At 39.6% G+C, this 53,053-nt stretch overlaps 2 protein-coding genes and 1 long non-coding RNA gene across 11 annotated transcripts; 2 read left to right on the forward strand and 1 right to left on the reverse strand.

Annotated features, from left to right (window-relative positions):
- The first annotated feature begins 1,324 nt into the window (after positions 1-1,324).
- Positions 1,325-13,546, forward strand: FDFT1 (farnesyl-diphosphate farnesyltransferase 1). 5 transcript variants are annotated; one of them, XM_026686014.2, is made up of 8 exons: positions 1,325-1,819; positions 4,166-4,263; positions 5,379-5,562; positions 7,081-7,209; positions 7,795-7,986; positions 9,907-10,083; positions 11,585-11,737; positions 12,955-13,546. In XM_026686014.2, the coding sequence occupies exons 1-8, from the start codon at positions 1,718-1,720 to the stop codon at positions 13,174-13,176; spliced, it is 1,257 nt and encodes a 418-aa protein (XP_026541799.1). In that variant the 5' UTR covers positions 1,325-1,717; the 3' UTR covers positions 13,177-13,546. The 5 variants fall into 5 exon arrangements, with proteins under 5 accessions (XP_026541799.1, XP_087816683.1, XP_026541800.1 ...); XM_026686015.2 differs by lacking the exon at positions 4,166-4,263 and having other exon boundaries at positions 1,682-1,819; XM_026686013.2 differs by lacking the exon at positions 1,325-1,819 and having other exon boundaries at positions 3,687-4,263.
- Positions 13,547-15,377: 1,831 nt separating this feature from the next.
- CTSB (cathepsin B) lies at positions 15,378-31,449 on the reverse strand. 5 transcript variants are annotated; one of them, XM_087960580.1, is made up of 10 exons: positions 31,162-31,449; positions 26,656-26,809; positions 25,163-25,248; positions 24,129-24,243; positions 23,511-23,629; positions 22,568-22,653; positions 21,453-21,599; positions 19,799-19,915; positions 17,978-18,106; positions 15,378-16,669 (listed from the first exon to the last, which is right to left on the reverse strand). In XM_087960580.1, exons 2-10 carry the CDS (start codon positions 26,779-26,781, stop codon positions 16,572-16,574), a joined length of 1,023 nt encoding a protein of 340 aa, XP_087816706.1. In that variant the 5' UTR covers positions 26,782-26,809; positions 31,162-31,449; the 3' UTR covers positions 15,378-16,571. The 5 variants fall into 5 exon arrangements, with proteins under 5 accessions (XP_087816706.1, XP_087816698.1, XP_087816690.1 ...); XM_087960572.1 differs by having other exon boundaries at positions 30,656-31,442; XM_087960564.1 differs by lacking the exon at positions 31,162-31,449 and adding an exon at positions 30,537-30,648.
- Positions 31,450-34,044: 2,595 nt separating this feature from the next.
- Positions 34,045-45,294, forward strand: LOC148132729 (uncharacterized). The gene is made up of 4 exons (XR_015748634.1): positions 34,045-34,166; positions 38,193-38,363; positions 38,484-38,644; positions 41,499-45,294. It is a non-coding gene; the product is annotated as an uncharacterized LOC148132729 (long non-coding RNA).
- The last annotated feature ends 7,759 nt before the right edge of the window (positions 45,295-53,053 follow it).

Consider the following 53,053-nt stretch of genomic DNA (forward strand, 5'->3'; position numbering starts at 1 on the left):
CCCATCATTCTGGTCATGGGAAGAGTGTCAAAACAAAGCATTTGCCAAAATCTGGATTCCTTCAGTTGTTTTCATTAACACTATGATCCTCAAACACCAAACTTGTTGAAAATTATGGGCCAATTGATTTGGAGGACACCAAGTTGGGGATCTCAAGTAGCAAATGTACAAATAAGGGAATGGATGGGTAGATGGGTTTATTTTATGCTAAATCATAATATTGCATGTTTGTAAATAATTAATGATAACTGATAATTGAATAACGCCTTGATTAAAACAAATGGCTTGTGATTTCTATAGAATTTACTCTCAATAATTTTTTTCATTATTCAGCCACTAGCTAATTCCAGAAACATAAGAGTCTGATGGTATTTTAACTTTTTCATCTACTTCCATTGAATTGGCATTGCCTTTTGACACAGGAATTATTTGAATATGGAGCAGCAAGTCAGTTTTTGCATTCCCTCAGTATACTTACAATGTTCTAGTGATCTATTCCTTAAGTTTTCCCTTCATCCAAGTGTCATCAGAACATTTATGGTGATTGCTATTTTTCCCAGTGATTGTAATTTCCACTCTTCTAGTCTAACATTTCTCATTATATATTCCAGTTATAAGTTAAATAAATGATGTGGCGGTAATCAATCTTTCATCATAGATAAAATCTAGGCAGCTGCTATGAGTCCAAACTGACCTGATGGCAAATAATCAATTTCAATCTACTGTTGAATCACTTAATTGCTCCAGATTCCATTCTACCACTTCTTTCTGCCCATTATATAAATTCTTCAGTGGAGAGAGGTCTACATTCTTCAGTAGTCAGAGGAGACAGTAGACACCCACATTTTGAGATCTTTCCACACAAAAAAAAACCCTATACAGAAAAAAAAAGTCCTTTGTGGCATGATCTGATTTTCCATTCGATGTTTGCAACATGAACTCTGGAGTTCATATTGAAGGCTCCTTGTACATCTGGACATTCTTGTTCCATTTACTATCTAAATCTGGACTGCAAAACCTTGAGATTTATCTTACCACCTTGAGTAATAACTGCTATTACTAACCAAACCGGATTTGTAGGACGACATATCTTGATGTCCTTCTTTGCACAAAGAAAAACATTGCCCGGCTCCTTTAAGAAACCCGGCGACTTCGAAATCAATCCTGCCATTTTAGGCCGCCTATGGCCGAGCACTGAACCAACCAAGAGATAGTGACGGATCGCCACACCAGCCCGAAATGGTTTAATTGGCTGCCGTCTTCCTGGTGCGAGGACCGCGCGGCTACCGAGCTTCCTATCAACCTACCGAATTGGAGGTGCTGCCTGCTGATTGGTTGCTGCTAGGGGACTAACGCTGGCAGAGAAGTAACACACCGTAACCGGTGTGGGTCGGAAGATAGCTTTGGGTTGAACCTCCCCTCGGTCGGAGAAGTGAAATAGAATTGCAGGCGGCGTGTAGTGGAGGCGGGGGGAAATTACCTCGCTTCTGGAAACCCCTAGCCGGGGGAAAAGAAAAACAGGAGCAACCAAATGAAGAGAGAGAGAGGAAAAATTGACGTCGGAAATTAGAAGTGGGGGCGAGGGGTAGGAAGCAAAAGGCAGGTGGCACAGTTAGAAAAAAAGGGGCAGGAGAAGGAGAGAAGGAATCTTCTGCTCTTGAAAGTCTTTCTTCAACAGCAACACCGTCCCTGCCTCGCCAGGTCAACGCAGAAGTCAATGGAGCTGCTAAAGAGATGGCTGGGTCATCCAGAGGAGATCTACAATCTGGTGAAATTTAAAATGGGTGGATACAAGACAGTAATGCCCAAAATGGATCAAGTGAGTTGGGCTTTTTATTTTATTCCTTTGGTTAGTTTTTTTTCTGCTGAGGCACAAGAACACTCAAGAGTTTTTGTTTCTTTTTTTATGGATAAGGCAGCTGGAGAATTAATGTATAGCATTCATTATTTATTAGGTGATATGACTAGCTTTTAGTATTCTTGAATTGTTCTTTTCAAAAGTTCATTTGCTTGTCAATATCTTTGAAAACATATTTTATGGGAAACAAATGCTAGACAGCTTTGTTTACCCTCTGTGTGGGTGTATCTGCTTCCATAAAATTACATGATATTGAAGCTTGGTTCCCAATGTAATTTTTATTTTTGCTTTTAAAAAGTAGCTAAAAGGAAGCAAGAATAAAAGTCGTAGAAGAAAATGGGATCTAATTCTTCTTGTCCAATTCATCCATGCTCCCAATGATGATATTCAGAAGAAGAAATAAATGTAGTTTTTTAAAATGAAAGTTGATTAAATCTCTATTAGTGGTGGCTGCTGTTATTGGTCTATTATGTATTTCTCTAGTTAGAACTAAGGAAATGACACATTATTGAAAATTAGAGGATGGATCCTGATAAAGTATTGACTGATAATTGTTTACTGAATTTTCCTCCCCAGATGATTGGGGAAACTAAAACAATAAGCTTTAGGTTTGCAAAGCAATTATAGCATACATTATAGTTTCTTGGATTACAATGTATGCCATTTATCATTTTTAGAATGAAACATCTGCAAGAAAACAATCACCCTCAGAGACCACCAAAGGCACCTTAATTCAACCCTGAGTTATAAATATTCTCTTCTGTCAGTATTCGAGGAAAGTTAGTGGTTTTGTTTGTTTTCAGATTCAGCAATTATACTGCCGCTAGGAAAAAGTGGCCAAGGAAATAGGAAGATAACAATAAAATGTTCACTCCAGAGCCATGTTCACGCAGTGCACTTCTTACTAATTTTTTTGAGTTACTTAATTTACAATTTGCTGATCAGAGCAAAGCTAATCAAGGTCAAGGTTAACCAAGCTTAATGTGTTGTACAAATGCATTTTCTTGGCTTTGTTAAAGCATGTTATGGCAATCCCTTTACTACTTGGATAAGGGGACCCAGTGGTTGTTTGGGTGCTAGCATAAAATCATAGAGTATGAGTTGGGAGCAATAGGCTTTTCAGTACAACTCTGTTTCAGTATAGGGGATGTACTGAGCTATCCCATTAGGTGACTATCCAGACCTGATTTGAAAATTCCCATCAAGGGAGAGGAGAGACTATCACTAGTTCAGGTAGACCATTCCAACCATCAGGTGTTCTGAAAATTCCCCCCAAAGTCAGTGGTAATATCCTTTAATTTCAACACATTGCATTTTATTCTGTTGTCAGTTTCAGCAGAAAACAACTCATTCCCTTGCACAGGACAGCCTTTTAAACTATTACTTGCATGCCCTAATTTTCACTTTTACAAGCAATTATTTCTTCAAGGATGGTGCTGATCAGTCCTTTGCCATTTTGGATGGCACGGTTCACAAACTCTTCTAAGATAGGTTTGTTTCAATTCATGATTGGAAAGCCCACCACGGCTAGCTTCACACCCCACCCCAAGTAATGTGAACAAAGCATATTATGGTTTAGCACGATGTGGAATTCCAACATTCATCATAAGGGCTGGCTATGTGGTTTGCAAACCATGCTTTAGGATTAAAAAAAAAAAATCTTGCTAGTTGGATTTATTCAATAAAAAAGTATTATGGCACTAAATAAGCCTATATGTGATGCGAACTCGGCAGATGGTAAGGTTTGTTTCCCCGACGCGGAGGCGCTTTGAATTTAGCGGGATTTGCCCCGAAAGAAAGGTTGGATAAAAGCGCACTTCGAGCCTTCCCTCCCGATGTGCACATAACAGCACTCGTTCCTTCGGCCTGGAAGGCGGGGCGCTCCATGCACGTCACCCTGCCGGGTGGGCGGGGCCTGTGCCGTAGAGGAGAAGAAAAACATTACCAATCTGAAAGGGGGCGGGGGGGCGTGTCTAACTTCGGGGGCGTCCCGGAAGTACTTCGATGCTCCGTAGCCCCCAGGCACGAGGGGCCCTGTGAGGGGTGGCCCGCTAGCCGTGTGCCTCTCCGGCCTTGTATGCCTTTTCCATGGCCAGCTGCAGCTCCAAAGCCGCCACGTCCCTTTTCAAGCGAACCTTGGCCTTTTCCCCACCGCGTGCAGGCGGCGGCGGCGGCGGGGGCTCGAGTTCCTGCCTGACTGGCGGTGGCCGGTTGCGGACCTGCGGCGGTACCCCTCGTCTCCCGCAACGCTCGCGGCCTCGCTTTCTGTTCTCTCAGGCTGCGCCTCCGCCTCTGCTCCTTTTGCAGGACTCGCTCAGCGATAGCCTCCGGGTGTGTTACAAGTACTTGAACCAAACCAGTCGGAGCTTCGCCGCCGTCATCCAAGCGCTGGACGGGGAGTTACGGTGAGGGTTTTTGTTGCGTGTATGATTCTTATTTCCTTGCTGGGAAAAGGGAATAACGGAGTGACTTTTGGGCAGTATTCGCCAACCTGATACTGAGGATCTTCATCACTCATAATTCCCGGCGGAGGAGGAAAAAGAAATCTGTTGTGATTTGCTGATAGCAAAAAATGAAACACATCTACTTTTTACAAAGTTAGGCTATTCTGATTTGTACCCGTTCTTGTTTTTGCTGACTGGTGGTGGTTTAGCTTCAACAGGAGACGGTAGAGCTCTTGTGAAAAACATTCGTTATATGCATCCACTGAAGTTAGGCTCTGGCTGCAATTATTATCCATTGACTTTAAGCTTTCCCACTACCGGAGGTGGTAAAATTAATCCGTTTGTGATCTCTTTCCTTACCCTACACATAAGAAAAAGCCTTTTAGAATTTTGGGAACATCCCATGATTTGCATCGACTGGTGCTCAAAAAGTAGTAAATATAGACTACAATCCACCCTTTCCCAATTCTTTTAAGTTGGGAATATTTAAATAAAAATCAGAAAGCAAATTCAGGGTTTATTATTACTGAGATGTTCACATTTTATTATAATATTATAGAGTATATGCAGTCTACTACCATTATATTTATTATAGTTTATGATACGATCCATGGAACTTTAAAGAAAGGTTTCATTGCAGAGACCACAATTCTTTTAGTGTAAAATCTATTAGCAGTTGACAATAGCTGAAGTCGGCAGTTAATAGGATCAGAGCCAAATCCTAGCAGGTTGTTTCCTTTGTTTTCTTTCATATCTAGTACTTTGACCTGGAAGAACATATGCTTATTATTAATCCTTTGTGGGTGCCTGGAGAAATAAGATTCAGCTATCACAAACTGTTCTGTTGCTTCAGGTTAAATGCTCAATATATGGCTTTAAACAGAATGCAGTTGTTTTGAATTGCATCAGACTTAAGTGGGAAATGATGCTGTTCATTCCGTACAGGTATGTTGTGCTTTTTTCTATGAACAAATGAGACATGGAGTTTTATACTGATTAATGTTGGACAGAACAAATTATTTTTCTCTTTCCTCTGGCATCTAAATCACAAACAATCCTTTTCCTTTTCTCTGTAGCCATGCAGTGTGCATCTTCTATTTGGTTCTCCGAGCTCTGGATACTGTGGAAGATGACATGACTATCAGTCTTGAAGCTAAGGTCCCCATGTTACACAATTTTCACTCCTACTTATATCAGCCAGACTGGAAATTTATGGACAGCAGAGAGAAGGACAGACAGGTGCTGGAAGACTTTCCAACTGTGAGTGGTGCCTCTCATGCATTTATGCAGTTAAAATATCCCTGCTCTAAGGCTCTTTTCCCCTGACTTCAGTAAGTGCGAGAGAGATCAGTCTCTTAAAATCAGATATATTAGCATCTGTTTGGAAGTGTGAAAGTTCCCTGTCCTGGAACTTTAGAGGTACCATTTCAAAAAAAATGAAATCAGGACTGTCCAGTTGCTTTTATATATACATTTGCTTTTCATGGTACTATATTAGATGTGTGAGAAACTGGTGCACTTACCTGAAGGATTGCAACTGGTGCAATCCTTCCATCACATACTTGGTGAAACTGGTGCAACCCTTACTTAACATACATAACTTGAGTATCTAGATTCAGTAAGTTTTTTCTTTGAGCTCACATGCATTGAGGATGTGTAATGTGGAGCAGAGTTGATAATTAGTAGTAAGTGGCCTCCCAGGTAGTTTTTAGTGGCTATCAGGATTGTTTAGGATTCTGCTGAGAAATTTTATGGCGAATTACAAGTGCTTCCTTTTCATTTCAAGCTAAATTTTGGTAGAAAACAACAAAATACATTGGATAGGCACAATACAAATTAAACTTAAGGTTTTTCCCAAAACATGTCTGTATATTTCTGTGTTATCATTACTATGATGCCTGAAAAATGATTTTAAAAATCTGCAAAAGAATTATGCATAAGAATTTACAAGACACTCTCATGTTGTCATGGCATTGTCAGCGTGATGTATTGTGACTTTTTTGCCCTTCGCTGAACCGGGCGTGGCCAGCGTGCAATGCTTCCGGCCTGCGGGCCATGAGTTTGATGCCCCTGGTCTAATGGTTATTGCCAGCCTCAGAATCCCTGGTAAACATTAGGAGGCAACAGTTGAAGAACATGTTTATACTTAGGACCTTCCTGAATATTTGTGGCTGGTCACTAGATGGGTTTTTAGCCTGATGTTGCCAGTTACTTACTTTCATGGCACATTGCCAAAAACATGCTGTGTAATGTAATTTGTAATATAAATTAAACTCTGACACTGATTTAATTTCCAAAACAAGTATTCTTTTTAAATAATTGGAGTCTTTTGTAGGCATTGCGCTCAAGAGGAAAGGAAGTAGCAACAATTAAGGAATAGCTTTCAAATAGTTATGTATCCTTGCTAATTAAGTTTGCAGAACTAATTATATAAGTAAGAAAAATCATGTTGCCATTATTTCTTTGGAAGTAGTATGATCTGCTTTAAACTTGAGTGCATTGCTTTTGGTCCTCCTGGATAGAAATAACTTGCCCAAATATCTCTTTTCTAAGAATATTTCCTGTATTGCTCAGAGGAAATATATATGATATTTGATTGTTGTAAATTCAAGATTAAAGGACTGCTGAAATATTTTTAACTTTACGTGCACGGAACCTAAAATGAGCTAGCATTTTTGAGCTTATCAATTCAGAAATTATTATTTTTTTTGGGGGGGGGGAGGCAGGAAGAGACACATGTATCATTTTTTATTATCCCATTTCTTTTCTTGCCTTTAGATTTCCCTAGAGTTCCGGAATTTGGCAAAAGTCTATCAAGATGTGATTGCTGACATTTGTCACAAGATGGGTCTTGGTATGGCAGAGTTTTTGGAAAAGAAGATGAATTCTACCAAAGAGTGGGACAAGGTGAGTGAGTTGGGAGGGAGAGTATCCTAGCAAACCTGTATACTAGCTATAACCATTAACTTTACAATACAGAGACCATCAAAGTCTTCTATTCAGTGAGGCTTTTAATGTATAATGCATGGGAACAGAATATTTAAGGAGAAACAATACAAGTGGATAGCTTCTATAGGTCCAGGGAAAAATGGTACTCAGACTGATGTTGGGGGATGTTTCTTTAGCTCAAAGGAGATGATCCCTGCATTTTAGGTGTCTTGGAACTGGAATTGGTCTTCGATATGGATTTACTTCTCTCATTACCATAAGGCTGGCATAAAGAACTTTCATCACCCAAGATCTGTTGTAAACTTTGAGTGACATATCATGACCACATCCTCTTAAAATGAACAGCCCTACGAATTGTATTGGCAAGGTTCTGGGGTTTTAAAGGCTGAACTTTTGGCTCTTAAATTTACTCCAAAACATATATTACTTTAGCAAAAGTAATTCAAGAAGGAAATTGTAAAGTTTGGTAGCTGCAGCCTTCATGGATTGAACTAGATTTTTAAAAAAACATCTTAATAAAGCTCTGAATGTTCCAACCTATAGTATTGCCACTATGTTGCTGGCCTGGTGGGAATTGGCCTCTCCCGGCTCTTCTCTGCCTCAGAATTAGAAGATCCTGTTGTCGGTCACGACGTAGAATTGGCCAACTCCATGGGACTCTTTCTGCAGAAAACCAACATCATTAGGGACTATCTGGAGGACCAACTGGTGGGCAGAGAATTCTGGCCCAAAGAGGTAAAAGAAAAAAGTATGATGTGAGGAAGAGGTCTTAACTCACTGGTATGAATGTGTACAGCATGCAAAAGCTACTAGATTCCATCCTGATTTATGCTGTTTAATTGATGTAGAATACGTGGGTAACTTTTCTTGCCCAGGGATCGCTTGTGGATTTGAGGCTGCATATATCTACATATAAGGTGATTTCATTCACATGTAAGATATTCCAATTGTCCCTAAGACTGGTGGAGTAAGATTGAATTTTGTCTCTTGATATCAGAGCTAATGCTTCCCTACTGCTAATTGCAGCAGGGAAATATCCTGTCTCTCTTTATAACTATTGTTACTGCAGTTTTGGTTACTAATTATGGCTGCTACCCATACACACGCACTTATTTCTCCCCCTCATCTCAGCTGTTTCACGTAGGCCACTAGTGCTTGCTAAGCTGCCTTGGTCCTGGAGTCTTGGCCTTCTTAATGGCTGCTTCTCCCTGTCCCCCATGGCTGGAAGTCCTCTCCCCCCAGGCCTGGGTCCAATCAATGAGAGGGATAACTAGAAAGCTAGTGAACAATATTTCCCACACATAGTGGGGTGAGGAGAAGGTCTGTGCCTTCAAGCCCCTGGTAGGTTTCCATGCACTAATGGACCTTGTGGCCAGTTAAGGCCTCCTGGCCCATAGCAAATTTCTATGCAATAGCCTAATTTCTGTGAGCCTCCCAGAGCCTTGAGGTACTCCCATGGAATCACTTAATGACCATAACAGGAAGAGCCAAGATTGCAGTTGCTGAGCTAAGTGGTCACTTGGACATCTTGTTTAACAGCTGCTTTGTGATCAAGATTCCGGTCCCAATTGTGGTCAGAAGTTGAGGACGATCTATATTTTAAAGATCAAAGTAGAGAAGAAAAATAATGAGCAGTCTGGCATACAAAAACAAGTGGGGAAAATATGAATTGGCGTTCTTATTTTAAATTATAAAGAAAGGACTGCTTACTTATTATTCACTGTTACTGTGGGAAGATAACAACTTGAAACAGTGTTCCCTAATCTCAACAACTTTAAGATGTGTGGATTTCAACTTCTAGAATTCCCCAGCCAGCTGGAGTGTTGAAGTCCACACATTTCAAAGTTGATGAAATTGTGAAACATTGATTTAGAGCAGCGGTCCCCAACCTTTCTGGCTCCGCGAACTGGCAGGGGTGGAGAAAGATGATTCTGCATGCACCCACACTGCTTGCACAAATGAAGCTTTGTGCACTCGTCCACCACTTGCATGGCCAGGTTCCCAATAGGCTGCGGACTAGAGATTGGGGATCCCTGACTTAGAGCATGCAAGCTTTTGGGGCTAAATAAAAGATTCAGTAACTTTGCTCTTGGATTAAGCATAGGTTTTTGAGCTTAGTTGAGTGGAATAGCTAATTAGACATGACAAGGATGATTATGTGTTGCTCTGATCTAATTTGTACTTTACATAATGGTGGGTCATTGTTGGAAATCTTCATTGTTACTTGGAGGCATCAGTGATTTGCTCAAAGAGCCTTCAGGACAAGACATGTTTAGGGGTGGGATTCAACCAGTGTAACAACCGGTTTGGTGAGTGCGTGCTTTGTGCGCGCAGACAGCATTTGTAACTCATCTTCTGCTGCAAGCCATGCGTGTAAAACAGATGACTGCTGTGCGAATCAACTGAGCTGGAAAACCCAGAAATAAAGCACAGACAACAGCTGATCGTCAGAGCGAACTGGTTCCCTCACAGCTGATCTTAGGAGATACCAGTTCACCCGAACCGGGCTGAACCGGTAGAATCTCACCCCAGACATGTCCAATAAGCATAATCCCTGCAAAATTAGTTTGTGAAAACCAGCAAATCTCAGGTGCTCAGTAATTTTGAAATTCTGCAAAAGTGGCCTCAACAACCTTGACCTCTTGGTGTTCCTAGGTTTGGAGCAAGTATGTGAAGAAGCTGTCAGATCTGGCTAAGCCGGAGAACATTGACAAAGCCGTCCAGTGTATGAATGAGCTCATTACCAACGCCCTATATCATGTTCCTGATGTCTTGACATATTTGTCCCGCTTGAAGAATCAAAGTGTGTTCAATTTCTGTGCTATTCCACAGGTAACTTGAATTGTCTTTTTACTTTTGTTTACTTATTACATTTATATCCTGCCAAATCTATCAAGGATTCCTGGCAGTTCGCGATTAACAAAGCAACCATAGTTCAAAAAGTCAGTTAAAATATTCACAGTAAATAAAATAATACTTAGGAGTAGGAGTAATAGCAAAATTAATTACTAAATGCCTTTTGGAGGAGATCTGTCTTAACTATCTTCTGGATCATCAATAAAAAAGGGGACCAATCTGATTTTTAAATGAATGAGTTCCAAATCAACAATGCCTCTTAGAATTCCAGATCAAGCCTAACTTGGTTGATCTTAAAAAGCTTTGAATTTAGTTAATGTATTTTGGTTGAGAGATTGCTAGAAAGGTTAGGGTTGTAGGCTAGAAAATATCCTGGAAAAAGGCAGTAAATAATTTTACTCTGCTAAGCATACATGAAGTAGATAGTGGATTAGAAGACTAATCAGGCTATTTTAAAATAGACTTGGATGACATGAGATTCATCATGTGATGGGAACCCATTGTCATAGCAGTATGACAAAAAAAAAAACCATTGGGTTATTCATTTGTCATATTGAGTCTAACAAAATGAAAAAGGATAGAAAAATGCATTATGTATACATTTTTGTATGGCACGTGTAGTCTTTTCTATTTTATTGCTGGGACTAACTTTGTAAACCTAAGTTAACAAAAACAAGTTACTGTGTATATAAAACCTTTTAGGCCTACCTGTACTTATGGCATAGTATAACACTTGTTTCATGTAACTTGCTAATAAAGTGGCTAGACTCCTACAACATGCTGAAAAACACTTGATTTTGTCTTACTTAGACAGTGGTATCAAAACCTTAAACACAAAGACTTTTATGGGGTTCTGGTTTGTTACCTTGTAAGAAGGTGCATTCCTCTTGAGGTACTTCATGATGATGCCCTGTCCATTAGGCCCTAAGGAATCTGTCCAGGAACATAGCATTCCTTTCTGTTGTTGTTGTTGAACATCTTGCTATTTATTATTCATTCACTGTTCTTGCCATGAATATTGGGTGTATATACTGTATGTTTATATGTATGTATAAAGAGAGCCAGTTTGTTGTAATGGTTAAGGCATCAGGCTAGAAGACTGAGTTCTACTCCCACCTTAGCCACAAAGCCAGCTGAATGACCTTGGACCAGTCATTTTTTCTCAGCCCTATAAAGGAGGCAGTGGCAACCACTTCTGAAAAACTTTGCCAATAAAATTGCATGGATTTGTCCAGGCAATGTCCAATAATTGGACACAACTGAACAGAAGGGAAAAATGTTTTATCACATTTATGTAGCTGTCCTTACACATGTAACTTTCTAGACTATTTTATAAAACTCATTAATCAGCATATTAATCTTCATAAATAATCTTTTTTTAAAAGAAAAGCTGTTTTTTTCTTTGGAGCCTGATTGTGCACAACTACACAAACACCTGCTCTTGATCATAAGCCCTTTATCTTCTCTTTCCTGCTAGGTGATGGCTATAGCCACTTTGGCAGCCTGCTACAACAACCAACAGATCTTCAAAGGTGTGGTGAAGATTCGAAAGGGACAAGCAGTCACATTGATGATGGATGCTACTAACATACAGGCTGTTAAAACCATCATGTACCAGTATATGGAAGAGGTGAGTTGGGAGAACCTCGTTATTCAGTTCCTGATGCCTTTTAGTGGGGAAGGTTGAGTTAGAATGGATAATCACCTGCTTTTTTACTTTGAAACTCTGTAAAAGTGCACAGCATGATGTAAAGCTTAGGAGGTTGGATTTGGTCTAGGATGGTCTAGCTTTGATATTCAGGAGATGGCTTTGCTTCAATAACATGCTAAGACTGAATCTAGGGGAAGATAACTCAACATGATTGTAAATGAAAATTCAGCATTTACAGTTGCTGTCATTAAAACATTGCAGATTATGAAGGAGTTGTCACCATTATTGTGACCTCTTGCCAGATTCCTCACTGACGTTGCTTGTAAGAAGCTGGCAAAGGTTGAAAATTCTGATTATGTGACTGCAGGGGGCTCTGCCACCAACATAAGTATGAGGACGGCTCAGAACCACCATTCGTTTAGCACCATTATATGATTGAATAATGCTGACAAGTAGTCATTAAGCAAGGACCATCTGTTGGGGTTATTCCATATATTTGCTGCTATGAATTCCTTCAAAAAAAAAAGTAAACTAAAATATATACTATTTCCAACATGGAGAGCACATGGGATTTGGAAAAGTCATGGAGCAGAAAGGACTGAATTGGTATAATGAAATCCTCTCTCCCACGAATCTCCTCCATGCTATTTGTCCTTCCAAGTGTCCCTTATATTTTTCACTAGCTAATAAGGAGTGAAAGAGAAAAAAGAAAGGAATGGAAAAAGGTTGCTGGTTTCTCATGGGAATTGTTTGTGAGGAGGTGAGAGAGGCGTGACTATTTCATAGAAACATAGCTAAAGCTTTGGCTTGGCAAAAAAAATTAGAATACCACAAATTCACATAGCCCTGTGTACAGACTTGTTTAACAACTGTTCTTTATCTAGCAGTGCAAGTTCCTTTCCTTTTCTTTAGCAAAATTACAGATATGCCAAACTCGTCCTATGGAAACACAAAATGGGGCTCTAATGATGATCTAAAAAGCCCAGATTTAATATTGTATTGCAAATTAAGATTGTGAGATGGCATCAACTGGCAGTGTCAAACAATCCATAAATGTGTTTCTACTAGAAAAGCGAAATGGAATTGTTTCATTAACCTGTGATGTATTGTTCAATACTTTGAACTTACTGATTATCCGTGATTTCTATTTTCTTTCTTTAGTTATGGTATCTTAAATGATTTCTCTTTCTCACTAGATCTGCCAGAAGGTCCCAAGCACAGACCCTTCCTCCGCCAAAACTCAACAGATCATCAACACTGTCCAATCCATGAGCTTACCCAGTGGTACCCTGGTCTCCCGGACCCATTATTCACCCCTCTATTTTTCCTGCATTATGATTTTAGCTGCCTTGAGCTGGCAATATCTGAACACTGTCTCAAAAGCAGCAGAGGAGTATGTGCACACTGGTGAGAACTGAGAGTGGAGCTCTCTTGCGCTGCGTTTGGAAGGGGAATATTTTGAAATGGGAGAACTTTTTGGAGTCCCAGGAATGTAAGGAACAGGACTGCGAATGTTTTGCTGCAAGCTGACTGAACTGGAAGCCTTCAGTTAAAAGCATCTGCTGCTGGTTTTGAAGCCTCTTAACAGTTTCCCATGGAGACATTTGCTTTTTTCCCAGCTAAACTAGCTACAGCAAATTTGTTTGAGTCTTACTGAGTGTTTTCTTTTCTGCAGTTTGCTCTGCATTTGTTTTTGATGTAGAGTGTTTTTTTAACTCTTGATGTTTCAAAGTGTTTGTGAATTTTGACACTAAAAATGTGGTAATAAAACCACTCCTCTTGCTGTAATTTGAGCACTGCATTTTCTGTTCAAAAAAACTTCCAAAGCCTGTACTATGTCTTAAGTTGCACTAATTTAGGAATTCGTCCTTAACATTAAGTTTGGAGATAGATATTTGCCTTTGTTATTTTTTCTTTTCCATAAACGTTATTGTGCCTCTTGTAAAAGGTTTCTATATTGTAATATGCAAGGAATTTTGGTAGCCAAGAGAGGAAAGTTATATAAATCGGTGAGGTAGGGCAAAACTGTGGGCTCTTCTACAGTAAAGCTGCCCACTCCTGAAGTAGAGATCAGCACTGAGAATCAGAATACTTTTAAAATCTTCTGTAGACTTGGAGAAGTTCTAGTTTGGGATAGCATGCAAAGTAGGGCTGTGAGAATTTTGGAAGGTGCGGACAATATCTTCACATAGCAGCTTCCCTTTGCAGATTCATCCCAGGTATCTGCCCAAGCACGTGGCCTGTAATCCTGTTCTGTTGTCTCCATGCACCGTCCCAAAGAAGCTCAAGGAGAGTGCTTTACAAAGTATCTGTTCAAAAGCTTTAGAATTTGATTCATGAGGTTAAATCTCAAAAATGAAGAAATCAATCTAGAAAAGCATATGTCCACAGAAGTAAGGTATAGTTATGAGGCCGGATGTGGAGTTTTCACAAGTCCTGATAATAGACTCCAAATTGAGCTCTACTCCTAGTGTCACTGGAACATGTGCATTTGTTTTCTTGGTTTACTACTGACTTCTCCTAAAATGGTTGACTTCGTAATCTAAAGCGCCAGTATTTCCAGATGATCTCACCTAAGAGCCAACCAAGATCAACCCTACTTAGCATTTTGAGGAACACCCATCTGCTGTGGCATTAGCATGGAGTACTTGTTTTCTCTGCAACCTGGGTCCTAATTCTATAAAGGGGACACAGAAATTTCTTGATTTACAAGTACAGGTTAGAAGGCTCATTATAGTGGCTTTCAGCAGTTGATACCTAAAAGCCAGTTAATTCTTAACTAGGTAGCTCATGATTTACTTTCAACAAAGGCACCATGGTTAAGTCTGCATATAATAAAAACTTAACAGTGTATATTTTAGTCTACCTATTTTTATACCCTTTGAAGCATAGCAGTGAACTACAGAAAAGGATATTTAAACAATAGAGTATGGGAGGCAAAACCTTGTTCTGCCCTAAGTGGACGAGTCATGAGCCATAGTGGGTTTTGGAGAAGGGTTCTAGGCTGCTAGGAACTTTCATGGTCAAGAAGAACCATGACATCACATATAGGTAATTGTAATTTCTAGGTGTAGGTACCTAAGTACCTAAGAGCAATTTAAGGCATGTAAATTAAATCAAAAACTAATATAAATTATTCTAATCCCAGTCAAGAAATCAGAATTGCAGAGGAGCTAGAGGTTGGGGAGGAAGGATCTGCAGGCTCTATGGAATTCAAAATTAGAACCTTGTAAACATGCGCATAAAGCCATTATTATTTCAAATCATCAAACTTTCAAGTACGTAGTGAAGATACTGTAGCACAAGATCCAAACAAACACACGCACCATCCATCCTCTATCCTATATATATCTACATATAGATATGGGCTTTGTATCAAGACCATTACGTTTGATCACAGCAATCCATATTCTCATGACTTTATAAATACAGAACCTCAAGGATCAGTAAAATGTATTGGTGTGTAAAACAGTCACCTGTTAAAGTTTTATCAGTTAGGTATGGCACAACATGCACTGGGTCTATTTTCCGAACTGAAATGTGTTCCCCCTCCACACCCCCACAAAAGAGACCAGAAATACAATCTTTTCTGTCCACCAGGGGGAAGAATGAACACATACATTGTAGAAAACTTTACTGGAGATAAGAATTGGAAGTACACTGATGAAATTCTGGTTGTAAGTCTTTTAAGTTTATAAAATATTCTGCTGCAGTTAACAATAACTGAATTTGAAGCCAGAAACCAATCACATAAAGCCTATGGGTCAGATTCAATTTTAGGTTTATGCTTGCTGCTTATGTTTCCTTATCATTTATCATTTACAATCATAAAAAATGAAATAAATCATGCATATGTGCAGGACCAGTTAGTGCAATTGCCCAGTTTCAGGAAGCAAACTTAAATGACAGGTACACATAAAAGTTCCCTCTTTATGTGTACGTGTGCGTTTCTGCTTCTGCAACTATTTGAAATTCCATTTAATTTAAATTTAACTTGAAATTTCATGATCCTATAATCCCACCGAGGCCAAATTTATCAAGGAACTAAAGTTCAATGCATAAAGTTACAACAGATTCAGACGTTTTGTCTATTTTGACTATTTGGTCAGTTATCTTCTCACTATTGAAGCATATATTGACATTGAGAATTTATGAAGAGAAGAATTAGGACTGCTACCATGAGGGCATCCTCTTAAAGTTTCTTTGAAATTTAGGCATAAACCTCACCATCCATACAGTAAATAAGCAGTAAATATTTTAGCCTTTCTATTTACTTTTTCCTGAAAGTGAGTGTTTGTATGAGAAAGAAAGGGGGGGGGGGAGAATCCTCTTTACCACTTTGCACAATGTTTACTAAGGATTAAACTCAAAACAATCCAACCCTGAGATTCCATGATCCTACACTCTTATCTGATGGGTGGTGCATCAATATGCAGAAGGTAAAATTAAATACCACTGCAAACAGCATCCTCAACATCTTAACCAGGGGTTAAGGTTGTTTCTAATCATGCTCTTCTGTTAGTGAAATGTACTTTGATTCCTTTAGAGGTATTTCATTTAATACAGCCAGTTTCATCTCAACGTGCTTACCATTCTGTCTTGCCAGTCATGAAAAATTGTTGAATAAAAATTAGAAAGCCTCATGCTTCAGACAAAAAGACAGCCTCCTAGTGACATCTGTATTGTATTCTTTAAAAAAAATGTTAAAGGCTTTTAAAAAAATCCTGACAGCTAAAATGTCTTAGAGCAAAGGATTGCCATCATGTCTATCTTCATAAGTATATGATCATGTGCCATTCAGCTGGCAGGATTATCACAGCTGCTTCCAATACTGGCTTGTGCGAGGGATTCCAGCTACAACCTCAGACTCAATTCCACAGTGATCTTGCCCACGGAGGATTCGGAAATAGCCTAGAAGATATTGAGAGAAAAACCTTGCAAAAATTTCTCAAAACTAAATAAAACAAAACAAACCCAGCCCAATCAGCTTGTCCCCTTGCCATATAGTACTTACGATCTGGTCCCAAAGTTACATATGTTGCAGCACAACAGTGGTGGTTCGCCCTTATGACAGACTGAGGGGCGCCGCAACGTGCCCTCTATCTATTCCCACCCCCCACATCCTGCCTCGCTGGGTCTCCCTAGGAACTGGCCCTGCTTTGCTAGCCCTCTGGATTACACCTGCTGCTCCTCCCCGCCCTCTTTACAATCGCTCGCTTTTTGAAGATTTCCAAAGTTCCCAAACAGGCTGGCCCACTTGGCAGAAAATGAGCGGTTTCGGGGACTAGAGCATGAAGGCAGAGGCGGCAGCCAATCAATGTAGAGCTTCTTTCCTTTGTCTCATTGGGCTTGCAGTTGGTGGATTTCATTGGGTGATGAGACAAAGGAAACAAGCTGCAGGTTGATTGGTGGCCACCTCTGCCTTCATGCTCCAATTCTTGAAGCTGCTCATTCAAACCAACTCCCCAGCAGCAAGCACAAGGTGCCCACACTGCCGGCCAGACTGGGACTAAACAAGGTCTGCAGGGATGCTGGCCTCATGCCAGAAAAGCATCCATCTTTTTACCCATGCTCGCGAAGCTGTTTTCCTTGGATCTTGCATTCTTACAGCTTCCCCAGCATCTGAGTAAAATGCCTCTTTTCTGCCACCTGTTCTGGAACACTGGAGATTTTTGAACGGTAAGTGAGAAATCGGAAACGGGGTGGGGAGGAACAAGTGTAATTGGGCAAAGCAGGGCCAGTGCCTGTGGAGACGCAGTGGGGCAGGATGAGGGGGAGCACCTATGGGAATCCCAAAGGATTGTAAACGGAGCATGCAATATCTCAGTGGGTGGAGGGAGGCCTTGGGTGGTTAGAAGCAGGTGGCCTATTCCAGCACTAACCCCACCCCCAATAGTCTTCCCCATCCTGAGATACCTTACCAAACAAACTGCATTCAGTTAACAAATGCATTGGGGAAAGTAGGGAGGGATCGCGTTCATTTAATGTGACCCAATAAACAAATCCTCGAGTTATGAATTTAATTGGCAGGCTCTATTACATTCGTAACTCAAGGATTATCTGTACTGATATGCATGACAAAGAACATGATGTCAACATGTCCACTGAAAAGGAACATGTCAGATCTCCAGATGTTGCTCAAGCACAGCTCCTGGGAGTTCTACAGCAATGGCATCCCTGAAAGATAATTGACCCACCAAAGGAAGGGAGATCACCTACCATTTTCACCCCAGTCTGTATTCCAGGAATTAGCTATCAACCAGTACGGTGTGCCATTGTCAACACCCCAGCCAAGAATTCGGATTGCATGGCCACCAACAGGTTCACCAGAGACATGCTGATAGACACCTGCAAGGGAAAAACTGTTACTCTATTCCCAAATATAAACCCTGTGACTTTCCTGCTAAGATTCAGTTAACATTCTGTTTGGAATTTAAACTTGTGAAGAAACCATAGATATCATGGCTTGTGAGAGTCTCTTGCATGGCAACTTTTTTGAATCCCAACTTTTACATTTCCGATTCTGGCACCCGGTGAGGTGCACTCAAAAATATATATTTCAGGCGCAGAATGGGCTGCTTCAAAATGGAGCCAATTTAAGCTTGAAAAATCCAGGAATTGTTAAATTTGTTCTGCATTCAAAATAATTGGTCTTCATTTCATTTAATATTCCTAGCTTTTACACAGTCATAGGAATATCCTGAACATGAGTTAACAGGACTCATGCAGCTGCTAAGAAGTCAAATGCAATGGGGATGTATTGAGGAACAGAGTTAGACTCACAGAAACTGTCTACAGATAATCCTCAACTTACAACCACAACTGAGCAAAAAATTCTGTCGGTAAGTGAAACATTTGTTAAGTGAATTTTGCCCCATTTTACCACCTTTCTCACCACAGTTAAGTGAATCATTTCAGTTGTTAGATTAATAACGTGGTTATTAAGTGATTTTGAGGTTGCAAAAGGAGATCACAGGATTCCAGGATACTGCAATCATCAGAAATATGAGTCAATTGCCAAGAGAGTGAATGTTGATTACATGACTATGGGGATGTTGCAACTATCGTTAAGTGCAAAAAATAGCCATAAGACACTTTTTTCAATGCCTTTCTAACTTTAAAGCAGGGGTCTCCAAACTTGGCAACTTTTAAGACTTGTGAACTTCAACTTTCAGAATTCCCCAGCCAGCTATGCTGGCTGGAGAATTCTGGGAATTGAAGTCCACAAGTCTTAAAAGTTGTCAAGTTTGGAGACCCCTGCTTTAAATAGTCACTAAATGAACTGTTGTAAGTTGAAGACTACCTCTACTTTGCCTTGATAGGCCTCGCATCAAAAGTAACTTGTGACTGGTCCTTGCACCTATGGCCAGCTGCAGCAACCCTGCAGTCGCATGATGAAAATTCTTTGAATTTGGGCACTTTGAAACTGGCATGCATTTACAACAGTTGCAGGGGGTCACGTGATTGCCAGTTGCAACCTCCTCAGTTGGCTTCTGACAAGCAAAGTCAAAAGAGGAAGCCAGATTTAACAATTGCATGATTCACTTGTGGTGATTTGCTTAATAATAGCTGTACAAATAGTCATAAATTTGGGTACAATTGACTTCCTCACATAACAACAAAATTTCCAGTCCCAATTATGGTTTTAAATTGAGGACAATCTGTATGGTCCTTCATTGATATTTCCATTATGCAAAAAAAAAAAAAAAAAAAAAAATCGGGGCGGGAGTGTTTTCCCAAATCCCATTCTGAATGTCAACTTCGGGAATACTTGAGATCTCAAGATTATTTTGAAGCTTTAAGTCTTGCTAACATAAGCTAAATTCAAGCAAAGTTTTATGCCTGAAAGTTTTCGAATATCATATGTAACCAGAAGCGATGCCAGTTCTATCAGAAGATTAAACCAAAACCATTATAACGGGAATTAAAGCAAAATCACACAGATGTAATTCACTTAGCTATTCAAGAGTTTTAAAAAATGAAAATGGCTCTTTTAAAAAAATACGTCTCCTTTAAGAAGTTACAGGAAAAAATACTTACCTGATTTGTACATGAGGAAGTCAGAATAAACGGTAAAGGCTCCCTCCACTGGTCCATTTTTGTAAATCTCAGCCATTATTTCTTTCTCATTGCCAGGGACACTATAAGAAGTCATTCCTAGCCAGAGAAAAGGGGAAAGTGATCTCTAAGTTAGAAAGCATTCGAATTGCTTATTTCAAAACATGGCCAGTTTTCACCACATTATTATTACTATGATCCTCTGTTACTCCTAACCTTAACTGAGAAGCAATGCATGCGCTGTGTATTCTAACATGCATTATTTATTAATTAATCATTACAAAGATTACAAACATGTTACTACAAAATTCAAATTTGATGCTAACCATCATTCAATGAATCAGAGAACAGGTTTAAAATAATCATTACTTTATAACAAGAATATAATCTATCTAATTTAATTTGGTATATTATGTGAGGTGATCCAGGTTGTCTAAAAGTCAACTTCCATTTAAGAAGCGCTGCTTTACAAATTTTGGCAGTGCCATATATGAATCCAGCCTGTACATCACATTGTACTTTTTATGCTACAGGTAATTTTTGTAGAAGTATTGATTTGCAATTTATTAACTTTATATGCCAGCCAGTGGTGGGATTCAATTTTTTTTACTACCTGTTTGATGGGCGTGGCTTGGTGGGTATGCTTTGCGCGCGCATGTATGTTTTGTGCATGTGCCAAACATGTGCACGTGCCAAACACGCACTTCGCGCACGCACCAAGGATTTCCTACTGAACTTCTCCCGCAATCCTGCACTCTGTTGTTAAACAGCTGGTGTGCAGCAATCCGCTGTGCCGCGTGAACCAGCTGAGCTTCAAAACCAGGAAATGAAGGTCAGTATAGAGCTGGGCCCTGCAGTTGATCATTGGAGTGAACCGGTTCGCTCACAGATGATCCTTGAAACTACCAGTTCGGCCAAACGAGGCCGAACCGGTAGAATACCACCTCTGACACTGCCCATTCTCTGCTACACCATCCTAGGTGTTAATGGGGAATCTTTAACTCAGTTATAAAACTTTAACTAGTTATAAACAGATACAGCCCGCAATCATGGCTTCATAGCTTTCACTCTAATACCCATCCATCAAAGCCTTGAGTACATTCCTGGGCAGAGATCTTCAAAAAGTTACAGAACTGTAACAATGTGACAGAAGGGGAAATTACTAAGTACCTAGGGAGTTACATAAAATAAAAATAAGTACAAATAATTTTATTTTCTAAGTGTACAAAAGGACAAATAATTTTACCCCTGCCTACTTGTGCTATTGAAAGGTCAAATGTAACACTTGGCTTGGAAAGGGGTCTAACATCCTGGCTGCAGACTTTATCCAGAATATCCAGATACAAGGCTACATGCAAAGCTATGTCTCTTCTGCCCCCAACAGAAGAGAATTTAATTTGTTTCCTCTTATAAGTAATATGTGGCTACCTGTGTAACCAACCATAATAACAGCATTTCATCCTGATTGTATTGTTTGCATTGCTAATTTTTAATTTACATTTCTAATCTTATACTGCATTTGAAAATCTATTATATCTAAACCAGAATATTACATTTTTATCATTTCAATATTTTGAAATTAAAGCCTGTGGGTTTCTTATAAAGCAGAATATGTGGTTTAATATATATGCATTACCATAATGTTTGTCTTTCTTGTATGAAGGAGAATAACCAGCTTCACATGTTTTGATGCATTCAGGGGTGTCACCACCTTCTCCAGTGCATGGGGGTCGAGTCCCATTGACGTGATGCTCACAGGGTGGAATAGAATATGGTCTACAGCCTATTGGTTACAATACAGAATAAAAAGCCATTTGAAAAGAATCTTTTAATTCCCTAGTCTAAGCTCAAATCAAAATAAATCATGCTAAGCTACAGAATTTCACTTACATGCAAAAATATTTCATTCTGTAGTTCCCTGCAGTTGTATATTATAAACCACTAATTCAGATAACAGCTCATCTTGCTTTCCCCCTGAAAGCTCCATTTCTATATCCCATTTATCTTCATAGTAACCTTTTGAGAGCAAATATATTGCAAGAACTGGTGACCTGCCCAAAGTCACCTGTCAGCATCATGGTTGATTGGGAATTTGAACCAGGCTCTCGGCATTCAGTCCAAAATGTGAACTAATATGCAGGTAGTCCTCAACTTATGACTAACTGAGCCTGTCAACTACAGTTCTAAGTCATGACAGCCATCCAATTTTATGACCTGTTTGTGGTACTCGTAAAACAAATGTAACAGTTGTAAAGTGTTTGTTCATTCTGGGCTGGGTTTGCTGGAAACCAGAAATAAATGCCACGTCATGGCAAAACTGTCATAAATCACAGTCACATCACCATGAGGTGCTGCAAACAGCTGTAAATGGGGGCTGACAGCTGAATGCCCAAAATATCACGTGAGGAAGGGAAGAGAATGTCAGGACTTTACAATCTGGTCATAACTAGCTAAAGAGGGCTCTGTTGTAACTTTGAAGGTCACAATTCGAGGCTTCCTGTATTTCACAGGGATTCCCACCCCAACCCCCAAGTTGCCTGCCTGCTACTTCCAATTCTTCCATCTGTCATCAAGCTCCCCTTTCTCATTATTCTAGTGAAGATCTTCTGAATAAACCCAAGCTGTGCATAGAAAGAAATAATAATGGAATCCAAGTGAGCAACCTGATTGCAAGGTGAAGTCATGGACACTCAAGAGGGACTTTCACCATTCAGTGCTGGACACAGGTATCTTGCTTAAAAGAAAACTCACCAACATGTGAGTCGTAAAGCCCACCAGACACCAAGCCTTTTTCAGTCCAGTATCTCCATGCTCCTGTAGGATAACCTCCATTACAGCTGCAAGGAAATGATGTACAACTATCACAAAAAGAACTCTTTAGGGAAAATACATTTTAACTGCGGGTTACAGTCTGAAAGACTGAAGAGTCTTTGGAGTGATGATTATCCATGTGATACCCAAAGAGATACTTAGAGATGGAAAAGGCAACTTGTTCAAAATTTTGGGATCACACTTGCAATTTAAAAAGTGGCTCCAATGAAATGACATGGCACATTCACAAAACACCCATTTACCATGAAGTAAATAGGCTGCTCTCATCTCTAGTTGCCAGCTCTTTTTGTTCTACGATGATTTTTCCATAAAGCACTGTATAGCAGGCATCGCTTTTTACATTTTCTATAGGGCCTGGAAGCATTCTTAAAATAAAAATAATGCTAAAGCTAAAACTAGAAGACAAAACAGCTGTCTGCAATGTTTATAATTAAAGGATTTTTAAAAAAGGAAATAGGGAAGAAATTTGACAGGCACCAAGTACAAGTGTTTATGGTGATCTTGGAGCTCATAGTATCATGCAGCCTCAAAAAAAGAACTTTCAAGTTGAGCTTGATTCCTGATTAATGTAGTCTTCTTGTTGGCTACTATGATGTAGAACACAAACTGTGTTGGGAATAGAACGATCTGAAAAACATTAGACATCTCTTTTTAATTTCAGACCACACTGTTCCAGCCATTCTGGAGTGGTCTGAGGGCTTTCTAGAAATCAATCTTCCAGAACAAAAAGACTTCTGATCTCAACATACTGTGAATGTTCCCGCTGTATTTTCTGGTGTCATTCCTGAATATGTGAGCCTTTCTAGCAGGAAAAAAAAGCTGTTCACAGAAAAGACAAGTGACAAGGTAGGAAGTAACTTACCCCATCCCACATTCAATCCCGCAGCAAGAGAGCAGATCTTCAGCAGAAATTTCCACATTCACTTTGCCATTAGTATGGATACAAACCCGATCTGACATGGCTTCAACTGCACCAAAAGCCTACAAAAGACAATCCAAAAGTTCTGTCAGTGGCACTGTTGAGACCTGTAGACTGTCCTAACCCCATCCAACCACCACCAAGCAAAATTATTGTTGCTGCCACTGCCTCCACTATCACTACCAGTCTACTACATCATTCCCTCTTTCTCATTAAAAGCTCTTCTGGACTTTCTTTGGGCATATCTACACTGATGCTTCATAATGGATCAGTGGTTTCAACACAAATAGAGTTATATATACACTGATTGTGTTAACTTAAGAGATGGTTTCTCCTTTGTAATTTACTGAGCATGCCACCACAATCACTGAGTTCACACATAAGTCAAAATGAACCAGTTCATGCCATGCATAAATTAGTGCTATGCATGAATTTAGCCAATGTGCATTTTTCAGGAATTGGAAGCTTCTATTAAAGATGGAGAACTGGATATGAACTACCAGATCTGCTGAATTCTGGCCTATGGCAAAGGTACTATGGGTATACCACTTCTCTACTTACCCAGCAGGAACCACAAGAGCCTTGGTCTCTGATTTCCCTAATGGTTGGGCAGTTTGACCATTGTTGCCTTGAGTCAAAGTTTTGTGGCAAGACCAAATCACCAGCAAATTCAAACCTTTCAAACAACAGGGAAAAAGTTGAGTGAAAAAGAACAGAACAATGCTCTAATTAAGTAATGTCTTTGTTCGTCAAAGTCCTTGGATTTAATCTCTTATGTCAGAGTGTCAATTTTGCTTCCAGCATGTTGACAAAATACTAGCATGAATATGATTCAGAGTTCACACTATATATAAATGACATCTATTTAATAACCTCAACATTTAGCCCTTGTGAATGTATTAATATTTTGATCTGGAACCACATCTGTCCAGATTGATTCATTCCACTAAGAAACAAGACTATCAACAAATCGTTATAGAATTCAAATTTTGAAAATGATGCCTGTATATATATAAATGCCAAGTACTTTTTTTAAAATGTGAGACATTCGCTTCCTGGCTTTTTTATTTTTAAGTAATAAAAACATAGGAAAGCTTTCTAATATTATCCCACACTGCTGGATCTATCTAGCTCAATTTTTTCTCCCTGTTCAATCATATCTGATACTTGAAGACTGCCTGGATTTTCTTGGGAAGAACTGATTTGCCATTGCCTCCTTTCTAGTGCCGAGAGTAACTGACACAAGGTCATCCACTAGCTTTGTGCCCAAGGCAGGAATAGAACTCAAGGTCTCCTAGTTTCTAGTGTGATGCTTCAACCACTACACCAAACTGGTCTTCACCTACCTCAATATTTAAATATAAAAGTAGTAACAACAGTTCAGAATTTCAGGACTGGTGTCTCCCAGTCTCAACAAGCTATTAAGCTATTGTTCTATCATTAAATTAAGCTCTTTCTTTCATGTCCAGTAGCAACTTTAATACAACTGTAACCAGGAAACCATTCCTGAGAGCAGAAGGCAAGATAGTCATTATTTGCAGAGTCCAAGAACACATATGCAGCAGGATTAGAAGCAGAGCACATAAATATCCCACCTCTCGGGCAGTTTGGGGCCATGCAAGAAGGTGCCACACAACTTTTTCACATAACTCATGTCAGCATTGGCAAAGTTGTGTCCAGCCTTTAAAAAAAAGTAAAAATAACAATAAAACACAATATAATCTAGATCTTTCACCCCAAGCACAACTACCTTTTACTAATTAAAAAAATAACTAAACATGCGTAAAAATGAACTCATGGTTCCACAATCTGCATACACTCTTTCTTTATCACAGGCAGAGATAAAATATGTATGTCTGATAAATGCAGTCTTCAGTAAAAGGAAGTAACTGCCTTTATTTGGACGAAATACTAGATCTCTCCCTGCCCCTGCTAATGATTGATTTCCTTTTAATAAATAACACAAGACAGTGAACATTAATATGCCCTATTTTTCTCATGCCAACCATCTGTGAGGAGAGCTGGGCTGAGTGACTGGCCCAAAGTCACCAACCCAGCTTTCATGTCTAAGAAAGATGAGATTAGAACTCAGTTTCCTGGTTTCTAGTCTGATGTCTTACCTGCTAGACCAAACTGGCTCCAAATATTAAAATTAAATCAAATATTTATTAAATATTGCTTTAGATTTTTTCTGTTAATTAACTTGGGACTTGCCTTAATTTCAGAATAATCTGTTATTTAATCATTCATTAATTCAATTTCTATAACTGGCCATAACCAATGATTCTGGGAAGTTTACAATTCTAAAACTACAAAAATAATAAAAAACATTTAAACAAATACATTCCAAATAAATAGATACATAGTAACTGAGATAATTAACAGTAAAACCAAAAAAAAGGGGCCCTTAATATATTCAGAGCCCTAAGGTCAGGTACATAGACAAGTTTTTAAAACAGGGATATTCACACCTTGGCAGCTTTAAGACTTGTGGACATGGCTGCCCATGCAGTTTTGGGAGTTGAAGTCTACAAAGGTTAGGTACCCATTTTAAAGTCTTATGAAAGGCCAGCAGAGTTGGGGCCCTTCTAATCTCTGAGGGGAGAAGATTCCACAGATCAGGGCTATTGTGAGGCCCATCTTCTAGTCCCTTGCCAGTTGGCACTTTGGGGTAGGGGGGGAAATATAATATTTGCCAGTCACCTGGCAGTTTAAAAATCTTGCTCAGTATTCGCTAACAAAAGGCTATTGGCCATAATAGAAACATAATAGAAGCTTCAAGGCCAAGAGATATTGTTCCAAGAAGTTGACCACAGAATAGCAACTCAACAAGCATCTGTATTGTACCAGCTCAACTAGGATCTTTCTTCTATGACTGTAGGATGGTGAGGCGTGGGGAGTTAATACAATCACCAAAAAGGAAAATGACACAACTTATCGACTTCATGCCAGATCAACAAACTAAGTTAAATGGTCTAAGTGAAATCAGTTCATTAATATTAAGTTTGCCTAGCTGTATCTTGGAAGACAGCCAACTACCAATTCCCACCACCCTGCAAAGTTGGACCTTACCCCAAAATTTACTCACCTTCCATGTGGTATTGAGTTTATTGATATAGTTCACTAAGTCAGGAGAGAGAGGAGGGAAGTATGGAACATTACGGGCACTTGTAAGGACCACAAACAGGCCGAGAATTACCACAGAGCACCTCATTTTTGATAATGGATGCTTAAGATGCTACCTGGAAGAGAGAGATTCATAATTTACACAGTTGCAATGTTGACAAAATTAGTCCTATAATGAGATCCAAATTTGAAACATGAGTAAAGCAGTCATGTTTTTTTCCTGGGCTTTTGCAGTTGCCCTCTAGACTGGCAGTTGGTTCTGAGGAAACATATATCTTATCTGATTTGATATATTCCTGACAAACGCTATGTGCACTCAAATCCAGCTCTGTGCAAGCACTGCCATACCTATATGGATGAGAAAATTGCCAGGTTTTCAGCACAGAATAAATAAATCTATGTCTGTTTATCTAATGTTATACTCCACAAAAACAGTGAAGGCTGTGAATTCATGCAAGTGTCCAATTCCAATTCTACATCACTGTAAGAGTTCATAATGAAAGATCTCCCACCGTATTTTCAACTGGCAGAAGGTCCGATGCTTTAAATCTGCATCCTAAAAGCTAGGTTGTAGAGGCTCTGTCCTCTCTTCCCCTGGTTCAGATTCAGTATAGAAATTTGGACTGCCAGCAAGCTTCAAAAAACACTGTTGGATACAACCCAATGGGAAAAACATAGCTAAGATGAAAATGCAATTTGCTATAGATTTAATTTATATCCTGCCCATCTTACCAATGTATCAGCTAACCATTTGTGCAACCAGAAAATAAAGAATAATTAGGCATAAAAGAAAATATTGCTACATTCACTCTTGATGTGACTAAGGATAGAAAGAAATGTAGGCCTATTCCTTTCTGGGGTGAAATCACAAAATCCGAAAAAGAATTGTGCAACATATAGCAGCAATTTGATGGTCCTTCCTCCCCTTAGAAGTCAATGAGAATGGTTTTCATTCCAGGAAGCTAGAATACTCACACTATGGCAGTGCACTAATTTTGAATGTTACATCTCATTCAAACTGTGAAACCAAACTTGATATTTTGAGGCCTACATGTTGCACAAACCTGGTCAAGTGAACTTTGGAAAATTATGACTCATGGTTTTGCATGCAAGGCAAGTACAGACATTTGTAGTTTTTTCAGCAAATAATGGTTGTTTAGGTTAGGGCTTTGTATGCTGCATGACCTATCATGTCTAAATATTGCATTATAGAGGTTGTCCTCAACTTACAACCACAACTGAGCCCCAAACTTCTGTTGCTAAGTGAGATGAATTTTGCCCCGTTTTATAATCTTTCTTGCCACAGTTGTTAAGTGAATTGCTGCAGTTGTTAAATCAGTAACATGGTTGTTAAGTGAATCAGGCTTCTCCATTGACTTTGCTTGTCAGAAAGTAGCAAAAAGGGATCACATGAACCCCCAGGACATGGCAATGGTAATAAATGTGAACCAGTTGCCAATCATCTGAATTTTGATCACGTGACCATGGGATGTTGCAATGGTTGTAAGAGTGAAAAATGGCCACAAGTCACTTTTTAATGCTGTTGTAATTTTGAATGATCATTATGAATTGTTGTAAATCGAGGACTACCTGTAGCATCAGGGTATTATAAGTATTGCTATAATCAGTCTTCACTTGTACAACATATGGTCCAAGTTTTAGCTGTCTCTGAAGTAGGCAATCTGTTTCAGGTGGCACAGCAGAAAACAAATATAATTTGGCGGATCCTCAAATATCTTAAAGAACTGTATTCTGTCCAACACAAAACTTATTGCTGGGAGAAAAATGTTCCCAATATTTGCATTTATTCCTTTTGTAGAACTTCAAATAACTCTATACTAGCTCTTCTATTCAGAATCTTGTCATGAAACCCTTACCAAATTTCTGCAATTCAAAATATTTGTCAGCTGATACAAAAAACCAAATAATCTCCAAATCCTCCCAAAATAAAATTCTGCCAACAATTAAGTAAACAAGTCATGGGTCACAAGCTGGAAAATGCTAGAATGTTGCTACAAAACATCCAGCCTGTCTTCCTGTTGTTGTTGAGCCTCCTGTTTCAGGGAAGTTGCATTAGAATTTGTTTATATGGCAAAGCACCAATTCCATTTCTAATGCAAGTCTCTGTAAAAAAGCAAAACAGAAGAATCTCTTTCTGTTACTAAGGACTTTCCTTTTAGTACTTGCACCTAACCAAAACATAAACCTGCCTGAGCAGCTTTTTTCCCTGCACTGCCCATCTAATCCTCAACTCACACTTGAAGGTTTGAGTTGCTCCAGTGTTGAAGTAATATTCCCCTAATAGCGTTTACACCAAATATAACTGACACACTTCCCTGCTTTGTCAACAGCAGTCAGGCGATCCCAGAAGGTGTGGTGGAATCAATCCAACTTCCAATTACTTAGGGCAGGAAAGTCCAACTCTTGGAAGCCAGACTCACTCTCTGCACCAAATCTGAAATAAACTGAACAGTAGCTGACCAGCACTCGTCCTCTGGTTGCTCCAGGTTTTCACCCCCACTGGTCAGCTGATGTATGGCTGGTGGGACTTGATAGGAGGGAAGGAAAGGGAAGCAAGGCCATGGCGTCTATCTAGGTTTTATGTGTTCTGCACACATAGTAAATAAGGATGGTCTCATTCAGCACCAATTCAGAACAAGCAGGATAGGGATCAACAGCAAGGAAGCAAATTCTCCCCTCAATACTTTTCTGCCAGTTTAAGGATGTCTGAAAGCTTCCCCAGAAAGGGGATCAACTCTTTCTGAAATACCATGAAGAACGGGTGCCTTTTATATTTCTGACCCCCAAAAGATCCAGAACTTTTTGGATAAATGAGGCATCTTACACCTTTCAGTTAATTCAAAGTAAGCTACTTTACCAGCATATAAATGTCACTGGTTTTGGCTGGTTTTGATTTCAATTTTGAGTCCAACATAGCAATGAACTCGTTCCTCATTCATTCCCCTATGGGGATCCACACACCCCAATCACTATGCTGGCTTGGGGCTACAGAAGTTTCCCTCCTATCTGAAGAGGCCAGGATGGGGGGATGGTTATCCTGAACTGAAATCCCTTCAATGAGTCAATCCATATGGTAGAAATAAACTGAATATAGTAGAAAGGAAGCTACTTCAAAGCTCACACTCAAACATAAACCCACAGCCAAGGCCCATGAAATGGGATCTGGAGCAAAATTGGTGGGAGACTATGCAAACTCACACACACACAAAAACAGGCTCTTTCCAAGATTCTGACCAAGAGTTTGCATGATCCATACTCATCCAAAGTTCAACCAAATGGACTTGGCTCTCTCTTTCGTCACAGTTTGCCAGGAGCAGGAAATCTTTTCATAATTACATTGTTCCTCTTAAGCAGAAATCAAAAAACTTCCTGTTCGAGCAAATTACCCAGAAAATAGCTTTATTCGTGCAAAGACATTTTTAGCCGCGAGTGTCGTGCAAACCAAGTCCTCATCTTGGGCGGAGTAGATGTTAATAATAATGATAATGATAACGATAACAACACCAACAATAATAATAATTAAAAGCCAAGGGAAGCGCGACATGCGAAGCCGGCCCATCCCTTGGCCACCTTTTAAAAATCAGCAGCTACAACGACTGGCTCTGGAAGACAACGAGGCTCCATCCCCACCCCCAACTTATCCAGGGGGCACCAGGTTTTTTTTTGGGGGGCAAAGCCACCGAATCGGCTGCGCCTCCTGCCTCTCTCTTTCCTGTAAATGTGAGAAACTTCGCTCCCGATTTTAAGCACGTTTAACCTTGGATCACGGCTTCCCGTCCAAATAATACCCTTCCTTACCTAAGGCAGCACTGGCAGAGTCACCAAAGGCCTCAGCAGCTCGCCCGCCGGCTCTGCCCGCCTTATCTACGGTCCCCACCGCCACCCCGAGAGCCGCCTCTCCACAGCCCCGCCCTCAGCCGCTCCGCCCCGCGCTGACTCACCTCACGTGGCCGCTCCGCTCTGCCAGCGACAGCCGCAACCGCAGCACCTGACCCTGAGGCACGTCATTCCCTCCCACTCCCCTGAATCACCTGATTCTTTCCCCCACCTCCTCAACCCCTCGCGTCATCCTTTAACCCGGCAAATCTGTTTTCGGGAGGTTCGCCGGGGGTCGGGTGGAGTGGGGAGGGGAATGGTGAATTTAACCTGGACAATCGTGCTGCTTTCCACTTTGCTTGGTTGGGACCAATGCAAATCTAGAGTCCGGTTGCCCTGTGCAGGGCGTCGGCTGAGATCGGGCTCCGGTTTACTCGGAATCAAAGCTCTTCCTGCAGTGTCATGGTTCGTGGTTTCTCTGAACTTGCCATCCTCTCAACGTTTGCACGGGAATAAAAGCTGGCATGGGGTTTTTAGTGTCCCCCTCTCTCTTTTTTTTAACAAGAGTGAGCCGATTTGGGAATTTTTTTTTTTGTGGGGAAAAAAACCAATTTTGTCCCCCGATGCTTACCAAACCTTTCGGATGTTTGTGGATTTTCCCTTTAAGTGGCATCGAGAAATATGAACCACCGCTAGAAGCGCTATCTGATTTCTGCCAAATGTTGCCCTGTTCTTAAAAGTCGCACCCTCAGACACTCGGTATTGTAAGCATCCGAACAAACGTTTTTCAAAAAAATCTCTTAATGAAAAGATGGCAAGAACCCCCCCATATATATGTGATGCAGCCCCATCTATTCCATCCTATTGCTCTGATCCCTGCACCTCTTGACAAACCCGTTCCCCCATGACTGCACCTATACGGTGTTACCTTCCTGCAAAGTAAACATGGGTGGGAACTACAATTTAAGTTTCACAACAACCTTATAAAATTGGGCTGTGAGACAATAATGGAGATTCTCAGTCATCTAGGTAATGATTGTTCCAAGGGTGCTTTTTCAAGAAGTAAGTGGACTTTATGTTTTTTCTCTGAAGACATTTCACTTCTTGGATGAGAAGTGAAAGTCTTCCAAGAAAAACCGGAAAGTCCAGTTGCCTGTTGAAAAAGCACTTTTGGGTCTTTCTAAAAGTAATCCTGTCTGTTGCCCAGCTCAGTAGAGAATTGAATTCTAGTTATTTTCAGTCCTGTTGGTAGGTTTCTAAATGCATTTGTCCATTACTTTTTTTTTTTGAGTCTGTAGGCCCTCCTTATTAAGACTAACCAAAATGTCAAAAAGAAAATAGAAAAAGAAAAATTCCTAACTACTCAGAGTTTTCTTCATCAGTCCGGATGTTTTCCATCCACATCTTGTATCACTGTTAAGTGAAGCTTTCATTGCACATTGAGATTTTACAAGGACCTGAACAAAAGCTTCTATTGCAACCATGTTTTTCAAGAAGGAAAACCTGGGAAGTGCACAATATTTTGAAAATATAAGGAGCAGTTTTCTATTCTGCCTAGTTAAGGAGAACCTGTATCTCTATTTAAGGCTAGAGCAAAATTGCCCTGCCTGAGATTCCAGAGCTCTCCTAAAGAAGCCACCTATTTAAAATTAATATAGATGAAGGGAATTATTAAATGCAAGGGCAATAATTAAAATAACTATTAAATTCATTTTAAATTAAAACAGAATTACATTAGTTTTTAATTTAGCCGCAACCACTTTTATATTCTGGCTCCTGGTAGTTTTTGGAATGTGATCTCTGGCTTGCTAGTTAACAGATAAGTGAAATGCTCCCAGATTATTACTTTTTTTTTAAAAAAAAATAGACATTGTTCCTTTGACCCAAAATCTTAGGTGTAAACCTGATGCCTACAAAAGCCCTGTACAAATTCATTCAGCCTGCCATCTCCATCTCGCTATAGTTTAGGGATCTTCAAGCAATGCTTGGTCACTAGCCTGGTTGTTGTATCCTGTTGTCCCATTCAGCACTTTGACTGCTTTTAGTTTACATAATGTGTGAACTACAAGGACACTATGGCTTTGTTCAATCAATGACCTTTTTTTTTCTATACAAAAGCTCTGTGTAAATATAGTATCTTTTTGATGATCCTTTGACTGGGTCATGATTGAATATTTTGTAATATTATCTCCCAGTCCATTGCCTGATGTCTCTTCTACTGTTAAGGTCCAGATTCAATCAACTCTGCCTTTGTTTTGATTGGGAATTACTTCATTTTAAAAAATGCTATTGTGTTGCTTGGTTTCTTCTTATCTTCTTGTTATCTTATACTTTTACAACATCAGCCACCTTGTGAGGCAGCATATCTTTTAAACATATAAGGTAAAGGGCATCATGACTCATGATTCCTGACTTTGTTTTTTATTCCTCAGAGGCTGAACCAACCAGAAGTTTGTTAAAGGGCTGTAATGTTTAATTTGACTGAAAGAAAAGTATATGGGAATAATCATGTGAATTATATTTTGTTGAATTTAAATGAAACTACATAAAAATGGTTCTGGTTTTTTATTCTTATTACAAATTTTGTAATAAGGCCACCAGCAAAATCCAGGTGCAGCCACAGTTTTGAAGAAGTGCATCTTTTAAAATGAAATATAGTTTAATTTTAAATAGAAGTGTGGTTTGGATAATAATGGTGTTAAGCCAAAGTTTGATTTATTTAGATCTAGCTTAGTAAGTCATGTCAACTTGTTAACTTCTATCTTTGCAATGTGGAGTGTAATGAATTAAAGTGTAAGATTTTATATAAACACAGCCAATTGTGGTTTATTCAGATGAGGAACATCATGGCTTAGCACAATATCAAAATCAAAGTTTATATGGGAACTCTCATCTGCATGATTTCCTGAGGAATGGCTGGTAGGTTGCTTGTGAACTCCTAACGCAAAAGGAATTATGTTTTGTTTGCTTGCAAAGCTGTTTGCCACAAGAAGGCAAAGTTACTCCAAATTTGAGTATTACATCTTTTACATCATATTCTGTATGTATTTCAATGGAAACATGTTCTGAGCAGGACCTCATCTTTTATCTATTTGGTTTTGGCTTAGCATATTATGTGAACCCAGGTAAAACATGGGTTATGTGACCAAAGAAATCAAGGCCTTATCTGTACTTGTCACATGAATAAAATAGACTTTATTCTGCCACATTTGATGGGTGACACTTTTGTCTCTCCTCAGTGTGCTTTACTCCCATCCTTGAGATGAGACAATGATATAAACACCACTGAATCCATAACCTACATCTTTCTGCTGCTGTTGCAGGCCTCACACCATATAATGTAGAATAGCTTCAAGGCAATAATTTGTGGTTTCCCTCCCATGCTTGTCATCTACTTGTGGAAAGATGAATAGCCAATTACTCCCTGACTGAGTGTGGGGTTGGGTTGGCAGTTCAAGCCATCATCATTATTACTTATTTTTTGCCTTTCTTTGCAACTAGATAGATTGATGTCTTCAGCTTTTCTGGAAAGGGAAGCTTACAGCCTCTGAACTGATGGACCCACGTATCACATGGAGAGCTGGGGAGCTATCTCTTTGCATATCTTCTTTTCCAGGGGAAAAAGCAGCTCCCTGGGTAGAGTGTTTCCCCATCCTCGGGCCAGTTCTGGACTGGAAAATAAATAGTACCTTCATTTTCTCCAGGGTCTGGAAATTGTATCATGCTTTTTAAGGTCTGGTTTCAAAATTCTATTCTGTGATTTTTCAGCCCCCAGAAACACAGAATTGTCATGGTGAAAGTAACAATGCGTGAAAGATGTGGAAGTCTTGGTCACATGGAGCCTTTGACAGTTTCTTCAATTGTCAAAGGCAGAGGTCTCCAAGCTTGGCAACTTTAAGACTTGTGGACTTCAACTCCCAGAATTCTCCAACCAGCTAGTTGGAGAATTCTGGCAGCTGAAGTCCACAAGTCTTAAAATTGCCAAGCTTGAGGACCCCTGGTCAAAGGTTTTGCCCTTGACAAATGATTGGTAGAGTTGTCTTATCACTGCAGCAAGCCAGATGTGTGGATGAGCCATGAATGGATGCAGCTGTCCAACCGTGGGTATATTTGGGGAGTTTGTGGTGGATACTTTAGGGAGAGCCAATTGAGAAAACATGGCTAGAAAGTGAAGTGGGGGGCATAGAGCCTGAAGAGAGGAATTCATGGGCGCTTCCTTGGGAAATCTAGTCTTTTGTATGAACCAGGCCCATTTTCTTAGTTTGTGTTAGAGTCATTTCTCCTGGAAGAGTGAACAATTAACATACTGTTCATATTTTGTTGCCAACTTTTATGAACTCTTGAACTATGGCTAACAATTGTCCAATATATAAGAACGTAAATTGGATCCTAAGTATCAAACAATGTTGTGTGACTCCACTGGATAAAATGGAGATTTGTAGTTAGCTTGCAATAAGACTACAGGACCACTTTCATTTCTTTACTCATATGAACTGAAACAGCCCATGAAAACATCATCCAAACATGCATTTCCTTGTCATAGAGATGACAAGATATTTACAAGAATTCTGCAGATCTTGAAATGGATTAACATTTCAACATCTGCAGAATTCTCATAAATGTCTTGTCATCTCTATTCTTCTTTCAAGCATCTGTTCCTACCAGCTATTTCTGTAGAAATGGGCTGGGTATAATTGGGCTCTAGATGAAGGATCAAGGGAAGATAGATCCCCAAGGGATCAATTAGACTATGTCTGTAAAGCAAAATTTGCATTTTAAAACACAGTAAATCTTTTGAACTCTCATGTCTTTTTAGTTAATTGTCCTGGCATCTAGTGCTTCTATAAAAATTGGTTTTGCTTTCAAATTGCTTATGGATCACATGAATTCTTGACAAGGTCACTAATTTGGCAGGAGGTCCATAGCAGACAAATCACATTGGATGGTGGGTTCTCTCCAATCCATAAACAGTGTCAGCTGCTGATCTATGCAGATGTTAAACTGAATGGACAAAGAGTCAGTAATGTGGAAAAAGCTGGGGCTGGTTGTTGGTTTTGCTCTGTATCTGATAACCTAATTTTAGATTGAGCAACTGCATTGTTGATGCTGGTTCCCCTTTTCAATAATAGAAAGAAGAACTGTATTATTAGAAGAATTCAGTTTTTGCTTGATTGGGCACAGAGAATAATCCTGGTTTGTAATAGGGGGACTCTTCTTCTGCTCTGGGCAGATGGGGGCTCATTTGATCCCTTAGGGCAGGGTATTCAAGACTTGATTTCATTGAGGGCTGAATCAGCAGGATTGTATTTGACCTGGGGGGTGGGGGCTGGGGCAGGCATGGCCAGGGTGGGTTACGGTTAGGGTTAATGTCACTTTTGCTAGTATTTTGTTTTGTTAGCACTCTGCCAGCAAAAACTGAGCTTGCAGCCCTCCCGAGCTCCGTTTTCAGCTGCAACGGCTTCCTGCAGTCCTCTGCCAGTGAAAATGTAACTTTTTTGGGGGGGGGCATGTAATCCTTCCTAGGTTCCGTTTTCTCTGACAGAGGCACCACGTGCCGGTCTTTTGCTGTTTCCAGGGCGGCCCCGCAGGCTAGATCTAAGTACCCTGCAGGCCGGATCCAGCCTGAGGGCCTTGAGTTTGCTACCCCTGCCTTAGGGTTTGGATTGGGATTTTGGGAAATGTTATGGTTTGAGTGGTCCTTTAAGCAATCTAGACATGATAAAACGGATGATATTCATTAACCAAGAATTTGTTCCATTAGCTCATAAGATGCATGTTGTCCAGATTCTATTTTTTTATAGTTTTCAGAACTTTTTTTTTTTAATGGAGGTATAATTTTCCAATGTTTTTTTTAAAAAAAAAAAAAAAAAGAACTACATCCAAACATATCTAATTTGCAAAAATCTCCCTAGAACAATGTTTTTCAACCTTTGCAATTTTAAGATGTGTGGACTTTAACTCCCAGAATTCTTCAGCTAACATCTTAAGGTTGTCAAGTTTGAGAAACATTGCCCATACCAGCACATGGGTCATTTGGGGATGTCATTACATGTGGTATACACGCAATGGCCCACAACTTTCCCCCTAAATCCTGCCTTGTACCTCTATAGGTAGTCTACCCTAATAATACACTTTTATTCAATCCCCATTAAATTGTTAATAACTGAACAAATCAGAGCTATTGTTAAATTTTATTTATACTTTATTTAAACTGTGCCAAGTTGTACAGTTTTGAACAGTGTTTCAATATATTACAAGTCAAAACAGCTACTGTAACACTGCACACAAATATTTGTCTTCTGAAGTAAGACATAGCAACTGTTTACATAATACTCTTTGCTCTTGTATGATTTGTCTAAGCAGTCTGTGCAACCAGCCACTGCATCTTGAAAACCATAGTAGCCAGATGTTAAGAATTCTGTCAGACATTCTGGATTTTTTAAAAAGTTTGCCTTCTGTCTACTTCTATTCTCTGGTGGACTCGGTTTTTTTCTCCTTTTTAAAATGCCCTAGGCTTCCTTTTCCTCTCCTGTAGAAGTACTGTATCCTAGACTATAAATCTCACATGAAATCACTTGATGGCAGTGAAAAATTAGGTTTCCTGCTATTTTGTGATCATATGGATTTTTTTCAATACAGATATGGTAGCCCTATTAGTGTGGTTCTGTCACATTATCATTATCTCTTTACCATTGTGGTTTGTCTGACATAATGGGTAGCTTGGGCCAGGATATTGTGTGTGTGTGTGTGTGAGAGAGAGAGAGAGAGAGGGAGGGAGGGAGACTCTCTCATGAATAGACAGTTTCATAAGTGTCCCTACCCTGAGGCTGGTCAGTCCTTCAGGTTAAACCCGGTTAAGAAAAAGATCCATCAGAGATTTTAGGAATGGTATTTTATTGTATGGTATAATAACAGAATCTTGAAAATCTGTTCATGTTTTTTTTTTTTTTCTTGTGTCATACTAAAACAAAAACAAAAATTCAAGATGGGGTTATTTTTAGTTTTTTACTCTTCCTTCAATCTCTTATTCAAGACTCTCTTTAAAAGCTCTTCCATATTTTCCCAAAAGTCAGCTCTGGAATCCTTTATAAGGCCCCACCTTTGCAAATGAGCAGGTGTAGTATCGGTGCCTGGTCAGAAAAACAGGTGTGGAGCAGTGATGGGATTCAAAATTTTTTACTACCGGTTCTGTGGGCGTAGCTTGGTGGGTGTGGCAGGGGAAGGATACTGTAAAATCTCCATTCCCACCCCACTCATGGGGGAAGGTTACTGCAATATCCCATTCCCTCCCCATCCCACTAACCTGCTTTCCAGCTCCGTTCTCCTGTGCAGGGCAACAAAAGAAGACTCAGCTGATCAGCTGGGACTCAGGAGGCAGAGAATAGATGGGGGTGGGGCCAGTCAGAGTTGGTATTTGCCAGTTCTCTGAACTACTCAAAATTTCAGCTACCAGTTCTCTAGAACTGGTCAGAACCTGCTGAATACTACCTCTGGTGTGGAGACTTTCCTTCTAGTTATTAATTCTGAATAATATCCTGTTGTTAAATTGGAAAGCACTTTGTAGCAGCTATTTTAACAATTTCAGATGCAGGTTACTATATGGCTGTTTTTAGGACACATTGTAAAAAAATAATCCTGCTTTCTTCATGTCTTAAAACATAGGGAGTGAAGAAATATGATCAAATGAAATTATAGGAAACAGCACAATGAACTGTAGAGAAATGCTAATAAATCCTATAAATATCTGCTCTGAGAAACACCTGCTCTACAAACTACAAAATAGTGACAATTTTATAAACAAAAGGAATGCAAAGCAACATATGCATTGAGAAGGTGAGAGCTTATTGATATCTTGAAATATTTATTTTGTATCCAAACATAACCTTAATTACAGTAGACCCACTGAATGAATGAATATAGCTGAAGTTAATAATTGAATCCCATTAATTTCAGGAAGTCTATTTGAAATGCAGCTAATTTGAAATGCTTTCCAACCCTTTGTCTATCTGCCAAATCACAAGATAGTTCAAAACACAAACATCCAACAGAACAGCCAAAGTTCATGGTTCCTACAGCACTGAAGGAGGAAATTAGAGAATCCTAAAATTTTGTAGGTAAGGTAATTCAAATGTTCCCCTCTTTCTCCCTGGTCCTTAGTATTTTTCAAACTGCATCCTTGTTTGATTTCTTTTAAGAGTGCTTGACTTGACCCCTTCTTCTGCTTAAGAGAGGGAGATGGAAAACATTCATCTGTTAATCAATATGGAATAATAATTTTTATTAAAAGGTGTAAGCTTTCCATAAATTTACATTTCATCAGATACAAGGCAACTGTAGACCAGGAAAACTTACATCTTTTAATAAAATGTCCCTTCTGATTCTTAACTACCATAATCTCATGTATGTGAGATGGGGGGGGCTATATAAATTTAGTAAACAACAAACAAAAGCAAAACTTGGCTCTCTTCCAACAATGCCTTTAACAATATGAGTCTTGGTCTTCTTGAAGAGTTTGCAACTGTTCCCCAGTAAGATGCGTTGTAAGCAGATTGTGGCAAAAGAACCCTTTCTGTGGGCCATCCTAATTTTACAGCAGGCAGAGTCTGAACTGTATTATCTGTTATTACTGTTTATTTTCACAGCAGATGGGTCACTTTTTATCTACCTCCCAGGTATTTTACAGCAGCCTTTGGAACCAATAGTATTTTTATAAAATTATGCACTTTTAAGATAATTGTAATTTCTGTGCAAGGAACCATCTAAGGATCTTTGCTCAGATTGTAAAAGGCAAAGCAAAGAGAAATATGTTTTTAATGCATCCCAATAATCTTTCATTATATCACAAAACATGCTGCCATCTGCCAGGTGCATCCACAAGAGGGAAGTAAATAAAGCCCAAAGCATTTGAAGTGGTGCAATGAAGAAGTCTTATTCTGCAGGTTCGCCGCATCACGTTGCTGTCAAGTGACATTTCGTGATGTTTTCCCCCTTCGTGGAGCTGGGGTGGATGTGATGCATCCAGCCTGCGGGCTGCCAATTTGACACCCCTGCTCTATAATCAAAGGAATTGTACTGAACAATCTGTGGAATCCATGTTCAGGTAAATTCACATAAAATTACTATAGGTACCCTGGTTGTCCATATTTTCATCTAGATTCTGAATTTTAACCTCACTCTAAAGTCTTAACATCCCACAATTTAGCATGTGAATTAAATCCCTTCCATTTTAACTAGTTTCTTAGCTAAGGGAGATAGATAGTGGGATTAAAAAAAAACCAAAAAGCCACTCTACTGAAATCAAATCCTTGCAGAAGCAGATAAGGCCAGCCACAGATTTTTGATAGAAGCTATGATGTTGTCATCTATCTATATATATAAAAGGGAAATACCACTCATGCATCATCACAAAATCTCCAGAACTATAAAGCCTACAAACTTGAAATTTGGCACGTATGTTCCTCGTGGCTTCTAGGTGCTCACTAAGAAAGGATTTTTCGAAACGACCATCACAGCATTAGTATTTCGTATATTATTATCAACACACTCTGATGCTAAGGAGTTCTACTCTCCCTCCCCACCTGAAAAGAAATCTGTTCCAAATACAAAACACAAGCAGAGGAGAGGAGTTTCAATTTCAGTTTCACAACACCAAGCAGCTTTAGTACAGAACAGTTGAGCTAAGCCATGCTCAGGGTTCCTTGCTGTCTCCTTGCTTGAACAGCAAATACTGTTTCAATTTCCAAACAGCCCTCAACTCTCTCACACACTGACAGGATGCTAGCCAGATGAATACCGATGGATACTGGTAGGCAGAGACATAATTTTTTCCCCTTATTTTCCTACCCAAAACTAAGCCCAACCACATAGTTTTATAGCGAAGAACAGGTATGGAGCTAGTACTGTATATTATGCCATTGCACCAATAGTGGGAATTATATGAATGTATCAGTCACATCATGCAGAATATGTAATTTGCAATATTTGCATGGTGACTTGATGCATGTGACAAGTGCTCTCCTTGCTCCCTTCAGTTGGCAACTGTAGATTGAACCCTAAAGAAAGCACATTTCAGGCCACTGATTAGTGCATTTAATTCTGGTTTGGATTGTGGCTCAGCTTCTGGAAACATAAACAAAATATGTCTGATTTACCTTCTTTTCTATTGTATAGTCTTGAAGTTTATTTCCATCTTCAATAACTATTATGAAAGTGCTTGAGAGAATTTAAAAGCCAGAATTTAAAAGGAAACTGAAAAGCATGTATTTTGTTCATTTTATATTTGGGTCTTCTGCTTATTTAGATCTAGCCTAAACTGGAACTCTCTTTCTTCTACTTCCTCTTTCTCTAGTTTGGAAAAGAACTGAAGCTAGCCTCTGTAAGCCACTTCCTTTCAGCCCAGTTTATTCACAGGTTTGTAGTTTTGGGAATAAAATTCAGGGAATCCCCATGGGGTGAAAAAAAGAAAGATCCCCATGTAAACTGACTTGCGTAACTAGAGAAGTGGTAAAATAGAAATCTGCAGGGTTCTTGGTGCTCTTCTGAGTTTGCTTGTTTTCTTCCAGACATTTCATTACCCCAGCTAGGAAATCTGGCCTGTATTCAGTAATTTGACTTCCAAGACATTTGTGAGTATCAAGAAATTGCTTGAATCATGAAATTGGAGAAGGAAAAGTTTTCAGGTTTCTTTTCAAAGAAGCTCTTCAGAAGAAAAAAAATTCGGAAAACTCATTTGAAATGCAACCAAGTGAGAAGCATGTTGGCTGTTTTCACTTAAGAGAACAAACTAGGCGTGAAGGCAAAACAAAGTGCCTCTCAGTATGAAAATGTCTCCTGGAGAGCTATCATGACATTCAGTACTTATGGGCAGTATTACAATCACACATGTTGCATTTCTGAGTGATCTTTATTGGTATACGAGAAGATAAATGCTGATAATCATGCCTCCTTTTTCTTTTGGTGATTAAGCAGATCTTGGAAGTCTGTAGAGAGGAACTGAGAGCAAGAAATCAGGAGCACAAGATACCATCAGCTGACAAAGATTCAACTGAAGACTCCAGTGTTGCTGACTTGTTCTTTAGATCTTGCTCCATTGTAAATAGTTAGCACTTGTGACATTGCTGCACTCAGTGCTAACACAGCAATTTTGAGAAGTACTTCTGGGTACATGGGCGGCTATGTGAATCAGAAAAATAAGTAAAACAACTGACACATAATCCAACAGAACTGTATGCAAAGCAAAAAATCTTTATGACCAGTATTACAGATGGATACAAGCACACAGTATTACATTAATCATACTTTTCGGTATGGACAAATAGGAAGCATTGATAATGATTGATAAGAAAAGCAATACGCATGTTTTGTTTTATTCTCTCAATGGATGGCAAGAAAAAACTAGCCCAATGTAAAGATAATAGAATGAGGGCATGTGTATACATCCACTTTCCCATGCAGTGTGATGTGTAGGAGCAGTGTACAGGATTTAATATATTCCTTATTTGATTGATTAATTGATTGATTGAGGTTAGATTCTGTTTTTTCTCCAGGAGCGTAAGGTCTTATACATAGCACCATTATTTTCCATATCAAATGGGTGATCAGCTCAAAATCAGCCAATGATTTTTTTTTCTGGTTGGAGAATGGATTAGAGTCCCAGACTGCATGGACCTACACCATAGCAACAAAGATACTCTAATATTGGGAAAGAAGAGCAACCCAAAGAAACCCAATTCAATGTTAAAACATCCAGCTTTTATTTTATGTATCTCAAATCCCAATGACTGCCTGCCTAAAGTCTGTTCAGATTTCAGGCTTGTCCTCTTTCTTTTTACTTCCTTTCTCAAGACCCTAATCTCTGATCCTGATGCTAATGACGCATGATTCAACTTTTAAAAATCTGATCCCAGGAATTTAATTTGAAAAGCAGAACTGGACAGAGACGAGGTCCTTATTGGTAGGTATGATATTTTATTGTAAAGCATTTTGAAATTTGAAAGCTGTTCATCTATTGCCCATCTCTCTTCTAGTTTTTCTCCTTCAGATTGATGGGTTGAGAGGCTGCAAAGATATTCCAGATCTTTAATGTGTTCTGCAATATTAAAGTCTCTGTTAAACGATCAGGCGGGTGGGTCAATCTTTGTGATTTAGCCCATTAACAAAATATTAAGGCAGTCAAACACAACATGGCTCTGTCCATAAACCTCATGTTATTATTATATGGATTGATCAAATTATGCTTGTGATGTGACCCCAACAATTGCATTTAGACTGTTGTGCAAACTATTGGAGTTTGCTCAGCAAACCAGGGATTAAAAGAATCCTATTTTAAAATAAGTAAATGTAGCCAATCTGTGGCACTAAGATCACTTTAATCCTGCATCAAATATTTGTTGACTCTTGTATTTCTGTCTGCCAGGCAGATCTTACCACTAGATAGGAAAGGCAAGAAGTTCTCTTCCAAGAGCTTAATGAAATAATGATAGATCTTTTGATGATAGATCTACATATGATGTAGTCGAGTACATTAAGCAGAGCAGAGGAAGGGTACAGGAGGGACAAACTGTTGCACTGGATTAAAGTTATATTAAAAAATTTACTTTGAGCGTTATCATTTGTTTTGTGTCCAAGATGTTGATTGTGACCTATAAAGCCCATGGGCCAGTTTTCCTGCAGAATCATCTTTGTCCCATTATACTGACTTGTCCTGTTAGGCAGAGAAGGTTTGTTGTTGACTCAGAAGAATTCCAGCTGGCAGGATCCAAGATGAGAATCTTCTCTGCAGAGCTGGTATTCAGCAAGTTCTGACCAGTTTTGGAGAACCAGTAGTAGAAATTTTGAGTAGTTTGGAGAACTGGAAAACACCACTTCTGACTGGAGATTTTACAGTATCCTTCCCCTGCCACGCCCCCCAAGCCACGCCCACAGAACCGGCAGTAAAAAAATTTGAATCCCACCACTGCTTCTCTGCCATCGACCCCTTCCTGTGAAACATTCTTCTCTCAGAAGTGAGATGGACCTCCAACTGCCCTGTCCTTCCAGAAAAGTGTAAAAATACGTCTCTGTAGCCCTCCTTGCTTGGGGCTCACCTAGGACTATGCAGCCATAAGGCTGGTAATGATTCAAAAATCTTCCTGCTGCTTTTTAATATATTTGTCAGGATTCCAGCAATCACTCTAATTAAATTATGATTCTCGAGCCAAACTTCAAAAAACTTCAAAGGATTTATTAGAGGCGACCTACTGGCACTGCCCTGTATGAAGCCAACTCTGGCATATGTAATTTACAGTCACCTGTGACCCTGTTTCCTCCCTCCTCCCTGGGTGTCTCATAAACCAGATTCTCCAATTGAGCATGTTCATGGGCTGGGTGTCATCATTCACGTTCCCCAATTAAATATATTCGCAGTGGGCAAAAGCTCTGGTATTTTAATTACAATCTTTTAAAGATAAGAGTTGGAATGTAATTTTGCTTTCAAACTGCTGCACTGCTTTTCCAGATTTCCTCCCCCCCCTTTTTTATGGCAACTATTAAAACAGGCATAGGAATATTTTATAAGTTGACAATATTTTTACATTGATTTTTAAATTTATCCCCACCTTTAAATTATATATACTCTTTTAATGTTTTTATATTTTATCTGTATACTGCTCAGAATCCCTCTCTGAGGGAGATGAATGGTTCAAAAATGTGAAAAATAAATAAATAAATAAATAAATAAAAGTTTATTACTTTTAGCTAACATATTTTCATCCTTACAAAGCTCTATGGATATCTATATACCAGTGAAGAAGGCAATTGATAGTGAAGAAACCGGTTTGTACCTTGGAATCATGAATGACTTGGTGTTGCAAATGGGAGCTGAGTACCTCTTGCGGATGTTAAAGCTGTTCAGGTAGTCCTTGACGTATGACCACAACTGAGCCCAAAATTTCTCTTGCTAAGCGAGAAAGTTGTTAAGTGAGTTTTGACTCATTTTATGACCTTCCTTGCCACAGTTGTTAAAGCTGGTAGCATGGTTGTTAAATGAATCTGGCTTCCTCATTGATTTTACTTGTCATAAGTACATACCAGCTGCCAAGCATGCAAATTTTGATCACGTGACCATGGAGATGTTGCAATGGCTGTAAGTGTAAAAACCGGTTAGAAGTCACTTTTCTCAGTGTTGTTGTAATTTTGAACGATCACTAAACAAATGGTTGTAAATCAAGGACTACCATTATTGTGATATCATTTTCTTTCAGGTTAGTAAGGAGTGACATCTAGTGGTCAGTGGACAGTTGGGATTCATTTTCCATTACCATCATAGTTATTGCAAACGATCATACAGTGTGTGCAGGGTGATCATAAAGTGTGTATATCACAGAATAACAAGAGTTGGAAGAGTCCTTGGAGGTCATCTAGTCCAACTCCCTGCTCGAGCAGGAGAGTCTACTCCAAATATTAGCCTCTATCTAGGATCAAACTCACAGCCTCCTGATTGTGAGGCAAGAGCTCTACCTCTAGGCCACCAGATCTGCCATCTGCTTGTGTGCAGGGCAGCCTCCAGATGTGTGGATTTCCTCTCCCAGAATTCCCCATCCAGAATCTGCAAGCATTCAGAACAGGAAAAGTGCACAATCGTGCCTACTGTCCCTGTCCTTTTGTCCCCTTTTATTAGTTCCTATTTCCTGCATTCTTGCTCATGTTTATACTTATACCTATTATCTTGTAAGCGATTGACAAATCAAATAAATAAATAAAAAGGGATACATTATTGTCAAGGTCACTCAACTTGTTCCTTCACATTCCTAATGAAATAGGTAAGCTGATTATATGTGTGCATAAAGATAGATTCATATAGATTACAAATTGATGAGGTTACAACACTATATAGCAAAGTACATCTTCCTATCTGCAGGGCATCTTTGCTGTGAGCATGTGAGCATTAGACTCAATAAGGGGCTAGGGCTGTTTTTTTTTGTTTTTTTTTTGTGCAGAGCTATTCTAAGTTCCCAAACCTTTGACCTAATTCACATGGCTTTCCTATTGATGTAGCCTTTGGCCATAACCCATTTCCTTCAAGGCTCTGACAGTGGCCAATGGGATGTTGATGGAAGAATCAGTAGAACTTTGTCCTGAGACTGCCTGTCGGTGGCTGTATCGGTGAACTCATTCATCCCTAGAGGAAATGTGTTGGTTGGAGCCAATGAGAGGGCTTTGTGCAGCTTAAGGGTGACCATATAGGAAGAAAAACAGGAAAGTGAAAGAAGATAAGAAAAAGTGCCTGGAAGGAATAGTTACAATGAAAAGTGACACCACAATTCCTGTATTTTGCAGAGCAAACATAATGGTGTTGGAGGAAACAGTTCAAGACCACTCAGAAATGAGACTTGTTGTGTCAAGGAAATATTACCCTCCCAACTCCACCTGTATCTACAAAATGAGATTTGGGCCTGGATACTTAAGTGGAAAGCAAATTTAAAAGTTTCTCACAGCACAGACCTAAATGTGCACCGGCACAAGCATGCACACACACACACACACCTCACACACCCTATAATGCACTGTATGTGGGGCTACTCTTGAAGGCCTCGCAGAAGCTGCAACTGGCCTAGAAGATAGCAGCATGAGTTATGGGCATGCCTTGATATGTCCATCAAACACCCATTTCTGGTGGCTACATTGGTTATCAATGGGCTTCCATGTGTACTTCACAGTGCTAATTATCTGTAAAGTTTAATGGCATAGTCCTTGACAGACTGTCTGACTGCCTTCCAGAATTTCTGCCTATTGTGTACAATCTAAGAAAGTTGGCCTGGGATTCACGGAATGGGCTTTCTCTATTGTGGTGACTGTCCCATAGAATGATACTCTCCTAAATATTTATAAGTTCCTATGTTAACCTTGTTGCATCCCTTAAGACCTGGCTCTTTTCCTGAACTTTGGACTACAGTGGTGGTGAATCTCTTGTGGATTATGTGGTGTATGACATGGTAGCTTTCCCACAGAATATTCTTTTTGTACCATGTGTATTGTTTTATTCAAAAAATTGTGTATCATGTAATGAGTCAGCTGGCTTATCAATGTAATACAATACAATAAAAATAAAAAATAGAACTGCAACCCTAATAATATACCCGTGGTGGTATTCATGTTATTAATTCAAATTATAGCTGTAATAATTGAGACTGGTGAGCTATGTGCAGTGTGGTTATTAAAATATATATAGTTGCAACATTTCTTTTTTATATAAAATGTCTCCTTTATTGAGAAGAGCAACAAAAATGATTAGGGGACTGGAGGCTAAAATATAAAAAGAATGGTTGCTGGAATTGGGTATTCCTAGTTTGATGAAAAGAAGAACTAGGGGTGACAAGATAGCAGTGTTCCAGTATGGAGTCTCCAAAGCACCTAAGGATAGGACAAGAAGCAGTGGGTGGAAACTAATCAAGGAGAGAAACAACCTAGAATTAAGGAGAAATTTCCTGACAGTTAGAACAATTAATCAGTGGAACAATTTGCCTTCAGAAATTGTAAATGTTATAAGTTTTTAAGAAGAGATTGGATAACCATTTGTCTGAAATGTTATATGGTTTCCTGCCTGATCAGGGGGTTGGACTAGAAGACCTCCAAGGCCCCTTCCAACTCTGTTATTCTATTCTATTCAAGAGGGACAAAAATGCTTTCTCCAAATTATCTCTGATTTAAATGTAAAACACATGTATTGGTTTTCTTGGTTCATTGCAGAATGTTTTTTTTACATTATGTTGGGAGCTTGCCTCAGTAGTCTAGAAATCAGCTAGGTTTTTTTTAAAAAATATATATATACTAAAACAACGTCCAATTTAACAAAAGATTAAGCTCTCAATGCCAAATTTTGTTGCAAGTTTTTGGAAGGCACATTAAGAAAGGTGCTTGAATTAAACCTTGTACTCAGTAATACTATGTTGTAGATAAGGCAACCCACAGACTCATTTGTCCATGGCATCTCCTGGATGACAAAGTGATGCCAAAAGAGGCCGTGGGAGTTTGGCTACCCTTTCCCATTCTTATCTCTACTGGTGTAACTTTTCACCCATCCTGCTCAACCCGGGGACTGAAGTAGAACCAGTAGGTCAAAACTGACTCCTGTCTTTGTGACCCTCCAGGATACTGGCAGGAATCCCAGTTTTCTGACGGCAGAGACCTCCCCTTCCCACTGCCCTCCTGGTCTTCCACCTCCTTTCCTCTTCCCCATCCAGTTCCTTACAATCTGGCATGGATTCAGGGGAGGCTCCATTCTTACTTACTGAAATAGCAATGCTGATAACTGAATGCCCTAGACAGGAACAAGCTGATAAGTTTCCATTCAGAAAATTACTTCTCTACTGCCCCACTCTTCCATTACCCCATCTCCTCCCATGCATCCCAATGTCAAATTTACATCTGTGTTTCTTCTTGGCCATGGAGTCAGGCAGGCTGCTGTAACTAGAACAGGGGTGAAGGCTATGTGGTTCAAGGGTCAGGTAACTGGAAATCGAGGCAGAATAGAAGCCTTTCAAATAACTGATTGAATGTGTTCAAAGCTACTTCATATCTTAATTATTTTCTATAAAATAAAGTATATGCAGAATGATTTATAGTACTCAGTAGCAACAGTTTGCATGGCTTTCCATGGAGTTCTGCATGAAATAAAAATGCAACTTTGTGTTTGTTATAAGGTAAGAAGGAAAGGACTTATTTGCAATGATAGGAAATCACAAAGAGGATAACCATGTTTTAGCCTAACATTGGACGAATCCCATGTGTCAAGTATTCAGTGTGTTCTGCAAATTGAGACAATGGGCTTAACCACCAAAAAAACCATAGTTCATTTAATCCTGGATTAGAAAAATGCAGCCATAGAATTGGAAGGGACTTCAAAGACTAGTTTGCAATGCAAGATTTACTACTGAATCTCAAAGAGATTACCTGTTAGGTAGGGGAGACCACTACCTCTGAGGCAACCTGTTGAATTGTCAAATAAGCTCATGTAATAAGAAAACATGCTAAATGCTCAGTCAGAATAACTCATCTTGGCATTTGAATTTCTGAAGTAATGGAAGATAAATTTGTTTGATCAGGTATGCTGCAACCCATTAGATATCACATTGCATCTTCAGGCTATCCATAGCCGATATCATACCATCACAAATTCTTTACTCTGAGTATTTGTTAAATTGTGAAGCTCATAATAAGCATATTACTTCTGAATAAAGCAGAATTCCTTCTAGTGTTTCAGCTTTCAGCAGTGATGCCAAAGCAACATCTGGTAATGTGGAAGGTGGTGACAATGAAGGGAACATTTGAAATGGGAATTCTGTTTTTCCCAAACCAGTCAAAATTCCTCTCCAAATCCATTCGTTTTTATTCTCTCCAGCTGATTTTGAGGCAAGGATATGTTGGTGAGGGAAAGATTTCCTAGGAGGGATTTGTTTTCAAGACAGAAGTACCATGGCCAAAAAATGATTCAACATCTCTTTTCATTAAACTCTTTAATCTCTCCTAAAGATAATTGGGTTCCCTTTTTCAGAATTCTTGGAGTGGAAATGGTTCTGAAGAATCATCAGTATTTCCTCAATGGAGTTCTCCCATCTGAGTACTACCCTTGCCTGACCCTGTTTAGCTCCTGAGCTCAAATGAGATTGGCCAGGTATTACCATCTGACCTGCTAGAACTACCACAACTTGGCTCAAAAAATCCAGATGGCCAATAAGAGGCAGTATAGAATTTTTTCGAATGTTATGTTTCTATGTAGTGGTTACCAAATTTTTGGAAATATGATAGCCTTAGCTTCCCAATTTTAGAAGTTTTATTGGACTCCATTCAAAACAAAGAAAACAAAACAATGAAATGCAAGTTTGTCTGTTTAGTTCTTTAAAGTATTATAGATTTGAAGTTAAAACAGCAGTTTAAAAGGATCTTTAAAAATCAATCAATATAATTCTAAGAATATTGTCTAAAGTAAATAAGGGGTAGAACCTGGCAAAAATTTGGTAGATCTGAAAGCTAAGCCATGGAGTTTTTGGACTGACATAATGAATGATGTAGGAGGTTTGAGTGTAACCAAGACTAATTCTTGGGAATTTCTAGTCTATTGTGTGTGGAGGTTGAAACTTTGAATCTCAGGAACAGAGGCTTTTGGCCAGGGGTGGGATTCTACCAGTTCTGTCTGGCTCTACAGAACTGGTAGCTCTGAAGAGCAGCAGACACAGAACCGGTTCTATGTTTGCTGCTGTTTTGGCCCGCCCACCTGCCCGGGCTCTTACCTGTCCTTTATTGCTGCTTTGTGCGGCACAGCTGAGGTTGAAAAAGAAGGGACCTCCTTTTCCAACCTCTGTGCACCCGCACGCAGCGCTGCTCAGCTATCCGGGCAACGCAGCAGGTCGTAAATTGCACTCGCGTGACTCGCACATGCGTGCAGGATGCAGAGCAACAAAACCAGTAGTTATACCGGTCGGATCCCATCCCTGCTTTTGGCTGTACACTAGTTGAGGCTTACTGAGTCAACAGACAGGGGTCAGAGACTTTATACTGGAATCTTCTTTCTGGTAAGATTAAAATATTGCAAGAAGGGAAATAAATAAAATGGACATTCTAATGGACTGCCTGCATGGTATGAACACAGGGAAGAAATTGGTGTAGGTAAAATATTTGGTACGTATCAGTTCTAGAAAAGAACAAACAGCATGTCAGACTTCTATGACAATGATAAGAGGTGGGTCATTACCACAGTATCTCAGTGAGGAAGATTAATTGCTCATCTCTGACAATACAAATGACCTGCTTTTGATGCCCTTCAGCCGTGGAGAATCTTTTCAGAAAAAGGCTTAATACAGCCCAGAACAGCATTTTTTAAAAATCAAAACCACCATTAATCACTTAGCTGAAGGTGTCATCCTATAGCATTCCATCTGTCATATAGCAATCCCATGTAATCTATTAAGAATAGCCATTCTCAACTTGCGAAGGCCCTAAAAATGACATGCTTTCATTCCCATGTTTAGAGGGAAGAGATGTCTACAGCTACGCTGGCAGTCAACATAATATGTAAAAGATTTCCTCCTTACACGATATGCTAAGCGATTGTAATTGGCATTTTTTTTCTGGCTTCTTTACCAGTTTGCAAGAAAGAGAGACTAATTTGTAACTGTCCTCCTCAGGATAGATAATCTATTAAGATTTCAGCAAGTGGTGACACATCAGTTCACTAATTTGCAGAGGAATTTCTTAATGTCATTTTCTCAAAATTTATCTCCCATACAGTTAAAAAACAATAACCAATTAGCAAACCTAACATAAAGTTAATGTCCAATTTCACTGTAGAATGAACACCTTTATAAACAAAAATTCCTTAAAGAAACGGTTGCTAGAAATAATTTTTTTTGCACCATTCAAAGAAACAATTCAAAAAGTTAAAACATCAAAGCCCAACTGAAGTCCTACGCACTAATTACTTCTCAGTGGAATGTTTAGTCATGCACAATGTTTAGATGAAAGGTTCAACAAATCAAGCATTCATTTCTGATGGTGGACAGATGCCCTTTCAAAACAATGTTCAAAAAACAAGGCAGCTGGAAGACTGCCAATCCATTTTATTCTTGCTTGAAATACTGATCTCCATGAAGGCATCGTGCTCTTTTAAAATGTCATTGAGACAAGTGGACTTCAAGAGTGGTCAAGGTTCCAGGTAGCAAATCCATAGAGGTATGGGCAAAGGTAAAAGTATGCCCCCCCCCAAAGATCAGCTGCCTCTGGAATAGGGTCATCACTTCACAGCAGAACACACGGAGAGCATCTCAGGAAAGTCCTCAAGATGAAGCATTGGGACAAACCATTATTTTGGAAGATAAGTTGGGGAATCAGGGAAGTCCCTCGTTCAGATCCTGAATAGGTAGGCTGATTGATGGGAGAAAGCAAGAATAGAATAGCCCATGTCATACTCTGTTTTGGGAGCTGCACTGGCTGCTAGTTTTCTTCTGGGTACAATTCAAGGTAGGTCATAACATTTAAAGGCCTTCATGAGTCCAGTTTACTTGAGGAATCATCTCATCCCACTGGGATTGCCCTGCTCAACCCATGTTAGCAGAGGAAGCATGATGCGAGCCATGGAATTTGGGACAGTGGAGTCCAGGAGAAGAGTCTTTTCTGCTCATCCTGCTCCTTCCCTCCCCATCTTTTAATTATAGTTGCTAATTTGCATTTTTATAGCATTTTATTTTTATTATATGCATGTTTTTGTATCACTTTGTTCTTTTTAACATTGTGACCCTTCCAGAGTTATCTCATGGTGAGATGGGCAGCAAACAAATTTAATGAATGAATAAATAAAATATTTTGAGAAAAACATAATTGGTTTGAGCCCATGGCTGAGAAAGATCTGAAGCAGGTTCACTTTGAAACGACTATAACATACGAGATAATATGAGTATTATTTGCATTTATGTTGAGTTCTTTATTTTCTAAAAGTGTCACATTAATTGTTTACTTCTACATTTTACTCTCCCCTTAACTCCGAAGGATACATTTTGCTGATAATGAACATCCCCAAATTACTCAGACAGCTTCATGGTTGAGCAAAGAATTTGAATATAGACCTTGTTGATAAAGACCATCTATCTCACAGTGCTGATAGCTTGCTATCAAAAGGCTATGATGGCTATTTCTATTGGATCCTGGTAGTCAGTGAGTGATGTACAGTGATGTATAAAATAGCCCCAGATAGTTTTGGGGGTAGCAAAGACAGATTCCAGCCATTCTTTCTTTCGGCATCTATTTTCCTACCATGCTGAGATGCTATCAATCTTCTGCTGCCTTCAGTTTATGTCAGTTTATGTCAAACCTAAAAGTTTGCAAATGGCCAAAGATTCTTATAAATCTATGCTTGTCACCACATCTCCCTGATTTAGCAGTGGCACTATGTGAAATGGAGGGTGCTTTAGGCAGTCCTTTAGTTCAATATTCACCAACTGGTGGGCCGGGGACCACTGATGGTCCGTGAGAAAATTTTGATAGTCTGCAGAGAAAAGCACCCAAAGCACTCACCCCAAAGCAATTAATCCAGGCTGCGCAGGAACACAAGTCTGCGCCACCCACATGGGCCACCCATCTACTGGCCCCCACCCTTCAGCCGAGCACAAACCTTACCTTGAGTAAAGCCATGCAAGCTGGAACTGGAAGGTAAGGCCAATGGCGGGGGAGGAAAATCCGACCTGGGGTGGCTTTCTGATGTTTGTGGGAAAGTAGGTCCCACATGCCAGAGCTGCAGTAGTCACAAGACTGGCCTTTTGGTCATCCCGGAGCAGCTCCTCCAGTCCATGGCAGGCCGGTGCACCCGGGTGGAGGAGCAGCTGTTCTGGGATGACCAAAGGGCCAGTCCTGTGACTACTACAGCTCTGGAATATGGGACCGACTTTCCCACCAACGTCAGCAAGCCACCGTCGGTCAAAAATTAATATTAGTGGTCTGCGGGATTTAAAATTATGAGTTTGATGGTCCCTGAGGTCCAAAAGGTTGGCGACCCCTGC

The sequence above is a fragment of the Notechis scutatus genome, chromosome 1 (genome assembly GCF_049901735.1).
Source record: "Notechis scutatus isolate UNSWTSFEM ecotype Mainland chromosome 1, rNotScu1.2, whole genome shotgun sequence".
Lineage (NCBI taxonomy): Eukaryota > Metazoa > Chordata > Lepidosauria > Squamata > Elapidae > Notechis > Notechis scutatus.

Bases quoted from the DNA above. Each gene is read 5' to 3' on its own strand.
- FDFT1 (XM_026686013.2), top strand. From the start codon at position 3,947: ATGGCCAGCTGCAGCTCCAAAGCCGCCACGTCCCTTTTCAAGCGAACC. The intron at 7,210-7,794 runs GTGAGTGAGTTG...TCCAACCTATAG, and splicing joins CTACCAAAGAGTGGGACAAG to TATTGCCACTATGTTGCTGG. The intron at 11,738-12,954 runs GTGAGTTGGGAG...CTTTCTCACTAG, and splicing joins TGTACCAGTATATGGAAGAG to ATCTGCCAGAAGGTCCCAAG.
- CTSB (XM_087960580.1), bottom strand. From the start codon at position 26,781: ATGAGGTGCTCTGTGGTAATTCTCGGCCTGTTTGTGGTCCTTACAAGT. The intron at 22,654-23,510 runs GTAAGTTACTTC...ATTTCCTTGCAG, and splicing joins GGGATTGAATGTGGGATGGG to CTGTAATGGAGGTTATCCTA. The intron at 21,600-22,567 runs GTGAGTTTTCTT...TGTAACCAATAG, and splicing joins GCTTTACGACTCACATGTTG to GCTGTAGACCATATTCTATT.